Source organism: Macrobrachium nipponense, chromosome 1 (assembly GCF_015104395.2).
Source record: "Macrobrachium nipponense isolate FS-2020 chromosome 1, ASM1510439v2, whole genome shotgun sequence".
NCBI classification, from domain to species: domain Eukaryota; kingdom Metazoa; phylum Arthropoda; class Malacostraca; order Decapoda; family Palaemonidae; genus Macrobrachium; species Macrobrachium nipponense.
In genome coordinates, this window is record NC_087200.1 from 162,830,373 (window position 1) to 162,902,461 (window position 72,089).

The 72,089-nt window shown below is 38.9% G+C and overlaps 3 protein-coding genes across 3 annotated transcripts; 1 reads left to right on the forward strand and 2 right to left on the reverse strand.

Moving 5' to 3' along the window:
- Nucleotides 1-8,816: 8,816 nt before the first annotated feature.
- Nucleotides 8,817-11,748, reverse strand: LOC135219797 (protein sel-1 homolog 2-like). Its single transcript, XM_064256871.1, has one exon. It carries the CDS (start codon nucleotides 11,213-11,215, stop codon nucleotides 9,320-9,322), a length of 1,896 nt encoding a protein of 631 aa, XP_064112941.1. The 5' UTR covers nucleotides 11,216-11,748; the 3' UTR covers nucleotides 8,817-9,319.
- Nucleotides 11,749-31,880: 20,132 nt separating this feature from the next.
- Nucleotides 31,881-38,106, reverse strand: LOC135219798 (uncharacterized). Its single transcript, XM_064256872.1, has 4 exons — nucleotides 37,598-38,106; nucleotides 35,660-35,779; nucleotides 34,244-34,365; nucleotides 31,881-33,437 (listed from the first exon to the last, which is right to left on the reverse strand). Exons 1-4 carry the CDS (start codon nucleotides 37,989-37,991, stop codon nucleotides 32,322-32,324), a joined length of 1,752 nt encoding a protein of 583 aa, XP_064112942.1. The 5' UTR covers nucleotides 37,992-38,106; the 3' UTR covers nucleotides 31,881-32,321.
- Nucleotides 38,107-38,555: 449 nt separating this feature from the next.
- Nucleotides 38,556-57,641, forward strand: LOC135219799 (SERPINE1 mRNA-binding protein 1-like). The gene is made up of 4 exons (XM_064256873.1): nucleotides 38,556-38,912; nucleotides 47,940-48,057; nucleotides 48,178-48,460; nucleotides 56,480-57,641. The coding sequence occupies exons 1-4, from the start codon at nucleotides 38,663-38,665 to the stop codon at nucleotides 57,032-57,034; spliced, it is 1,206 nt and encodes a 401-aa protein (XP_064112943.1). The 5' UTR covers nucleotides 38,556-38,662; the 3' UTR covers nucleotides 57,035-57,641.
- The last annotated feature ends 14,448 nt before the right edge of the window (nucleotides 57,642-72,089 follow it).

The following is a 72,089-nucleotide window of genomic DNA, read 5'->3' on the forward strand; positions in this document are numbered from 1 at the left end:
TGAGCCTCATTGCATTGTTTTGAATGACCTCCAGGGATTCTTTTTAAGCCTCGGTCAGCCTCATCATAGTGGGGGCAGCATAGTCCACCAGTGTTCTGGTGCAGGCTAGGTAGTACTTCCTTTGTATATGTTCATTTGCTCCCTCCTTCAGGGACGACATGTATCTCATGGTGGCCAGTCTTGCATTTGCTTTTTCTCTCAAATACTTGATTTCCTTCTTGAAAGTTAGCTGCTGATCTATGACAACTCCCAAGTACATGTAGCTGTCTACCCATTCTATGGGCTCAGCGCTCAGCTCCTATTGTCAGTGGTTGCAGCGGTCTGTGAGCTTTTATTGTCATGGCCTTTGTTTTATTTATATTTATTTTAAGACCTAGCTCATTTGATTTATTGTTGATGTCATTGAGTGCCCTTTGCATCCTGGGCACCCTGACAGCTCCTCTTGCTACTACACACACATCGTCTGCATAGATAAAGATTTCTACGCCTTCTGGAAGCTGCAGGGAGGCTATGTTCTCCATTAGTATGTTGAATAGAAATGGACTCAGAATTCCTCCTTGAGGGGTGCCCTTTTCCAAGTCGTCGAATGTAGACATCACCCCTTGGAATTTTACTCTGGCCTGCCTTCCCAGTACGTAGTTTTTTGTCCAGGCTAGTAAGTGTCCCTGGACTCCCTTCCTTACTACTGATTGAAGTATTGCTGCTGGACTGGCTAATTCGAAAGCCTTTTCAAAATCTATGAAGACTACTGTAGCCTTCTTCTGATTTATGTAGCTGAGAACGTCTGTTATGCACTCTGTAGTTCCGACTCCTTCCTGATATGCATATAGCTGCTTGTGCAGTGGACCAATCTTGTACTTCATTCTATTTAGTACCATTTTTTCCCCAGTTTTCTCAATGCATGACACCAATGCAATTGGTCTTGGGTTCTCTGGATCTTTAGGTTTGGGGATTGGCTCAAAGAATGCGCAAGAAGCCGTATATATAGGCTCTGGAGCCAATGACAGTTGCCAATTAGCGATATGAGAAGTTTGCAGTTTCGACCACGACAGATTTTGTCTATTAAAACTGGCGTGACAACATCTAGGTTAATGACACATAATAAATTTAAATTAAAACCAACAAATAAGTTTGAAATTAATTTCACATAAAAATATAAAAAATATATATGTATATAATCATAATTGTTCAAATATATTACTTTTTACATATACTTTATATACATAATCAAAATTTTGTTGAGGAGGCCCGCCTCCCACATTAAGACATAACTGCTCTATAGGTATTACACACACACACACACACACACACACACACACACACACACACATATATATATATATTATATATATATTATATATATATATATATATATATGTAAATATATATATATGTGTGTGTGCGCGTGCGTGCGTGGTGTGTGTGTATACATGTATAAATATACTCTTACTGTACACATTGCAATAATTGTTGAGTCAACTCTCATTCAAAATTCTTGGTGTTGGACGGCTTTGGTAAACTTTCATTGTAATCCCTGAAGTTTAATTACTCTGGATGACTGATATTCTCAGTCCTCGGTGCTAAGTTGCTTTGGTTGATTCTCAGTTTGAAGCCTCGGTGTTGGGTTGCCTTCATGGACTCTCACTGCCCCAACTCTTAAATATAAGTTCTATACTGGACTACTTTGTTTAACTCTTTCTTAAGTCTTCTGTATTAAGGCCCGAACTCCGCCCCCGCCCCCCAAATTTCTGGAAGTCCATATTTTCTGTGACTATTCTTTTCACTGAACTGTACTTACAAAGTAATAAATAATCATTTTTTTTGTTAAGTCAAAGTATATAACATAGCTACAAATAAAGTAATATGCATGTTATCGTTAACATAATAAATGAATCAATCAATAAAACTGAAGAAATATTCTTGAATTTCAGTGCAAACTTTCAACATTATAAGTAAAATTCTGATAACCAAAATCAGTACTTTGAATAACATCTAGTCAGGTAGAAGGGCATAGACCGCATACCCAATTTTTCTTCTTGATATATATAACTAAAATAACATTTTCAAGTATTTAATCTTGTATATACCTATATATGCAATGACATTTATAGAAGAAAAAGTCCAGTTTTTGGAAAAACGAGCCCCCATAAAAAAAAAAAAAAAAAACTAGGTACGGGCCTGGTGTTACCGTGTTAATCATTAGTGCTATTTTGATTTGGTTGTCCTTCATTCTTAATATTACTTAATCCTCGGTTTTGAGTGTCTGCAGTTATTCTTGTGAACAGGTGCCTGTGAGGCTTATTTGTATTCAGCCCCGACAGAGCATGTTGTTTAATTTTGTTTGCCATCGTTTCAAAGATACGTTTTCTCTGGAAGTTACGTTTTCTAATTGTAGCCATTTTCGTTCTCCTTTTAAAAACAAAATCCCCAAGTTTACCTTAGGACATTTATCGATAACATTATCAGCAGCAGTTGTTATCTTATCCCAATGAAATTATGAAATAAATTTAATGTAACGGGCTTTATAATAATTTCATTAACACAATATAAAGGCTAATATGATTTATAACTTCGTGGAATGTTATAAAATTGAGCTAAACACAAATGTTGGCTGCTAAACCGCAAGAACAATTTCCATTCGAACAATCATAAGATACAAAAAATGAAAAAAAAAGTCTGTTCTCATGAAACTATCTGGCCACAACGTTTAAGTAATTGTAGGGGAGATTCTGAACAGTTTTTATCAAAATGTTACGGCAAGATTACGTGTTGGAGTCCCGTTTTGATAATGCTAATGCAAGACATGGAATTCCACTGTTACTCTCACGACTGTGTCAGCACTTTGCTCTTTTATTGATTGGCTCGGGTTATAGTTATTCAAAATGTCGTCAAATGCCGCCGTCTCCGTTGAAGCATCGTCGTGCAGATGCAGATTCGATTTTATTCGAAAAAAAATTTGGAAATGTCAGTTGGCATTCGTAATGATGCTGAACAGTGGCCGATCAGGTGGGGAGCGCTTTTTGTGAAAGTAAGAGGCGGTGGGCACCCATGGCAATAAGCTAGTCCTAGGGGGTCTGGGGTGAGCGGTATCTCCCCCAGCGAGTTCGCTTTATAATCTTTCACAAGCATTTACGGGGAAGTTTTTGTACTTTTACGTTAAATAATATTATGACAAACCTGTAACCAATTGCAGATCTCTACTGATTTATTGAAATTGGGATATACAATACGTTCCAGTTTCAATAGTTAGAGAATAGGTATTGATTAAAACTGAAATATAGAACATTCATACCATTCTTTACCAATATGTTAAATTATCGGCCCTGCTTGCATTAGTTGCATACTAGTAGTTAAGCAAATAAAGTAAAGTATATAATTTACCGGTAAAGTGAAAAGAAAAGTACATATTTAATATTTACATGTTTCATAAACGGTAAACTGGTTAAAGCATTTTTCATGCTGACATACTATAGGCGTTTGCATAGTAACAGTAAAGTTAAATAACAAATTCAGTTTTTATTTTCCCCTCTAAAGCAAGCTTATCAATCACACCCTCTGCATTTATCTCAATAACTCTATTGCACATGGATAATAGCTAACTGTTGCAACTTTAGAATTTTGTTTCATTACTTTCCACACCGCTCGTCTTTCTTTCTCGTATTGTTTCATCGTTTATTTATATATATATTTTTTTTTATTACACGATTTCTGAAATCTGTTCTTTATACATTGCTACGACAGCAACAAGAACCACAACAACAACTACTACTACTACTATTTCTACTGCTAATATTATTATAATTATAAGTTTTTATTTTTGTTGACATTGATGTTTGATAATAATCCACCCTCAGGGACGCCATTCATAGCTGAAGGGCGTGGAGTCGTGGACAGCCATAGCCTCCTCTAAATCCGCCACTGATGCTGAAATGACGTGGTATCTCACTAATAAACTACACCAACACTGTTTAAAGGCTGTTGTTTTTATTTTCAAATTAAAGACTAGCATTCGAACTTTCGGTCACACGGTATGAGAAGGTCTCGCGTGGGGCCCGGGCAAAGTTTACGTTGACCACTATAATAGGGGATGATGCTCAGCTGAGCCGAGCCGCCGAGCCCTTGGTTGAGCACGATGCTCTCTCAGCCTCTCTCATGCTGTTGTTCGGCTCAGGCTTAGGCTCCGTAAGGTCTTTTGATTTTATTTCGTGCGTGCTGTTACGAATTTATATCTTACTTTTGTTGGTATCGTTATTAAGGATGCTTTATTCATCTAATTTAGAACAAGAAAAAGCTATAAATAAGGATTATTACTACTCTAATTGATGCGTTGATCAAACCGAACATCTATTTTGTAATATCCTACGATCTTGATCTTCATGATCATTATGAGAATAGATTCGGAAAAACTGACGTGCGTGAGAATTGATAAAAACACGTGCATGCCCTAGAGTTGTATTCGGAAATGCACTATACCTATAGCTAAATCTGTGGCTATACCTTTCATAACACGCCGCCCCAAAATGCCGAATGCCATGCGGTCGCAAGGAGAACCGCCGCTAATTTAAAGAAACCGCCTTGGATAGCCAAGTGTTTAATCACAATCAATTGTTGATATACAGGGTATTAACGGTCCTTTTCATATTCCATTATCCATTTTGAAGAGCTACCTAGGAAAAAGATGAAAATAATACAAACTGGGTCTGGGCATAATTTATTTGGCTCGTATGTTGGTTGCCTCGAGTTCGTCCTGCCAGAGCGACCACGTGTTTGACAAGAGAAAAAGAAGAAAAGAAAAAAAAAAGAAATTAGCCGCGCAGTAACACTACCTCCTCCCGTTAGGAGCAGAGTAAAATATTTTTCGCGGCGCCAGATGTTGATATTCTTTATATTTTTTTTCTGTTTAGTAGTGCCTGGTTCCCAAGGGAATTTTACGTGATATTAAACCTCGTGTAGTACACCCAAATACCGAGTTCATTTTACACTGAATCTAATATAATATATATATATATATATATATATATATATATATATATATATATATATATTTAATTGGCGGGGGTTTGAGGGGAGGGATTATTTGTCAGTCACATGTCTATCGGTCTTAACCCAGACCATGGTTCGAACTTCGAACATTGGCCCATTCAAGGTATAGTGAACTCAAGGCCTTGAGTGAACTGGGCACTAAATGATATTCACGTCTGAATATTTGTGAATATAAAAATGCAATTCACACATGTACCTATTAGTAAAAAAGATATATATATATATATATATATATATATATAGAGAGAGAGAGAGAGAGAGAGAGAGAGAGAGAAGAGAGAGAATATATATATATATATATATATATATATATATATATATATATATAGAGAGAGAGAGAGAGAGAGAGAGAGAGAGAGAGAGAGAGAGAATTTACTTGTCAAACTTCCCTATTTCTTCACACTTATTTATACGTATGTCAACGTAAAGCCTAGAATCTGAAATTAAATTAAGTGAAAAAAACTCCGACATTCAGTTGACTTCCTTGTTATGGGTAAGATGTTCACTTTGTCGTTGACCGTGATACTGTAACGCCAGTTACATCAAGTCATTCAGCATTCCACAGCAAAAGGTTAGCGTTTGTTATTCGACCGTCAAGTTTCCTTGTCTTTTGCATAGGATAAAATGATGGAAAAAAAAAAAAAAAACTGAAATATAAAAGAGCTTCTCAATGATACAAAAGGACACTTCTTATAAATTCCAAATTTCTCGGCCATGCATCAATTTAAGAATAGCAATCAAATGTATAGATGAGATGGCTACTATAGCTCTTCCCATGGCCTGTCTCACCCGGACTTCTTGGAGCATCAGCTGTTTACGGCAGCGCCGTTGTTGTTGTTAACGAGTGGTCAGAGGAGATGGCGTCCGATTAGCAAAAGCCGAGCTGAGGCAAACCAGGACCCAGAGGCAAACAACAAAAACACTTAGCGAACCCGGTGCATTACATTTGCGCGCATTTCTCCTATAACTCTAGGTATATATACCTTGCTATAACTGAGCTCTAAAACCATTACTATTGCGCGCAGGCATTTTTTCAGGGTATTCCAGTAATCTCGTGGTGTCAAACCCATTCCGAAGAGAACGTTATTTTTTTTTTCTCTCTCTCTCCACCGATTATAGTTGTACAGCTATTCTCGGTTCTTAGCCTGTACAGTGCCATGAAATTTCCGATGCTTTAAGAATTCTGTTGATGCTGTAAGTGTATCCATCGTGAATCAAGGATTTCTTTTCTTTCTCGGTTTCAGATAGTGTGAATTCCATGCTGTTTGATTTCATACTTAAAGAGAGAGCGACTGAAATAAAGTAGCTTACTTCAAGTGAATGCATCTTGTAAGCTGTGAACTGTCATAGTGTTCGAAAGTGTTCGTTATCTTATCATAACCATCTGCAGTAGGGCAGTTTGACAAGAAAGGACTGAAAGAAAAAGGGGGAAAAAAACGAGGTGCGTAACTGTAACAAATTTCAGCGCTCAATCCTAACACTTCTTAAAACCCTAAATGCTCGCAAATATAATACGCCCGCGAACCCGACCCAAGAGAACACTTGTAGATATGCTTCTAAATAATAGGTTACATGTTCCCAATTTCACTTCAAAATTACATTTATAACCTCTCTGTTTTACATACGAAAGTAAAATCTACCATCCACGGCACTAGGAAAATGCCCCGTGTAGACCTTACAAACTCCAGCGTTTCCGTTTGCTTGCTTTTCACAAGCGGGTGTTCAGAATGTTCCGACCCTATTAGACAATGATGTGTGAGCCTTTTCCATACGTTGTTAAATCATGCACCATTTTACGGCAGCTGAACAATATGTATGTGCTCATTTCTAGACTTCGCGAGTTTGTTTCTAGATTTTTTTTCTTTTATCCTTCTCGGTATGCAATACAAATGAGTTGCCCGAAGAGTCTCTGTGGGAAGGAACTCCACATCTTTCGCTTGAATTTTCTGAATTATCAATATGAATTGGAAAAGGTAATGAATTCAATTTGCGTTCATAAACTGTGTTATTCCAATGCTAAAGAAGCCTTTAAAACAATCCAATTAACCTGGAGTTCATTTCTGATTCTATAATTTTCATCTCTACTCTGACCTTGACGGCCAGAAGCATTCATGATACCCAAACACTTTGTGGAGGACACCATAATGTACTGACGTAACTAATCCCTCTCTCATTCAAGTTCGTCTAGAAGTTTAGTGCAAGCCCTGATCAGAGCTGGAACACCTGTCAGCATGAAAGGCAATAAAGGGAACAAATGGAACAAAATCATTGTGCATTGGCATTTGATTACACATATAAACACGCACACATGTGCATATATATACGTATACATATGTATATACTATATGTATCATATTGATATATATATTTTATGTAATGTATATCCTACATGCTTGGACATGGTTGTAGGAGTTATAAAATGCAAGTAGATGCAAGAATATTTTGCTTCTAAGCGAGTCGACAAAAAATTGGAAACTTAACCATCCTAATTCATAAGGCATTTGAGCATATGACAGAGGATAATAAGACTAACCTCTTGAGATTAAAAAATATATAGAGATATATTTGCTATGTAACACAACTTAGCTATACATTTATACAGTTTGTTCTCGAATTATTAGACTAGTTACAGTAACGCCTGATGTGTGATAAGCAGGTTGTGACTAAATATTTTTAATGGTAATGTGTGGCAACCTCAAACATTATTACAACACAGCATTCGCTTAAAGCACCAATGTGACCTTCTGATAACATCTCTGAACAAAAACAGAGAGAGATTAAAACAATAATTACCTGTTCATTTGGAAATAAACACTCAATATTATATCGAACTTTCTCTACTTATTACCTTTCTTATCAGTTATTTGTAACATGCACCAGGAGCGTCACTGTGAAAATTAAATGCATGATGGTGTCATTGAAGCAGCACATTTGTAGCAGTGACGGATCTAGAAATCTTTCATTGGGAGGTGGGGCACTTAATTAGACTACACGTACGGTACATATACATCAATATTTATATTTGTTTATGCAACATATATACACAGTAGTAGTTGTTGAAATAATCATTAACTAAGCAAATTTTTGCAACTAATAATGATTTATTTAAAAAAAACAATGTTCTAGTATTCTTATTGTAGAAGGGGGAGGCCACTGTTATTTAAATAAGTAAAATACTAACAAAACAGGGAACGCTTTTCACCCCTTCTCAGTGGAGAGAATTTCGATATTAAGAGCAATCCCATTTTAAAAGTAGAAGTAGGCGGGATACAATTGTTTTCACAAGAGTAACACCTCACACATTATGTTAACCGTCACTTTACTCCCGGAGGAGTTGATGAATTACCAACCATACTCTTGACGAAACCGATTACATTTAAAGGGAATGACTCAGTGACTCACAGCCTTTCGTAACAGACCAGTGTATGAGCTGCTTTACAAAACATTTTTCTCCCGATACAAAAGTCTGAAAAACTTAATTTCCCAGGTTTCCTAAAAAAAATCATTAATGAAAATAAATGCTCTTGATTTGCTGAATACCTTAGACCACAAAAATATGTCGTAGATGCTGTTTATCTTCCTTTACGGTGAGAGTATACTATTTTTTCTTGAAACATCAAGAAACTTAATATAATTAACGAAATTATATATACACATCCGTATGCACACATATTCACATAAGTTCATATATATATTTTATTATATATATATATCTATATATATATAATATATGATATATATAGATATATAATATATAATATATATATTATAATTATAAGTAAAGATATTACAAGCATTGTGTATTCATGTTTCGGAAGAGGATTTATTTTATATAATTATTGAGTGGTGCAATTTTCTCATAATATGCCGAAGAACATACAAAGCGTCACTGATAAATGAACCAATGCTTTTCACCTTGAGTTAAAGTGTGCATACGTATGCAAAAAATTTTCACACTAGGCAAAGGAAGACTCCTACCTCATCTACATGAAAATGATGTTACGAATTCAGTAAAACCTGGATTCCATAACTTGAAATAACTATGGGGAAAACTAATTCCACAAATATTTTCCTAGCAGCCATCATAGAACAAAATGTTACTGAATAACCTAACTTTACAGCAGTTTAAATTTGTTATGAGGTACCCCTTGGATGAGCGCGCTCACAGATGAGGATGCGAACAAGTAACAATGCATTGTAATTATTGGTTTACACATATACATTATTATTCATTATACCCATCTGTGTTTTTCTTTGTTTTTACATTTTTATGTGCTTACCGTCTAACACGATATTTTACCATAACCGTTATAAAAACACTCAGACCAATCATGATGGATATGTCCCACGGGGGTACAAAAGTATAAAGATATTGACCAGGGTGTTGCAAGAGAGGATGGAAATATAAGTTTGTGTTAAAGAACCTGCTGAGGGCTATGAGAACTTCCATTCTGTACAGAGCAAGGGTCACTGGCACAAGAGCCTCCGAATGGGCATCCAGGATCACTTCGTACAGTTCCCTGGCTTTTTCTAAGTTCTGCGCGGTGCCTTCCCCCCACTCGACAGCCTGAGCTGCACTAAACATGCCATGTGCATTACCAAGTTGAGCTGCACTGCTGTAGTGCTCCGCGGCTGCTGTCAAGTTCTTTGAAACACCATCACCGTAGTAGAAGAGGTCACCTAAACGTAGATACCCTAAAGCAATTCCTGCATCAGCAGCTCTCTTCCAGATTTTCACAATCTCGTTGGTAGCTGCCTCATCGTCATCATAGAGGGTGCTGCGTTCACTGTCCAGGATTCTGCCTGCATTGATGTGTGCAGCATTGTATCCGAGGTCAGAGAGTAGTAGATATTTCATCAATGCTGATGAAGTATGTCCTTGTGTGTAATCATCAAAAGCTAAGTGATGAAGGTTCCGCCATTTGCCAGATAAAGCTACCAGCCGGTAGAGAGGCAATGTATCTTCACAGAGTTTGTTTATTAAGGCCGAAGTCCCATCTGGTGTAACAGTTGTGAGCGCAGCAACTTGTAGCTTCTTGTTGTAGCTTTCAGCCACCTTGAATGCAGATGGGACATGACCAAAAGCAGCTGCAACTTCCCAAAGATGTACGGCATCAATAGGATTTCCTGGACCCTCAGGAGTGTTGTAAAGCTTCCCAAGTAAATAGAAAGCTTCTACACTTCCAATCTTCACACCTTCTTCCAGATGAAACTTGGCTTTTCTGAGATTCCTTGGAACATCTTGGAACCCTTCAAGGTACAACAGACCCAAATAAGTGTGTGCTGTCACGTCTCCCTGTGCAAGGGCCTCTTGGAGAAGTTCAAGAGTATCATTTTTATCAGGTTGAAGAGATTTGTGTAGATGCACTGCAGCTAACATTACTTTGGCAGAGGTGCTGTTTGCTTCAACAGCTTGTCTCAGATAAAGAACAGCAAGCTCAGGGTCATATTTTAGGCCGGGAATTGGGGTAACAAGAACAATGGCTGCTCTAAGAGCTGCATCTACATCTCCATTTTGAGCTAAATATTCCATAAACTGCAACTCATCCAGGGTAGGTAGCTGGTTTATTAGAGACATAGTGTCATCTTCTGGCCACACATACCGAACAGGAATATTTGCTCTCACTTCCTCACTAGTTGAAGGAACAACGCTAACTGCAGCTTTACGTAAGTACTGTAGTGCTGCTTCACAATCTCCTTTATTGATGTAATGTCTTGCTACAATAATCTGAGCCAAAGGATCTTTATTGATGGCTGCCACTAAGTAATGAGATAAGGCTTGGGTCCTTCTTTCTTCGTCCGTTAATTCTTTTCCTGTTAAATTGTGAGATAATAATAGGCCTTGTGTTGTATGGGCACGTGCACCTCCTGAATCCAAAAGGGCGAGTGAGGATTTTGCTGCCCATTCAATGTCTTGAGTAAGCCCAATACCCAAGAGACGAGCTAAGGTTAGGTCACTTTCTGCATCTGTGTTCCCTTGACTAGCTGCCTGCTGCAGAATTTCAACACCCTTCGTTGACTCACCAGGTAAGAAAAGCCCATCTCTAGTCTCATCTTGCTGTTGGTGCCACTCAGACACATCGCCACAACTTACAGTCACTATGCAGACAAATGCAATTGTAAAAAACTTCCAGGCCATCAACCTGGGTGACAATATCGATTTGCAACACATGGTTACAGGTACCGTTGCGTTCTTCAAAATAATCACAAACCATAAGTTTCAAGCGAATATCTAAGTGGAATAAATTGATCAAATTTCTCCAGGTATTATCAAACACTTCTTTAGATAAATCCTCTTCGGTTTAGTGATTCACTACACTTCTTAATTCTTAGGCTTCGCTGTCAAGACTGGCTTCCGTAGCAGAGATTCGATCGCTAAAAGGCCCGAAGGCTACGTGTCTCTAAGATAAGGGACTCACAAGTTATGACGCAACGCATCTCTGTGAGGCAGTGAGATTTCTCAAGTCTGACGTGTCCTAAGCGACGGAATAGAAAACGTATGCGCTCGGGTGGGGGACTCGAGCCTCCCTTCAGGCTTCAGCGTCTGGGATTTGGTGCGCAGGGGCGGGGGGTTGAGACGGTCACGGTACTACCTTCGTCTTGCCGTTGAAAATGCAAACGTTTTCGTTTGCCACTCCCCACCAGGTTTGTTTGGTACACGTAAATATTGAGTAGGGGCTCGTTCCGTATGAGAGTGGAAACGAACGTAGTACGTTGCTGCTTATCCAGTCGTTTCTTCGTGATAAACTAAGAGAACCGAACCGGTACCATGGAGATCAGAGATCCCGATAAACTTTCCTCCGATGAAAGGTCACGATACAAAAATATCTACCCGCCATTGTATTATTCAAAACAAGACTGGCTTCTCTGTAATTCCTCCCTTTTGAATATAAAAATAGTTATAACTTGTGCGCGAAGGTTTCAGGGTTATTGCAATCAGATTCAAATAGAAATTTCTTAGAACTGCGGTTTGGTGATTAGATAAGATTTAATTGAACTGGAATTTGAGACCGTGTGACTTGATTTGCTGATGTGTATCGGACAGTTCTAATCAATAGTTTATAGGTCATGAATAATTTCAGAAGTGACAGGAGACTGAAAACCGCCCATAACTCATACATACCAATATACATAATACAGTATTGAGCCATATTGTTCACCTATTCTCTCTTCGCAATTCCTCTCTTCAAAGGAGAATTGATTGCATTCCACATTTTTCAAAAGTCCCGCGACAAATACCTAGTAGAGTAACGTAGCAGACTCACTTATCATTGATTGTGGGATCCTCTCTTCTATTCCAATGGCAGCACTTTATTTGAAGCTACAGCAGTGCTTTCCCGAAGTGTAGATCGGGAATCCCCCTTTTCCTTGCATCCACCAATCCACATATGAATTTCTCTCCACATTGGCCTTTGGCACTACCTGGGGAAATGTGGGAAGTATACTAAGATAATGATAAAAAAATAGTCTCATCTTATTCGCTTGATGTTCGGAATTCCACGATAAATATGTCAAGAGAAACGGTTACCAGAAACCTGATGATGTTGAATATGAAACAGGGGCCATCTGTATGATCCTCTGGTGTTATGGATCGACCTATATATACTCCGGACTGGAATGTCATCAATTGTTATTGATTTTATTTTATTTTTTTTACAGAGCGAATTTAGTTGTGTGTGCGCGCGCAATGAGAGAGAGAGAGATATATATACAGAGAGAGAGAGAAGTTCTTTTTTTTTTAATTTTTCTTGCTCTCCCTCTATGGAGGTTCCTGCCCATTTTTCTATCTTTATTATTAATTATTAGAATTATTATTATTATTATTATTATTATTATTATTATTATTATTATTATTATTTGCTCTCCCTTATGGCTAAATGACGGTCTGTTTGATCCCATTTTGATATAATTCGAACTGTGTCTCTTCCCATGTAAGATACTCTCTCTCTCTCTCTCTCTCTCTCTCTCTCTCTCTCTCTCTCTCTCTCTCTCTCTCTCCCAGGTCAGGCAACGCCTTCCTTGAAAGAATTGAATAATTCAGCCCAACCAGATTTCAGTAGCAAAATCGATGTCCCACAGGAATGTTTTCATAGAATATTCATAAAGCCAAGTTGGCCAACTGAAGCTTTTTTATCTTGGACGGAATTGGCTGATCGGTCTGTACCGAAGGAATTCTTCTAGATGTCATGGGTGATATGGAAAGTTATGTGTGTTGATATCGAGATTTTCTTTTTTTTTATGTCCGACATGTGTATTATTAGCATGCGCACATTTAGGTGTTGGAATTATACATAACCTCTTAAGTAATAGGGTCAAACATGATAACCCATTAAACAGTTACATCCTGGTAACATACGCTTGCATTTAACTAACAAACACGCTCACCCAAGTAAACAAAAAAAAGTACACTTACATTTAAGTGAGATACACTTTCCTTACAATGAAATAACATAGACTTGCGCCTGGGCAACTTGATTGCGCGCCTATCCAAGTAGCCTACGATATACTAGCACAAATCAACATGATTGCACAGACATTCAAGCAGCATTCATTCAGGTGTCATGCATGGACATACAAGTGAAATGCACTCAGTTCCAATGAGTTTTCGCACGGGAATGCAAATTGAAAGTCCGTGAGTCCAGTCGGACGCAAATTCCCGAGATGTATAGTACTACCATTGCACCAGTCCCTAGGTTAGTCTAGAAGAGACTTTCAATCGGTAATTTGTGTGTGGGAGACAATATGTAATGAGATTATTTTCAAGAAAATTCTATGGTTAGTTTGTAAGATATAGCGTCCCGTTTTTATTTTTTATTTTTTTTTTCGGGAAGGTTACGGTACTCTGTTTCAATTCGGGGTTGTCCAAACCGGCACTTGGAACGTCGTCACTGTGGCAAGTGTCTGTTGCATCATTATTGCTGCCTGTCGGTTACCCGGGAACATATCTCTACCCATTTCAAGAACACCTATTTATTTATTTAGTTAAATTGCGGCCGAAGTGGCCAGTACTGACTAATAATTTAATTTTATTAATATTTTAAATTGCCTTACGAGACGATACACTGATTAGTTATTTATTGATCTGTTCACTTATTTGTTATGCATAGATTAATATTGTACAAGAAGCGATGATAAACAAGGAAATAATATCAATTGTTGCCGTGAACAGCTTTTAGATTTTATGAATAAGCAGATGAAAGACGAAGGAACCAATTTCATATAAAAAAATAAAAATAATGTTTCGTTTATTGCTTGAAAACGACACCGATTCGTGTTTATCAGTCTTAATAAACACATTCGGGTTATTTGTAATTTTTTTAAATAAAAAACTGAGAATACTTTTGCGTTTGGTTTAAAAAAAGTGACAATTTTTATTTGTATAGCTGAAAGCGTAACACTGTTACTTGAACTGTATAAAAAAAAACATTAATGGATATACTGAAAACAAGTTGCCGTCGGTACTTGAAAACAATGATTGCCTGTAAAAAATGATTGCCTGTAGCTACTATATGAAACCGAACCCTGTTTCAGTTATTAAATTTAGAATGACAAATTTTCTTTTGAAATTGAGTCATGTATTCGTTTTGACATGTTCTTTTGTTGCAGGAGAAAGCGTTTAACTAAAGCGAAAGATTTCATGATCTCCGATCGATAGCATTTCAGATAATCATCACGTAATGACGTGTGTGTGTGTGTGTATTTGGATATACTACATATATGCGTGAGTGTGTGTGTGTGTGTGGATATAGTACTAGTAATATAAGTCTTGCATGAATGTAGAAATTTGCGCCCACCATACTCTGAATACTATACATAATTCACGCACATTCAACAGTTTGACTTACTTGTTTTTGCTTACCTTCGAATAACGACCCATACGTACCTATGATGAACCAAACGTGTCAAATGGATATCATGTGAAACTGCAGGGTAGGCCTCGCTGCAGTTACGAACACCGAGCCAAGGGCCAAAGCATGTCATGATCACGGTCTAGGACCTAGACTGTTCATATTGTTACTCAGAGGGAACGATAACCAGAAACATTCTTACATCATCACTGTAACACTGTAAGGCCATAACTACTCCATGTAATTGTTATCTTCATGATACCGACTCGCTCTCGCTCTTCTTTTCACTCTATTTCTTTCGTTTCTGTGTATAGGTATTCTGCGCTAGATGAGGTTGATATGTAAGAAAATTGCCTTTTGGGACTGTTCCATTTTATGTGACTGCGCGCGAGTTTTCATCAAAGGCAGGAAGAAAAGAATAATCATGCGTAGGAGATAAGTCATCCATTTACTTGTCTATTCGCTGATGAAAAGATGGCGCTACTGCCTACTGCTCAGTCAGACTTCCATCATCAAAAGCTGAGTACGTCAGTTCCAAGCCAAAATCACTGTTTCGCCCTAATGGTGAGTTCATTAATGTCATGTCAGCACGAAAATCTGTCTGGCAATCAATGTCGACTTCCTTATTTTCACGTCGACTAAGTTATTTTCTTGCGAATCTTTGCGCCTTTTCCCTGAGGGTTAGATGGAAAATGTTTCAGCGAATGCTGAACTCATCAAAGTTTCTGTGTGACATTATTATTATTATGGAAGCATCTAACTACGTTAGATGCTTCCATTTGACAATTGGGATCGTAAATACTATAGTGTGTGTGGAAGTCGCCGAAGGCTTGGCGCAAAAAGAAAAGAAAGAATAATCATATTAAACAGACCTCGATCATCATTTCATAAAATTTAATAAAGCAAAATCTTCAACAGCTGAGTTTATAAAAAGTTTATCGTTCTTAAAACTTTATCAGTTTTTGTTTTGGTGATCTCAGCACCGGGACGTTTTGTTTGTTACCTGGTGTAAAGTGATAATCTGTCTTGAAGGCCTATCGCATCCACGTGATATGTGTAACCAACTGATAGCATAGAACTTTAAAAATGGGAGCGTGTTGGTTCCCATTTAGGCAGTATCCCACGACTTGGATTGTAACTGATGAAGGGAACAAACCTTTTCCAGATTTTTCATTAGTCATTTATAGGGATTTACTAAGCAAGTTAATTTTTATATATGGGTTTCAAATTTTCGCTGGTTCATCCATACTTCATTCAATATCACTCTAGTTATGATTTCATGTCGTGATTAAGAGTGGGTGACGTCAGGGGAAACAGACACGACCGCATTGAGTGACATAAGAAATCGCCCTACTCGATTGCTGAGTTTCATGAAATTTGTTAATTGAACGCAAGGGATATGACAAATGTGTACCGTTTTCTATTTCTCACTAAGCAGTACTTTTCCATTTTCTGTCATAATTCAGATTTCAGTATTTTTTTTCCTGAAATTCTTAGACTTTGAATACAACACTGATTCTATTGTCATACACATAGAAGAAGCACAGTTATATGTCTGAACATTGTTTACGATAAACTCACGCGAGGTGAGGTCACACAAAAATCTTGTGCTATATTTTCTCATCATTTTGCATCTACAAAGTTTTGAGTCCGATTCGTTTGAAACTCACTTGCTTCCTTTCAGCCCTCTGGTTAAATCTAGTTGTTACAATGGGCCTTCTTTGGACTTCTCCAGCAGTCATTCTTTTGATGTGTATTTATTAACTTGCTATATTTCTAGCTCTATGACGCTCTGTAAGTAAGTAAGTAAGTAAGTAATAATAATAATAATAATAATAATAATAATAATAATAATAATAATAATAATAGAGACCATTCAGGTCTCTGTGGTGAAATTTAAAAAGATATTTTCTTCATGTCATAGGGACACTTACAGATAAACAACAATTACAAAGTACTACTCAACCGTGCATGTGATGTCTAGGTCAGTCCCTTACGACACTCCTGATTGGCTGTTGATAAGCCAATACAGGGCTGGAAACTCAGTCTCTCTCGAGAGCCACATAGGCAGGATGTATGTTCCACCTCTACTGAGGGATACGTCTATGTATCCCCCAGGAGAGGTGGAACATACATCCTGCCTAAGTGAACTCTCTCGAGAGACTGAGAGATTCCAACCCTGTGAGTGGCTTATCAGTAGCCAATCAGGAGCGTCATAAGGGACTGTCCTAGACATCAGATGCACGGTTGATGTGAATCTACCGTAGCGCATGGGCTCTAATAAGAAAAGAGGAAGTAAAGCTTGAGAGAACAGAGATGAGAATGCTGATGTGGATTATGGGAATATCACTGCCTGGGAGATTGGAAATGACGAAGTAAGAAGAAGAGCAGGCATAGCAATAGTAAAGATACAAAGGTCATAAAAGAGTCACGATTGAGGTGGTATGGGCATCTGCTGAGGATGGATGACGAGGAGGGAGTGAAGAGGGCTTGAGAAGAATCTGTTAAAGGAAGATTGCGAGGGAAAGAGAATTAGATGGCGAGATGAAGTGAAGGAAGATATGGAGAGAAGAGGTTTGGTGGAGGATGATGCCTTTGATAGAAGGCAGTGGAGAAGGCGCATCATGGCAACCGACCCCTTCATGTAGAGATAACGGTGGGAAAGAAAAAGACTCATAGCTAGTTTATGGTAGTTCCTACAGTCATCTTCTGTCTGTCCTTGTGATATGATTCTCAGTCGTTGTTTTGATATATGAGGCCTGATAATGTGATGTTACAATGTACTCACACAGTGACAGCTCAGTGTCAAATTCGGTCTCTCGTTGTTTCTAAACTGGCAGCGGTCCGGATTGCTGTTGGTGACGAAGCCTACCGATTATAATTCTATTTGGTGTAAGTTATTTCCGAGATATAGCGCACTGTATCAAATGATATTTGTGGCTTAGTACTTGTGTGGTAAAAAAAAAAAAAGTCATGCGGGTAAAAATAACCCTATAGTATATATATATATATATATATATATATATATCTATATATATATATATATTTATATATATATATATATATGTATGTATGTATAATATAATGTAATTGAATTACGGTAATTAGACTTGAGCAAAGACACCCGTGCCTGTTGACCTAAAAAAAACATGCATATATACTTTAATTCAAAATCTTGCTTCAACACCCAATGACTGTTCGTACTTTTCATCGCCTTAAAATAACTTGTCATCTTGGGAGAGGAGCCAAGATAGCTCTGGTTTCCATATTTGAATATAATAGTTTTTGACAGTTCGCCGAGTATGACAACTTGCAGTCGGACAAGTTCATTCACCAGCAAATACTACTGAGCTCGTTTGAAATGGTAAATAACGAAGCCAGGATTTCTTATTTCTGTGGAAAAATAATCTCCTTTCGGTTCAACGCTACTTCGTTATTTATGATTTTATATCTATAATGTACATCTTAGACCTACATTATTCATTTGGCACTGTGGTTATTTCTCCATTACTTCAGTTATATCAACCAGCACAAGGAAGTAGAGGAGACCACGGTCTAGGCGTATACACCTAGACCGTGGAAGAGACAGCTCTGGCTCACCTCATTATGAATCTTCCCGTATCAAGCTATAAACGGGACGTCATGTACTGACGGCTTCGCTTGCCAAAAGTGCACTCTTGGCATCAATATTGTGTAGTATTGGTGGGATGCTGTGGCGTACCCTAGATAGGGCAGGCAATTCAGCTCCAAATTCAGACAAATACACGGAAGTGTGCGCGTGCATGGGCTCCAAGGGGACTCCACTCTGCGTGTGTCACACTTCCACCTACACCAAACTCGGGGTCTCTATCGGGTTTTATCTTACATTTTGCCGCCAGTAAATCAGTTTTAACCCTGGACATATGGCCTCTTTTTACAAAAATACGTGTGTGTTTTTGTACAAATACGCGTAGTTATTTATTGCTGGATGCATCATTTATATATATATATATATATATATATATATATATATATATATATATATATATATATATATAATAAAAGGAGCCCATAAAACACCAAAATAGAGAAAAAAGTACTATATTTCAGAGGACTGCTGGTATCCCTCTTCAGGTAGATGAATGAGAAAAGTTCACAGAAAAGGTGCAGGTATTTATACCAAGAGGTCCATCCACAAACAAGCCATTTTAAGTCACCCCCGCTGATAATCTTCCTCTAATCTTCTTAAGGGTTGGTTGAATGAAGACGTTGTCGATCGTGTCCGAAATCCATCCTCCTTTTGAGATGTTCATTACCTGCCTCTCTTTTATTAAGGCCGATTCCATCATTTGACTCTTGTACCGTGGGCAGGTTGCTGCTATAAATTACACGTGACAAATTCCAGTTTATTCTATGGTTATGTTTCATTTATATGGTTGAAAATAGCCGAGTTGTGTTGTCCATACCTAACTGACCGTTTGTGTTGTATTAATCTCTGGGGAAGGGATTTACCTGTAAATCCGATGTAAGATTGGTCACAGTCCTGGCATGGATTTCGTATACCCCAGAGTCCTTTGGAGATGTCTTTTGTTGGACGTTAATCAGGGATTTGGCTAAGGTGTTTGGGTAAGTAAATACAAAAGGGTTCGATTTTCCGAGGGGGTTGGTTATTCTCTTAATCGTGTCCAGGTGGGAATTATTATTTTATTGTTGGGTGTATCTCGGTCTTGTCTTTAGGGGGTCGGTAGAAAATTACGTTAGCTTTGTGATTGCTTTCTCAATTATATGGTCAGGATATTTTAAAGACGAAAGTTGCTTGCGAATTAGTTCAAATTCTTTTCCAGGAATTCTGGGGAACAAATTCGTAAGGCTCTTAAGAACAAGTTACTAGCTACACCTATTTTGATAGAAATGTCATGATAGCTAAAGTAGTGAATGTATGAAAGTGAGAACGTTGGTTTTCTGTATATGGTAAATTTGTATTCTGTCGTATCTCTGATTATTAAAACATCAAGAAAAGGAATTTTGTTGTCTGTTTCCCATTCAACTTTAAATTTGATGCTGGGCACTAATGTGTTTAATTTCGAGAGGAATTCATTGAAATTGCCCCACCTATCCCATCCCAAAAATGTTAGGATATCATCCACGTATCTCATCCACAGCATGTTTTTGGGTTTTATTGCATTTATTACTGTAGTTTCAAAGTATTCCATGTACAGATTGGCTATAGAACAGGACTTAAAGGACTACCCATACTACACCCTAATTTTTGCTTGTAGAATGATTCCCCGAATGAAAAATACGTTATTAGATGCACATAATTCAACTAGCTTTATTTTTTATTTTGTCAAGCGCCAATGGGAAATGATCTGAATAGGGGGATAATTTTACCCTTAAAAACTGAAGAACGTCCTGTACTGGTACTTTAGTGAACAAGAATCTACATCAAGGCTTAAAAGTTTTATGTTGTGAAGTGGTATATGTGCTTCTCTGAATTTGTGACAAAAATCTTCCGAATGTTTAATGTGACTGGGAGAAAAAGTGCCTAAAAAAGGGAAGGAGGCCAGCTAACCATTTAGAAATTTTGTAATTGAAAGCACCGGCACATGAAACGATGGGTCTGAATGGAAGATTGTCTTTGTGAGTTTTGGGAAGGCCATAAAATAGGGTAATTTAGGATTAATTACTTTAAATTTCTCTAATAGTTCAATACTCTTTTTGTCTTTGCCAATTAATCTTACTTTCCGAAAAAATTCTGTGGGAACGTTTTGGAGGGGATTTTTCGTCAGTTTTTCGTATTGTGTTTGTGTCGCCTAAGGAGCTGGTTGATTTTGTCAAGGTAGAAGTCTTTGTCCATTATTACGATTTTGCCGTCTTTGTCGGATCTACTTATTATAACATCTAACTTTTTTAGCGAGTGGATGGCTATCATGAATCTGCGGGGAACAGGATATTTCTTATGTAAGTCAGTTAAAGCATTTAGTAACACTCCTTTTAAACATATCTCTTCACGGTTGTAGTTTTTGTCAGATATGAATTTATCAAAAGCCACTATGAAGTCTAGGTTGTTTTTGCGGTCTGGCATAAGGGCAAAGGATAAGCCTAAATTTAACAAAAACTAAATGTTGATTTACAGTAAGGGGGGTGTTGGATAAGTTTTAAAACTTTGTCTTGTTGCTCAAGATTATTCCATGCACTATTATCTATTAGGTTATTTAACTTGCGTAGAAGTCTGTTGGAATTGAGTCACGCTATTATAGGCAGCAATGTCGGAACAGAATGAAATCAGATACCTGTATATGTGGTCCGTAGTGAGGAGGCGAAGATTAGACTGGGTTCCATATATCACTCTGCGTAGTACGAAGATGTCGTTTTTCGTATCGGTGATTCTTTCCTCCAGGAAAATCTTGTGTGAGAGAGGGAAGGGTCCGATTGCAGAGTCCATCTCCCGAATCCGTACATGTACGGATTCGGGAGATGGACTCTGCAATCGGACCCCTTCCCTCTCTCACACAAGATTTTCCTGGAGGAAAGAATCACCGATACGAAAAACGACATCTTCGTACTACGCAGAGTGATATATGGAACCCAGTCTAATCTTCGCCTCCTCACTACGGACCACATATACAGGTATCTGATTTCATTCTGTTCCGACATTGCTGCCTATAATAGCGTGACTCATTCCAACAGACTTCTACGCAAGTTAAATAACCTAATAGATAATAGTGCATGGAATAATCTTGAGCAACAAGACAAAGTTTTAAACTTATCCAAACCAACACCCCCCTTACTGTAAATCAACATTTAGTTTTTAAATTTAGGCTTATCCTTTGCCCTTATGCCAGACCGCAAAAACAACCTAGACTTCATAGTGGCTTTTGATAAATTCATATCTGACAAAAACTACAACCGTGAAGAGATATGTTTAAAAGGAGTGTTACTAAATGCTTTAACTGACTTACATAAGAAATATCCTGTTCCCCGCAGATTCATGATAGCCATCCACTCGCTAAAAAAGTTAGATGTTATAATAAGTAGATCCGACAAAGACGGCAAAATCGTAATAATGGACAAAGACTTCTACCTTGACAAAATCAACCAGCTCCTTAGCGACACAAACACATACGAAAAACTGACGAAAAATCCCCTCCAAAACGTTCCCACAGAATTTTTTCGGAAAGTAAGATTAATTGGCAAAGACAAAAAGAGTATTGAACTATTAGAGAAATTTAAAGTAATTAATCCTAAATTACCCTACTTTTATGGCCTTCCCAAACTCACAAAGACAATCTTCCATTCAGACCCATCGTTTCATGTGCCGGTGCTTTCAATTACAAAATTTCTAAATGGTTAGCTGGCCTCCTTTCCCCTTTTTTAGGCACTTTTTCTCCCAGTCACATTAAACATTCGGAAGATTTTTGTCACAAATTCAGAGAAGCACATATACCACTTCACAACATAAAACTTTTAAGCCTTGATGTAGATTCCTTGTTCACTAAAGTACCAGTACAGGACGTTCTTCAGTTTTTTAAGGGTAAAATTATCCCCCTATTCAGATCATTTCCCATTGGCGCTTGACAAAATAATAAAGCTAGTTGAATTATGTGCATCTAATAACGTATTTTCATTCGGGGAATCATTCTACAAGCAAAAATTCGGGTGTAGTATGGGTAGTCCTTTAAGTCCTGTTCTAGCCAATGTACATGGAATACTTTGAAACTACAGTAATAAATGCAATAAAACCCAAAACATGCTGTGGATGAGATACGTGGATGATATCCTAACATTTTGGGATAATAGGTGGGGCAATTTCAATGAATTCCTCTCGAAATTAAACACATTAGTGCCCAGCATCAAATTTAAAGTTGAATGGGAAACAGACAACAAAATTCCTTTTCTTGATGTTTTAATAATCAGAGATACGACAGAATACAAATTTACCATATACAGAAAACCAACGTTCTCACTTTCATACATTCACTACTTTAGCTATCATGACATTTCTATCAAAATAGGTGTAGCTAGTAACTTGTTCTAAGAGCCTTACGAATTTGTTCCCCAGAATTCCTGGAAAAAGAATTTGAACTAATTCGCAAGCAACTTTCGTCTTTAAAATATCCTGACCATATAATTGAGAAAGCAATTCACAAGCTAACGTAATTTTCTACCGACCCCCTAAAGACAAGACCAGAGATACACCCAACAATAAAATAATAATTCCCCACCTGGACACGATTAAGAGAATAACCAACCCCCTCGGAAATCGAACCCTTTTGTATTTACTTACCCAAACACCTTAGCCAAATCCCTGATTAACGTCCAACAAAAGACATCTCCAAAGGACTCTGGGGTATACGAAAATCCCATGCCAGGACTGTGACCAATCTTACATCGGATTTACAGGTAAATCCACCTTCCCCAGAGATTAATACAACACAAACGGTCAGTTAGGTATGAACAACAGAACTCGGCTATTTTCAACCATATAAATGAACATAACCATAGAATAAACTGGAATTTGTCACGTGTAATTATAGCAGCAACTGCCGGTACAAGAGTCAAATGATGGAATCGGCCTTAATAAAAGAGAGGCAGGTAATGAACATCTCAAAAGGAGGATGGATTTCGACACGATCGACAACGTCTTCATTCAACCAACCCTTAAGAAGATTAGAGGAAGATTATCAGCGGGGGTGACTTAAAATGGCTTGTTTGTGGATGGACCTCTTGGTATAAATACCACCTTTTCTGTGAACTTTTCTCATTCATCTACCTGAAGAGGGAGACAGCAGTCTCTGAAATATAGTACTTTTTCTCTATTTTGGTGTTTTTATGGGCTCCTTTTATTAGATGGAACTCTGTTGTTACAGAACATTTATACCAGTCATTATATATATAATATATATATATATATATATATATATATATATATATCTATATATATATATATATATATATAGTATATATATATATATATATATATATGTGTGTGTGTATATATATATATATATATATATATATATATATATATATATATATATATATATATATATACATACTATATTATATCTGTTTGTTTACTGAATTAGTGCTTGTATCATACTAATCTTTCTTATTACACTATTGCTGTTTATTCCCCTCTCCGTTTTTCCAGTGTTTGGCAGTAACCACCAATCAGCTTTTTTTTTTTTTTTTTTTTTTTAAGAGCAATTCAGTGCATTTCCCATTTCATCTTGCACGCCGACGTGGGCGGCTGCTGTTTCGATCAACGTCAGCATAACCTGGTTCGGTTTAAATGGCTGAAATGATTCCAGATTTTAGAGGACAAATTGATCACAAGGAAGGCGATGGGAAAATGCATGTAGTATAAACAATGGACGAGCTGGTACTACAGGAAGATGTCATTAACGTATAACTTCAAATCCGATCACTACCTGGCTAAAATCACGACGTTCACTGCCTTAGTTGTTATAAGTACCTTTGGGAGAAGAAAATCGTGGACACTTCAGTCTTGTCTTGCATTAACCTATTTTCCGCCAAGATGAAAATGCATTATTTTTTTCTACTGTACCGCAGGGAATATGAATTTACTAATGAAGACTAAATAACAAATTTAGTTGATATTGTAATAGTTACTGTAGGTTTTACTTTAGACAATTCATCGAAACATGCATGCGGTATGAATACAAGAGGCCAAATTTGATTTTGTTTTAATGTGTGGCTTAAACTTTAGCGTTGGCAATAAAAATTGACAACAGAGAGAGAGAGAGAGAGAGAGAGAGAGAGAGAGAGAGAGAGAACACAATAAATGACCTACCAAGTCAGTATAATCCAAATAACATTTAATGAGACATAGCATAACCAGGAGGTCGCAGGAGGATGACATTTATGAGATTTCATTTGTTCATATCCTTTGATTTCTAATTTCCAAGTGCTGTCTGTTTTATTTTAGCAGATACAAATACCTGTAATATAAATGCATGGAGAGTATAGAGTTTAGGCCAAAGGCCAAGCGCTGGGACCCTTTAAGAGGTCATTCAGCGCTGAAACGGAAGTTGACAGTAAAAAGGCTTGAAAGGTGTAAGAGTAGGAAAACCTCGCGAACTAACTGTTAGGAGAGGATGGAAGTAAGGTAGAATAAAGAGAATATGAACGGAGGTATACTGTAAAAGGACTGAAAGAGGTTGCAGTTAGCTAGGGGCAGAAGGGACCTTATATATATATATATATATATAATATATATATATATATATATATATATATATATATATATATATATATATATACATATATATATATATCTATATATATATATAATATACATATACATATATAATAGAGGATATAATACATATATACTATATATATATATATATATATTATGTAAAGGATACAGGTCAAATATTGTAAGAATCCTCCAAGATGTGATACAAACATGCAATTTGGCACACTTTTAGTAGAAAACATGCTCTTTAAGATAGGAATGATTGCCACGTGAAAATCGAAAATGGCGCCATCGCAACCTCATCAACGGCCACATACACATTCGTCTGCCACACCGAACTACACCTGACTTAACATAACGAGGCATAACTGCGTTCGAACACAAAAGCACACATACTCAACATTCACATAAAAACTTTAATGTGAATTAAGTTATTTCATAAATTTTTATGAATTTACAATAAAAAATACTTAACATAAATAAATGTATTGAGTTTTTGTTCAAGCATGCCGTGGACAAAGTTAAAGACGTCATACATCATTTAAATCCAAGTCATAGTCCAGTTCTGGCTGTAGATCAGCCACTGTTTTCACTGGCCAAGTAGATTCAATTGAAGTGGCCGCAAACGTAAGGCAGTTTTATCATACTGCTCGGCTCATTGCACATTGAGATGGGTGCTTCAAGTGTAGCTGGTAGTTTGCTCAAAGGCAGTGGGTGGACAACAGCAATTGAAGAAGTTGGCATTGCAACCTCTGGCACAGCTTAGTCTTTCTTGTCTGCTCCCAATGTAAAGAAAACAAGAGGAGTTCGTCAGGTAACAGCCTGCAGCTTGTTCAGGTAATGAAAAGGACATATGAAGCAAGTGATGAGTCTAAGAGTTTCGATGGTTGGTGTGCTGAACGAGAAGCTCAGGAATACCGGTTCTTGTACTGGAACATGGTGCTCAGACTGGAGGTAATCATCATTGGGTTTATCAGGTCCATCAGGGTGGAAGATTTCACTGAATGCCTTGATACCGTACTTCTTTGCGAATGACAGCACCCTTTATGTAAGATGGCAGTCTGTGCACATTAATGATATGCCGAAACTGTCTGAGGCCAATCCATCTGTCAGTGAAGAGTTTGCTGCAGAAAGGTTTGTGATCCACAAGATGGAAAGACCGTTCTCTACCATCAGAGTGGATCAACCCCATGAGCAAAATAATGCTCTAATCAAAGGAGATGGAGGAGCTCGCTAAGATGGATGATGTAAGGGCCAGAGATATGTCACCTTGTTGGGGAATGTGATGAGTTATCAAAATGCAGACAGCGTAGCAATACATCACGCCACGAACACACACCTTCTGTCCAAAAGGCATTCCTGGAAGATGTGCAGTCTTTGTAAAACAGTGGAAGAGTTCAGAATTCCATTCTTGGTCGAAACATCCTCTGAGCTGCTGACACTGGATTGCAAAGATGTAATGGACAGTGATGCGGTTGATGCTTTGAAGAACTACATTGAAGGAACAAAGCAGTTTGGGTGGTTTATATCTAATCTAGAAAACCGTATGCCACACTTTGAAGAAGAATAACTTCAAAATATTCGACAGGCCCAGAACAAAGACCGCAAAGAAGCTGGGGAATGCTATATTTTTCCATGTAGGGATTGGCTGTGACACTGTGAGTGCCTTTAAAGGGCCCCCATACACTGAACACCCGTTGCTGAATAACCACTGGTTCCATGCAACGTAAAAACACCATACAAACAAACATACACTGAACGATTGTATGAGTGATTGTCTGAACGATTGCCGTTATCGACAAACACACACACTATTCAGACAGTGAATGATCTCTGCACCGATTGCAGTCTGAACAAAGATTTTATCTCTGGAAGACATGGCATCATCTCAGAAGAGACGTGCGCGCGCGATAGCCTTATATCGGCAGACAAACGCATCATTGAACGACCGGTGTATGACAGACATAAGTCGCAAACCAGCAACCTGGTCGTGACAGATTTCCGCTGAGATCGTTCAGACCACCAAACACTGCCCACTTTTGCATTCAGACAAGCCCATACACAATGTATTTGTGAACGATACAGTCAATCGTTCAGTGTATATGGCCCTTAAAAGAAGAGGCAAAAAAATCCTGCTTTCAAACCTGGAAAATTTTTCCTCAAGCCAATAACACATTTCGCTAGCTGTCTGCACCATGTGCGGACATCACAGAAGAGCAGATGCAAGTAACAGAATGATTCGTTGTTCTACAGTGTATGATCGATCCAGTTTGGAGATGTCTGTAAATAAAACCCAGAAAATCATGTTTGCAGAAGAGAACAGACACTATGATGCAATCCCACCCACGCAAGGAGCTCTTATCTTGCGCGTCGAACGAGCTACATATCAGGCGGGGCACATATGGGGCCAGGCTCTCCAGACGAAGCCAGCCAGCACTGCCATCACCTATCACCTGGGGGTTGCAAAAATACCGACTATGGCACATTTGCAATTCGCTGGACTGAACTAAGAGCCATAGCAGAACAATGATAAGCACTTAAAAAGGGCCGTGCAAATCAGTGCGCAGCAAGAAGTCAGCCCTTCCTTGTACTTCCCTTTGTGCCTATCTATGCATTCGATTGATGATGAAACCTGTATAACCTGAATTTGAGGCTACTTGTGTAAAATATTCCATAATAAATAACGCTTTATATAATAAACATTATTTCTTGTTCATCGCAATCACTAATTTTCAGTGCTGGATGTCATCTTGGATTTTGGCCGCCATTTTCAATTTTCATGTTGGCGATCATGCCTATCTTAAAGAGCATCCTTCAAAATATAGGTGTACCAGACTGCATATTTATATCACCTTTTGAAGGATTTTTCTACTATCTTCTTCGCTATTAAGTAATGCCGACAGTGCACCGCATTTTGACTACAGGTGAAGCTACCACTACAACTTCAATTTCCTTTGCCAGCGCCCTGCTTTCTCAAACTATCTCCATGAACTGCTTTTAAAACTTCTCATTGAAGTTGAGAGAAAGTCTCGATGTATCAATGAAAAATTCTTTACAACATAGTCCTAATGCCTGGAACTCTAAACTCTATAATGGCCTTTTTTTAATTTCACTATTTTAGCCATCTTATCACTTTTTTGAACATTATAATCCGTGTCAATAGCGATTCAGGCTCCGGGTAATTATAAAACTTACAGTATGGGATTCTTTCATTAGAGTACTATATAATTCCCTTCTCAATTTCAGTTTTGCTATATTTTTTACTGTTCCTGATCAGTAAATGTACTTGGATTTCCTCAAACTTTGTGCGTGACAGTGAATCATTTGCAAAATAACAACTACCCGTTTGTCTGTCTATATGCCAATTGGCATATTCATTTCGTATCACTGCTGCAAAACGGGTTTGATTAACAAAGCAGATTTACAATTTACTCACTTTCCTGATGCTCACATAATTTCAACTTCATGGAAATGGCACCAACTCCCAGAAAGGTACATAAAAATACATTCAGTGCATCTTAACCTACCTGTTAGATGCACTTCGTGGAAGTACAGAATATGTTAAAAATCCATCTTTAATGTCCTTCAGTTTAGAAGGTTCTCGTCAATTTAATCTTGAATTACTGTTCCAAAACTCCACAAAAAGTTATCAACGTTGTTGTAAGTTCCATTGTACCCATTAGGCCGGTCAATTCAGGCTTAAAAAGGGGCCAACCCGAAAATAAATACTATAAAGCTGGAAATGGTTTTCAAGTATTCTTTAATACTTATATTTTATCAGAAAAAAAACCCACCAGCTAAGTCCTTGAGCATTTTTCACAATGTGCTCCTAAAGTCACTCCCCATTAAGCTGAATTCATATGAGATAGTGTGAATGAAACCTGTTAAAATCCTCATTATAAAGGATAATGGAATTCATTAATAGGTGGGTATGCCTTTGTTACACCAACAAAACTATGGAGAAGCATTACATAAAATTATTGTCAATAGTTTTCCATCTCAGGGTTAATAAACGGGAGATATATCTTTTAGTACTTCATTACTAGAGAACACTTATTTTGCAGCACAGTTTCAATGCCAGAGCTATCCATCGAGGAGCCAATGCTGCCAACAAAAGACATCAATGTGTGGAAACCTCCAAAATGTATCGCAATATTCAAGGACTTCTCTATTGCAATTTCAGTTGCCTTAAGCCACAATGGCTGATCAAATGTTATAGATGGTGTTGTAACATTGAGTGTTTTACACTTATCAATCACAAAAAGCAGAGTAGAGTAGATGCATGTGTAGTTTGTCGGATTCAAGTTAATAGTGGGCAGCCATGTTATTGTTGCTTTTTCTTCCCTTCTTGAATCAGGTTTTGCATATAACTAGACCAGTTAGGTCTATGGTTATCTTTTGTTGAATTTAAACTTGCAGCATGCCACAAAATTTCTGCATTCAGTGTTTCAGGTAAAACATATGGGTATAAAAGTTCTATCGAAGGTTTGAATAAAATGCTGTCAAATTTTCTGCTCTGTGGGAATATGGCAATATGGACATCTGTTGCCTTGAGTATTAATTCCTTTACCCTCGGTAACTTATAAAGCCTTTTAATTCGTATCTCCTTGGTTACACTCTGACTACTCCCGACTGTTGAAGAAATGATGCCCACGTCATGAAAGCTTCCTCGGCCATCTAAAGTAGCAATATTGTGGTCAACGTTGTCTGCGATGAATTGTGTGAAGCTTTTTTCTGTTGATGTTTACTTGATGATATCATTCAACGATTGTGAGGTAAGAGAAGCTTGCTTGAAACGAGTGACTTCACAATAGGAAACAGAAAATCCTACCTTGAACAATTCATCATTGAGCCACTTTCATCCATAAATGTGATCTACCTCAACACCCAGGGCAAATAAGATAGGTGGTATCATAGAAGCTAACTTGACAATACATTGTCCTATACATTCTTGCTTAAGTGTGAACTTGGTAAAGCTAGCCATGAAAATTCTAAGGCTATCAGGAATCCATGGACTATTTATTTCTTCTGTAGTTGGATATGACGATAAGTCATACTGTTTTTCCCGAATTTCTGCTCTGATTAAGTTTGCAGCAGCTTCAATGATCCTTCTACTTTCCTCTTGTATGTCATCTTCTCTCTCTCGGAATTTCTTATTCATAATGAAGCTGGCCATATCAAAGAAATATATTAGTGTTTCTCTTCCAGGTTGTTCAGAAAAGGATGTGGCCTCCATAATGGTCTTTTTAGATACCTAGAATCATATGCTTCATCATTATCTGAAAATTCTATAACCTTTTCTCTGAACACTGGTATTGAGTGGATGGAAGTTTCAGCTTCTAACCATTCACAAGATTTGTTAAAACTGTTCTTCATTCCTTCATTACTTCGCCGACCTCTTAAACATTTTTGCTTATCAGGGAAGAGATTTTGAATCGTTTCAAATAGAAGCCGACAATTTCTATGATATCGAGCTTCTGCAGTAATAAAATCAATGCAATCAAGTGCTCTGGCATGCACTTCTAAAGCCCATTCATCATGCTCGTCAGTTTCAAGTCTAAATTTGTAAGCTTCCAAGATTTTCTCGCGAAGTTGAATTGTCGAAACAAGATGCCAATCCCGTCTCGATGGATTCTTTTTATCTATCTTGAAGGTTGAATTACATAAAAAAACATTTAATTTTCCAGTCAAACAAACTTGTTGACCTTGTCTTTCTTCTTTGAGCCTTTTCTGATTCTGTTGAAATTCTGCGTTTATTGTTGAACCATTTCCTACAGTGATCGTGAACCAAAACATCAAGCCCTTCATTTTTACTGGTGAGCAGTTGCTGGTAGATTGTCTCTTCATTTCTCTGTTGGTTATATTCATTAAGACTAAGTAGTCCTTTTTCTTTTACTTGAACAATAGGAACAAATGACTTCTTACAAATTATGCACATCATACCTGGAAAAAAAGGTATCTATAACATTTGTATGGAAAATGTCGAAAAATAAATCTGTATGATGCTCTAAACAAAAGTTGGTTTACTGAATTTATATTGGTCAGTCATATTTTAGGCAAACAACTCCATCTCGCAATTCTGGGAAATATATATATATATATATGTGTGTGCTGAATAGCACCCAAAGCTTCAAGATGGAAATTGCTATCCTCTTAAGAAACATTTCAAAATTCGACATTGTCATTCCCTGGTATAATATATGATTACCCAAGGCCTTTGCAGTTTCAATATAATTATATAGGGGTAATATAAGATTAACTCTATACTATCAAGTAACGCAAAGAGACCATCTAATCCTTAAAAAAAATAAGATATTTGTTATATTATACTTTTTGGGCCCCGTACAAGAAAAAGACCCATAAATTGCAAAATCTAATGGAATTTTTAATCTATTGGTCTAAAAAGTCCTTTACTTGAAAATAAACTGTTATATCTAAAAAATAAACAATGCTGAAGTTACCATTCAATCAAAATCTTTGCATTTCGAGCAGCTTTTTAAGTATAAAGACGTTAACTTCAGGATCAAATTTTGTAAAACGTTCAAGGAGTTGGCCGGTGGGTTTTTTTTTCTGGAAATATGTACATATGAAAGAACACTTTAAAATTGATTCCAGCTTTATAGTAATTCGTTTCGGGTTCGACCCTCTATTGACGAGCCTACATGTAGTATCACTACTGACTACACTGCATGTGATTTATCAGTGAAAATAAAAATGAAATACTATACCATGACCTGTGCGGTTGGGAATGTTAATAAGACAAAACTTTAGTACAGTAATAGATTTATTATCAATGTACATAGCATGACTGGGTATTAATAATCTATGATTCAGTATAAAGCTAAGATACATACTCCAATCTATGTACACAATATATAAATTTAGTAATAACTAAATGGCCTTTACCCAGAAAATCAAATAAAATATAAGCAAGCTAAAGTCTGAATAAAGGCCAAGCCAGGTACAATGTTAATATATATATAATCTTGTAATATCATAACCAGACTGGTTATGAGTCACTTTATTTACAAAAGGGAAATAAAAATTTATTTCTATAAACCACAAAATATATAACAATTTTAATTTGTAATAAAGCATCAAAGCATTCTCAGTTTACTGCAAACAGCAGACGACTAGCAAGTAGAAACAGCAAATACAACCCAAGAGTTGAAAAGCTCACAAAATATGCCATTTTCCTTTAAAAAGATCCACCCAAAGCAGACATTTTACAAAGATGTGTACCGTGAATTGGAAAGGTTGAGTGGCTGGGCACCATCTTCTGTTACCTCTGCTAGCTGAATCAAAGCCATTGCACCCATCCATTTTTCTTTAGTGTCTCCCACTTGCACTTGTACAGCTGAAGGGTTAGCAGGTACTGTGGATGAAGCTTTAACGACAACAGATGGTCTTGCTTGAGGTTCAAATTCATTACTAGATTTGGTATTCTCCAATTCACCTTGCTCCAGACGAGCTTCACGCAACCATCTCTTCTTTGGCTGACGCATTCGCCAGGTTTCTTCAGATTGGACAGAATTCTCGGGTGGCCTGGGAGAAGTCTCGTCTGACGAGGGATGGTCATAGCTTTCGTGGGGGTACTCGGATGACACCGGAAGTGAAAGGACAACTGGTGACAGCTTATCTTGATGATAACAGTCAGAATTAGATTTCTCATCAACGTACTCCTGAGGAATGTACTCTGTGCGGACAGAAGGACCTCTTGGTGAATTCCAGGCATTTGCTACTGAAACATGGTCACCTTCTAAAAGCTGATCTGGAGGAATCTCACTGTAAGTTATTTGCATATCTCTTGGGATTCCTAAGCCTAGGACAACTTCTGGTTCAACCGGCGAGAGAGGTGGAGGACGTGTAGCTACCATGCTACTAGCCTGGGAATACAAGGCTTCTTCTGTTTCTGCCAATGGCTTTATGCCTTCCATGTCGAAACCACGATAGTTTATGGACTTCAAAGGTGACTGAATATTCTCAGTGTTCCTCAGCACGCGGTTATGAAGAGGGGAAACGGGTATTTGACGAACGGGACGCTGGTATTCGCTATACTTGTTCTCATTTCCAACGTAACTGTTGTTGTTGTTAGGCATGTATGCATTTTCATCATGATTTCCAGGCCCAACCACCTGATGCATTATAGAGTTCTCCATTAATGGGCCAAGTCCACGCCGAGACTTTGTACGTTTTATGGGTGGAGGAGACATAATGTCTGAATCAGAAGAGGGTGTACGTGGAGTCTCAGGAGTGCCATCTAATTCTCTTTTGGTGCTTCTAACTTTGGCTGGAGTACGTTCCATTCGTTCATTACGGTACTTCTCCAGCCAACGCATCACCTGTTAAGAAAAAATTCACTATAAGTTTTACAGATCATATGAGACAAAACTTCATCAAAACCTGCTCATCTTTAAAGTCATACAACATCCCTAGCTGTTTTTGCTAATATTTAGATATATTCACAGGTGTTTACGTCATAGCAACTTGACTGCAATGAAGTTTCACCTTTTTAAAGGAAATCCTTCAAGTAATCCCATTAAATGTGGGTCTCAACAACTACTTTAAATTGCCCTCACACAAACTCTAAAATGAAGGACCTCGAAGCATTCAAAGGCCGAATCATAAACTTTCCTAATTTTCAACAAATTTTTCCATCACATGCTGGAGGCAAATTTTTCAGTCATACATAATAAAAACAACAACAACAGCTGCAGCAGCAAATCAAACTGATATAACAAACAAGGAATTCAACTGAAGTATTCACATAAAATAATTCTACTGCGGCAAAACCAATATCATTTGCAGCTTGCAGTCACACAAAATGAATGAAATAGCAAGAAAGGCTTTGGCAGGAAAATTCAAGGGGAACCAGAATTTACCACATGGACTGAGCTCCATTCTGCAGGCTTTAAAATCTCATACGGCTCAAACATTTTTTTACCTTTATCAAAAAAATGTAATCGTGCAGTCATTATCCTATATCTCAATATCCTGGCTGTGACCGGGATATTAAGATATCTAACAGAATTCTCAGATCATGGTAAAAAGTTGGGTGGTTACCATACAACCCGATGGATTTTACTGCAAATGCAAGCGTAACATAAACTAACATTCGTCCATTTCAGCATAGTGCATGCATAATTACCTCTTCGGTGCATTCTGCTGGCGACAACTGCGGATTGATGTTTGGGTCCGCCGTTCGTTGCAACGTTGCAAAGGGGTGCTCGGCACAGTGACGATTTGCATGGGTGAAACGCGAAGTACAACCTGATGGAATAAAATGGGCGTTCGTAACTGTTTTCGCAATCTGTAATACTATACAGTTCTTAATAGTAAAAAAAAAAAAAAAAAAAAAAAAAAAAAAAAAAAAAAAAAAAAAAAAAAAAACAAAGCACAATTGAAAATTTATGTAATTCGAAATATATGATGGTGAGAGCTGAATAAATAATGGGCAAATGCTGAATACAGAAGACAAAGTAACACAACGGGCCTATTGTAAGACCAACATTGAGTGGCAAGACGGAGATAAAGTAGATTAATCCAGTACTGTCAAGGGTACAAAAATCATGATATATAAATTATATTAAATTAGGATTTGGAAACAACTGTTATACAGATTTGTCCAAGTCGTCGCCATTTTTCAACCAACAAGTCCCTCAATTAATTATTATTACCAAATTAGAAAATAGCTCACATTCGTCGTAAAGGTGGCATGGATTTTGAACGGCTTTGCCATTTAAATGTACTGTATGGGCAATGACCTTGACCTAACCGTACAAGGAAGAGTCTATTTAAACTACGTTTAAACGCCCAGGCAAGGGAAATCAATCGTCTACCATGTCTTTCAACATTTACAGTTCAGTGTTGAGGGATCGTGTGACTATTGCAGCAGAGGTAAATATAATAATATAATATTTGCCTTACACATGAAGTCTGAAATTCTTATTGTATAGCTGTAAACATTACAGCCACTATTTTATATATATACACATACAAGTGTATGTATATACACTTGTATGTGTATATATATAAAATAATGAACAGGCAGACGAATGAAATGAATAAGTCCCGGCCGTTATATTATCTGACTCAAATGGCCAAGCATCTAAAACTGAATGTCGTATACCAAGGGCATGGATTAATAAGATTAACTCGTCCAGCACGGCTAAGCTGGCATGAAAAAATCTCCTTATACAGCAGAATTAAATAATATATATATATACATACATACACACACACACACACCACGGCCGGGATTGGTCTAATCATTTACTGTTGGATGTACTGGACAGAGGGATCGCCTAAGATAAACAAATAGTCTCCGACAGTGTATTAATCAGTTTTAGTTCCGCCCTGCCACCCGATTTTGGTTCTACAGTAACTGATTAAGCATACTTAACATGTGCACAAAATGAATTTGACCGTAGCAGAACAAATTATGGAACTCTTGATTTTAAAATATAAGTAAATAAATAGGCCAAAATGTATATGTAGCTATAAGCAACACAAACAGTTTGGGTTCGAGCATACATCTAAAAACAGCATTAACAATAAATTTTACCTGTAGCAGAACAAATAAAAGGTTTCTCCCCAGTATGAAGACGCTGGTGGGTCTTCAACTGACCACTCTGTGTAAAGGCTTTGGTGCATCCTGGATAATCACATTGGTATGGACGTTCACCTGAAATATAAGCGTTATCTATTAATCGACGTAACACTTGGGCAACAAATGCCTTGATTAAACTCAAACGAACAAAAATTTTACTCCAAAACTTAACACGAACACACTCGAGTGTACACACACACACATATACATACATACATACACACACACACAAACGCTTGTGAATTACTTCAAATATGCCAAAAATTTCTTTTAAAATCCAATTCATTATGCCTATGGAAAAACGTAAACCCAAGTGGTGGCTTAATTAATTATATATACACACACACATTATATATATATATGTGTGTGTATATGTAGGCTATATATATGAACCTACAACGCAGTCCACTATGCGTACATTTTGTTCGACAGAGAGCGCATGGGACCACATGGCATGAACGCGACGTATGAAGCGACAAGAAAACTACACCCTTCCTCCCAACCCATGACTGAACAAAGGTACCCCCGTACCCACAACAACAGACCGGTGGTGAGTCATGGCCCCGGGGAGACCAAACACAAGACTGTTTTTCTCGCGCGCATTCCTGGGCCCTTTTAATTTACGACACGCAAATGTTTTCAGTTAAAATTGCACTAAAAACAAAAGTAGATTATGGAACAAATGCTGCAATGCTGTTGAATTATTCATATCATATAATGTCAAACAGTTTATTCCGTAAAGAATGAGAAGAAACGGGGCGCTATTGATGTTTTGGCGCGCATCCCGTGACCCTTTACGCGCCAACTTCCATTTAACAGTTTACGGAATGAGTGGACATTTAAATGATTTAAAGTGATGCTGCCTGGCGGCAAGAGTAAACAATTTTAAAAGGATGTTAATTTAAATTAAAATCTTGGGATAATACTTGAAATAAATGGGCATCTGTTCATCTTAACGGGGCCGGAAGGCAAATCAAACCGACAGTTGAAAGATGCATTTGAAATCCACTTGTGCGACAAAGGGCATAACCCCACTACGCATTTTTCGAAGCCCCACCCATTCACAGATGGTTCAAATAAAATCCTATTTCAGCAACTACTTGATTCAAGCGTATAAACACGACTAACACCTCATTATTTACCTACGTTCGTTACGAAAACCTAGCCTACTTCTACGAATACAGAAATAGTAGTATAGTACACTACACGGTCTGATCTACGGCCTTCGAATCTCCTACAAGAGACCATGATGCTCAACACTACCTACATTGACAGTTTCATATAACTACCTGAAAGGTTAAATTACGAAGTAACACGTTCAAGGATTAAGCTCGTGGCCTTGACAATCCGAAGAGAAGTGGATATGATGCACGACCTGTCTTAATTACCGCCATGCTTCATTGAAACAAACAAACTATAAAACAAATTGGGCCTATTATTAGATATTTTGCGTTGATAGCTCCCGCCATGTGGAAACGCAACACCACACACAGTGGGGTAGTATTGTTAGGTAGTGATAGATTACTATTGCGCAACCAACGGCGGTAACAGCCTTGCACCTTAACATCTACAATAACGATAACAAAAGCCAGCCTAGAGGATGAACCAACTCACTAGGTTGAGAAAATGCCATAATACATAAACTCGGGTTACTTAAAATACGTTAAGATCGTTGGGCTAACTCCCGGACTTTCACGTAACGACTCCCGCCAAAACTTATCTCTCTTTATAATGACCTACTTAGGAAAAAATCATTAAACTTTATCTTTCTTCGCAAGTTTCTATCATTCACTTTCATGTTAATATCAAAATTGGCCAAACTTGCTTTGAATAAGACGTAAGTGCAGGTGTAGCGTTTAAAAATGGCGATTTAAATGTCCCAGTGTTCCCTACCTGTGTGCGTCCTGAGATGAGCTTGCAGGGACTTTTCTCGAGGAAACACTCTGTTGCATATTGGACACTTGATGCTGCTGGGTGACTGCGCTCCTTCGATGATCAACGTATTAATAGAATCAGCTCGAGGACGACCTCTTCTCGTCTCACAATTACGAGGGTCGGGGCTTTCATCACTGGGGTTACTCCCACTGCTGCCACAGGACGGGCTATTTAACTCCACTTTACACGCATTTTCACCCCAATTCCAAGGGTACAAAGAATTATCCTTCACAGGAGGACTTCCTGGAAATGACATCTTCGTCACAGAATCTTTTGGTTCCCTTTTGGGCGTCAAAAATTGCGAATTTTCACGACACTTCTCCGCCATGTCTTCACACACGCAATCCTCCATAATCAACTCTCATAGGCGCGCCATTGGCACATCCTTTTGCCGCCAAAATAAATCCAAAATTTCGCGGTAAAGCTTCGCGCCATTTTCTTCGTATTCTTATTGGTCGGTGTCTCGTACCCAAAACAAATCGAAAACTTGGCGCCCTCTATCTGGGAAGCTGATTGGTTAAACCATTCGCAATAGATGCGCGATAAATATTACATTTATCTGGCTGCCAGGATGTATCTAAAATAGAAATAGCAATGAAAAATAATTATTAATAAACTTTTTTATTCAAACCATAACATATAAGCAATGTCGCTCCTTTGCAAGGTAATTAGAAAATAATAAGTAATAGGGAAGTGGTTCCCGCCATGTAGATCCTGACGGGCTGTAGCTTCTTAACTTTTCAAATGTATTTATTTTGTTTTGTGGATAATATTAGTAAAATTTTTTATTTTATTTAAATTCAATAATAAATATTACATGTATTTAAGGGAGAATTTTACTTTAAAATATATAAATTATCAAAAATTAGAATTTCCTTCACAAGGGCTGAGACGCCCACAGTACTTGTAAACAAAACGGAGAGTCAGTCGTCTTACGCCATTTTGGATGATCGGAAGAAGCGAAGGCTGAAAAGCAGCCAGTACATCTTATAATATCCTCACCATCCGAGGATTTTGTTGAACATGGAGAACTCTTACGGGATAGGGGTTCGTAACCGTTACGAACTCTTTTACGACGAAGACATCGACCCTCTGGATTTGATAAAACAGACTGTTAAGACGAAGGAAACTAAATCTTCGTCGGAAAAGGAAAACAAGACCAAGGGACCCAATGCGAAAACTAAGACCGCGCCTGCCCCCAACAACAAGAAAGGTGAAAAACCCGTAAAGACTGACAATGCCGGCAAGATTACTGACAAAACAACCCAACCAGGTTAGTGTGATATTATATCAAAGTGTTTTTAGATTGAATTTCACGTGTATTTTCTAGTCATGGAGGGCGACGATGAAGGAGGACGGCTCGTACAGTCGGGAGGCGGCAGGCAGGCACGTGCGCAGCGTAGTCCTTGCCTTTGTTGTTTGCATTCCTTCTTGGCGCGCTGTGTAACACGCAATAGAATGTTTTACACGAAATATGTCTCCTCTGTTAATTCACAAGCTGACTGTTGCTTTGGGGATTTTCATCTTGGGAACTTAACGAATTGTAGGATTGCTCTATTTTTAGCGCAGTCACGCTGTTAGACAGTCGTCTGCTATGTCCGCCTCCCACCATCCCTCCCTAATACAACATGAAGTAGAAATAACCTCGTGATCCTGTCAGTGCGACCAGTAATTTGTTATAAACTCGCAGATTCCCATTTTGCGTTTTAGGTCAAATCTTGAAGTTTGGTATTGTTGGGCACGTGGTTCATGGTGCACGTGCGGGAATCCCGGTAAATTTTCTTTACCTTAGGCCACTGCGTATGGCATCACCTAGGCATAACGGCTTTTGTAGAATAGTTGACACTGCCCCTGTTCAACCCACCGTTATGCCTTGGTTCATTTCCGTAACGATACTTGAGAAACCCCTATCCCGGTTACCACATGCTGAGTCCTAGGCAATTCGGTAACTCGCGGGAATGTATGTAAGAGAGACTTTTCCTTGACTGCTCTCACTCTTGACATAGGTAGTATCACAGCTTTTATGACTGGTATAATTAGGCGTATCCATTAGGTACTAGATGCTTGTTTAAGGCAGGTATTTTTGGGTGAAAAGTTAAATGTAAGCATTAAGAGATGGGCTGCTGTATACGGAGGTGGTTAATGTATTCAAGGTTAAGTTTTTTTTTTTTTTTCTGAACTGATTGCCAGTGTTTTTAGTTATTTTGTACTAAATAGCAATTGGCAATCAAGCTCGTTTTTTACTTACTTTTTTGTTCGGACACGAACAGTGTCTTTGGTTCATACATCTAGCTCATAAGTCTATTTTTGGTTATATAGTAATCTTTTGTAAAATACCATGTTGCATATGTGATAGGGTCTTTTGCTGTTCTTGGGTTTAGTCCTATTTAAGTTGAACAGGAAAGGTAGGTCATACTCCAGATTAGTTCCGCACGGACTTCAAGAAATGTAACCACGGATACGACCTCCACTAGGGATTGGGGTGTCCAATGTAGGGTAAAAAACCGCATGGTACAGGGGTGGACCATGTACGATCAATGTGTACAACCCCCTAAAAAGTACATTATAACGCGTCCTGACATTGGAGATGGGCATCAGACGGGACTTCTTGTTGGTGAGAAACGGAGCTAAAGACCTCTACTCCGGTGTCAGGACGCGTTATAATGTACTTTTTTGGGGGTTTTACACATTGATCGTACATGGTCCACCCCTGTACCATGCGGTTTTTTACCCTACATTGGACACCCCAATCCCTAGTGGAGGTTGTATCCGCGGTTACATTTCTTGAAGTCCGTGCGGAACTAATCTGGAGAATGACCTACCTTTCCTGTTCAACTTGAATAGGACTGAACCCAAGAACAGCAAAAGACCATATCACATATGCAGCATGGTATATTACCCTATTTTGCTGTGTTAAGTACTGGCCCCTGGTGGTTAATTACAGTTGTCCGAATAAATGACTTAAAATTCTTGTTCAGGAGGTAAAACTGCATTAAAAAAAAAACCAACTGTCGTAGTCCAGGTTGCCCGGAATAATACCCTTGATCTTCTGAAAGGTGTCCTATTTAGTCCTATCCATTCAAGTTAGACAGGAAAGAAGTCCTATTCATGAATGTTGAAATGTGAGGCTTAAATTGTGTTCTGGTCCTTTGCATGTTAGTGGTTTATCATTGGCATTTTGAATATCAAATACTCTGCTGTTCTCAGTTGTACCATGTAGGCCTACCTGTGGACCACAAAAGTGATTTGTTTTAGCTTGGTGGCAAGCTTTGCCATTTACAGATAAGACTGCAATGCCAGTTTCTCTTTTTCTCAGGTATCAGTCAGTATTTCTCATCAGATGATAGTGCACATATATTTTTTACTATGAAATTTTCATAAGTTGCAAAGACTACATGGTGCGCAACTACCACCTGTTGCTGAACAGAAATTATTACCTGTAGTTGAATTATATAAAAAATATAAAGATCTTTACACAATGAATGTATTTAAACTTTTTGTAGTTGGGCTTTTAAATATCTGTACACAATGTTTTAGCAAACCTTGTGTTTTTGGGTTTCCCCCAATAAGTGTGTATGTGCATGAAACAGCATTGCCAAATGTATGGAAATGCCTGTGTAGACTGATGAACAGGTGTGGTTATGAGAAGGAAATGGAACAAAATTGCATTATTTTATCAAAGTGGGCAATGTCACCGCGCGGTGAAAATAATTTCAACACTTATTCTCACTGCTGGCTGAGTGAGACGGTGGAGAGGGGAGGGAGGAATATCCCCTACCAGGACTGACTGTCCAGCTGCACCAAAGGTATGGTAGACCGTGGCTGCACTACTTTCTTTCACTTAACTCGTTTTGGCCAAATCACTAATTTTTGTTATGGTAAAAAACTGCCCCCTCTCCACCTCTGCTTTTTTTTTCTTGATCATCTTTATCATATAGTAGTTAGACGTGATGGTGGCATATTATGATGTATAAGAATTGCATATGTAATAAAATGCTTTGGACCTAAAGCTCAGTCATTATGAATGGAGTAGATACTACAAGTTTTATTTAAAAAAAAAATTAGAATGACCATTTACTACCACAGATGCCTTGACCATCCATGGTTTTGTTCTTTCCCATGATGCATCTGGAGCCCATTGACGGAAAGGTGGTACCAGACATGGGCACCGCACAGACAGGCCAAAAAGGGCCACTTGGCCACCTGAAATCCTGAAAAAGATTATATTTATATAATTATATTACGAACTGGATGTTGGTACAGCAGCCGTAACCCGATCGAGGTAGATATTGGTACGGCAATGAATTGCGCATGTGCGAACCCTTGTTTACCGCCTCAGGCATATCGGTGACAGCAAGAAAAATTGTGACGGAGCAGCAAGAACTGCAGAATAATACATTAGTTTTCGCTGAAAAACGGATGTTTTCAAGCTGTTACTAGCTGAAAAAGGCCATAGTCGTCTATGAAGACTCAAACTTTCAAAAATTTATTTATACGTAGGTCACGAACGATCGAATCGGTCCTGAAAAGAACTCCTAAGAGGAGATTCAAAGAGGATTATATATAAACACACACACTACCATTGTACTTTTGGTGACTCTCGGACCTTTATTCTGCCAGACATCGGCAGTTGCAAAGGGCTGTCTTTTTTTTACACTACAATATTCTTTTAATTCACTTCATTGGGTATTGCAGCTGTCGGAGAAGACGATGGAATTTACCAGCTAGTGAAATGGCAGGATTAAACAAAATTTCAGCACAATTCCAGTAAAATTGGGATAGTTTTGTTTTTGTAGCACAAAAAAACAGGACAAAATTTACAAAAGCAAGACATGAAGGGAGGGGGACATTTTGCTTAATATAAAGAGGGGGGGGGGGGGGGGGGGGCAGATGTTCCAAGAGTGGGACTGTCCCGCCTAAAAGCAGAGCTCTGGTCACATACACAGTATGATTAGCAAACTGGTTAACGGATACAGCTAATTGCCGTACCTACAGCAAGTCGAGCGCAAGATGGCACTACTGACAGAATCTGCCATATCCCCACCACACTGTTATTTGTACGGCAGGAAGTCTGAAATTGATGCATGCAGTGAATGCGCAATTCACTGCCGTAAAAAATGTGTATAACTGAATCACAAAAGTTTGAAACTTGATAAATTCGTAAATAGTTATAAGACACGAAGGTTTATACCTTTATATATATGTGTCACTGTTTTCCTTCCATTTTACTATGTATTTGTTCAATTTAGGTAAATTAAAGGTAGCATTATGTATTACATAATATTCATATACAGTAACTAAATAACTGCTTTGTTCTCTCCAGAAGTATTTGAATTCAGCTGAACAGTGTATGGAACTATTGGAAAAAAGTCTGTAACTTTCTGTATTTTTATTTTATCTCTTCTTGCTTCACTTAAATTATTGGCATTGCAGTTCCACTGCACATTACACTTGCCTCTCTTGGAACACATGTTGGGAGCGCCCATAACAACAAGGTACATCAACGCAATGTCCTCAGTCTCGAAAGTGCAATACTACTGATCTGTTCTACAGGCACAAAACCTTCAAGATCCCCAAGAAGAATAAACATTTGCTTTGGAAGGTTCTGAACTCAAACAAAGAAGGAATAAAGCAAGCAAGGGGTCCGTTTCAAAGGCAAACTTCTCCCACTCGCATGGTGTATTGTTTTTGTTTTATAAAGTGGATAAAAAAAAATTAATGGCCGTGAGAATTGACTTTTTTGCTTTTTTTTCATATATAAATTCAAGAAACTTTAAGGAGGTGAACATATTTTGAATTTTTCACCGCGCAAATGGCAACACCTGTAGGCCGAAAGTCAAAAAAAGTATGCTGTGAGAATAAGCGCTGAAATTATTTTTACCGCATGGTGACAGTATCCACTTCGTTTTATTATTCTGCCCAGACAAACTTGGTGACTTAGGCAAGGTAGGTCATCCACAGTACACCTCCAGTTCGTTTTCTTATTCTGCCCAGACAAACTTGGTGACTTAGGCAAGGTAGGTCATCCACAGTACACCTCATGAATTGAAACCACACACACACACACTGACAAGTTGTAACTTATTTCAGACATTTCAAGCACGTGCGCTGTCCTTGTCTTCCATCCCAGTCCATAACACAATTTCAACACACTCCTAAGCTAACCTTAACCTAGGCGCTGTTCTCAGACCCGGTTTGGGCTAGGGCCAAAGCTTAGTATGCAAAACTTATTTGGAATGACTAGACTGCTTTATGATTTGTTGGAATGATACCACGCTTGATTTAGATTGTGAAACTGACCCTTTCCTTGCCCAGATTATCTTCCTGCATCATAAATTAAGCTTTGCCAAAAATGCTTCGGGTTGATGTGCCTTGAATCCATTTATACTGGTAACATGCTATAGTCAAACTCTGCCTTTGTGGATCCATTTATACTGGTAACATGCTATAGTCAAACTCTGCCTTTGTGGCCACTAATGCATTGGCCTTGTTTATGCTGGATTTTCCACACCATTGCCACTTCTCCCAAGGTAGGTACTTTGCCTGTACTTTTGCTTACCTTTGCGGCTTTGGCTGTGTCTGCCATTGGTCTTTTCATCTAAAAACTACCGATTAACAAATTATTTTCCTGGTCTGACTATGCTGGAGGTGGGGCAGCGAGAAACGGTGACACGGAATGACCTTGTCGGGCTGAGGTGGCAACAGAGCACACTAACCCAGCACAGAGGTGATGTCAAACCTCAGGAAATTTTTTTTAGAAAAATTCATTTTCTTAACAAAAAATTGGTCAATCTTAAACATGAAGTTTTGTTATAAAACAGTAATTGCCGTGTATTTAGTTGGTATAAAAAAAGGCCGAGTTTGACTATACGTACCTTTGTGTTGCTTGTGCCACTGTCATTGCCCTGGGAGGCTGCGTTAAAAGAAAAAATTAAATTCACAATCAGGTTAGGAGAAGAGTAACATGCCTTACAACCAGGGGTTTGTGGATGTTGCCAAATTATTAGAAATAATTGAGGTTTATTCTTTGCAGCAATACTCATTGTTGAAGCCAAATTAAAATTAGATGACAGGCCCACGGGCCATCGCTAAATAATTCCTTGGATTCAATGCTTGGCTTAAAGCCTAAATCTCATTCCATTCCCTTCCATTCCACAGGGCCCATTGACTTGAAACACAAGCTTTCATAAATATGTTGCACTTTGGGAAGAAGGAAGACAAAAAATGTAATGTATTGCAACCTACAGTTTAACTTCTGAAGTTCCAATTGCATGACTTTCCTCTGGGAGGCAGTTTCACAGTCAGACGTTGTGACGATTAAAGGATGTCTGGAATGAAGTTCAGCAGCGAGTCACATGTACTGCATACTGGTGCTGCTGTCCAGCAAATCTGGTTGCTCTTAACAGATAAAGGGGATCAGGAATCGATTGAGAATCAGGGATGTGTTGTTGTAATGCAACTTACGAAAAAGTGACTATCATCCAAGGCATAACTATTGCTATAAGGAAACAAACCACCACCAACTTCTAGTAATAGGGAGTTTGAATGATTTGGAACAGGTTGCAAATATGTAAGGCCTTACGAACGAGGGAAATTTTATTTTGGTTAAATGTTGTTGGGACATAATCCTGATTGACTGTAACATACAATTTAGAGAACCTGTGTTGCACCATTGCCGAAAGACAACTACTGTGCATAAAAACTAACAAACTAGTCCTTGGCTGCTGTCACATAATGAAAATTTCCTAAGATACTGGTCATGTTCAAATTTTGAAATTTATGAACGAGTAATTGACCAGTTAAGATTGTGCTAAGAAACATTTTTGTCAGATGCAAGACCTCATTGAAATTCAATTTTTATGCTGTACCTTGCAAGACCTCATTGAAATGCAATTTTTATACACCTTTCATTTTCAAATAATTGGTACCCTAGTGCTTTAGCTGCTTTTTTGATGAAAGTACCACTTTTTCTTTGTATCAGGAAGCTTTTGTTGACCATATACTACACGAGAAATGTTACATAAGCTTGGCACTTAGTGATGTGCTGAAAATAGTGTGTGATAGCAGCTTTTGGTCAGTCATGCTCATACTCAAGGATCTATATAGTACAGGTAATACTCATTTAATGACTTAACTACTTGTTTTACGACAACTGGAGTATAAAGACTACATGGAGAGAGAAAGAACCATAAAATGAAAATAAAAACATTGCCAATGGTGGCCAAGAGAAAGGCTATTCAGTGCCAGTAATCTAGCCTAGCATAGGTTTTGAAAACCTTGAAATTATGGCTAAAACAATGAATAAGGCTTTAATATACTTTGTAAAGAAAAGCTATACTACAGTTGAACCTCGTGAAGTAGACATTCTTTGGTCTGGGAACCCCTGGTTGGCTTGAGTCAGCCGCCATTAGTTTGTTGCGCGGTCGAAGCTGTATCGTCATGTTTGTTTACAACTTCAAGACAGCTAAAATTATGCCATATTTCCTTGTAGTGAGAATAAGTCTTTGTATTAAAAAGAAAATGTGTGAAGTCAAACGTATTTTATATTAACTTGAAAATTATTTTTTTAAATATTCCACTTGAGAAGTCTACCAAGTCAATCTAAACAATGAGACATTTGGCATGCATGAATTCCTTACTCTTAGTACACTTGAAAGACTCAAAACATGTAATACAGTTTGATAATTTTTTTTATACTGTGTAATTACATACATATTCAATTTGACCCATGAGATCAGATGATACTAGAGGTAACAAGTGCAAGCGTAAATCCTTATCAATGCTAGAAAATGCCTATTACCGAATAGTTTAGTGTTCACTTTCCTCAGTCAATAGATGGCGATGTACATAAATAAATTAGAATATGAAAGTCACTGCTAAATAAAGTGCAGATTCTAAGAATTTGGCATTGTACGTATTGACTTATTAGTAGGCCAACTCAGGAGTGGAGGCTAAATGTGATAAAGTACACTTATTTTAAAGGAAATCATACATTATGAAGTATAAAATTACAAAATTAATGTTGTTAGTCTTGAATAAAGAGAATAATGCTGTTAACGAAGAATTCATTCAATAACATTGTCGCTGGAATAAAACCCAGTCATTAAATGAGTATATACCTGTACATATGTGTAACAACATAATTAGGCATAAGTCTGAAGACTTCTAAATATATTCATTGATCATCTGATATTGGTGAAAGTTAACTCTCGTTATATGATCACTTCTAATCTTACACTTTACAGTTAAAACTTAACATTTAAAAAGTTTGGTGTTGGCATATTGTGTATTTCGTCTAGTCGTATTCATTGGTTTGAGAAGGTAGGAGTATATAATATTTGAATAGTCATTTAAGGTATGCACATTGAAAGCTTGCTAGAATGTGAAGTTGTGCATGAAGGTTGTCTTTAAAATTTGGTTGATGGTTACTATGCAAAACCAGAATCAATGCCTGCTAAGTAGCCTTGAAGTTCAATGTTTGATTGTTCACTAAGTGCTGAAGGTTTATCATGACTGATAGAATATGTAATTTGGGTAATGGGAAAGGCCCAGAAAAATTTTGATAGTTTTGACAGCCACCACTGGTGTAATGGAGGCAAACTGGTGAAATATAGGTGAATGCCCATGTTTATCCCTTGCTCTGTTGGCTTACAGCTTCTTTGCTCATTGTATAATTACAGTTAATACTTGATGAGTAGGTCATTGTCCAGAGTCTGAATGCAGGACAATACATACTCTAGTTACACATTGATTTTCCATGGTCATGTGAAGGGCCTCTGGGTTGTATGTGGCCATGCACAACCTATAACGGTGTTTCACAGTGCTCATGACCAGCACTGCTTGTGGGTACCAATTCTTGAGTTTTTTCCTGACAGAGTAAAGAGCATGCTGCTCATTTTGTTCTGGACCTTTGAATGGCTGTTTTGTAGTCGACAGGCAGTAAGTCCTATAGAGAGAGCTGTCTCGACTAGTTTTTTTTCTTGAGTGACTTAGTTTTTTTCTTCTTGAATTTTTACATACTAAAGTGAGTTTTGGGACTAAGGTGTTTCATCAATGACAAGTATCTATCCACTATTCACTGTAACTCTAGGTAACTACTTTTTTATGAGCCCATGTGCCCCTGTCCTATAGAATTACCTGAGGTTCTACTAGGGTACTGCACTGCCACTTTACCGCATTGGCAAAGTCTTAACCAGAGGAACTGGAACCATTGTTTTTATATAATAGTTGTGTAATTGGGCCCCTGTTTGGGTTAACCCCAACTGTAGTGAGTCTTAGCTAATTTTTTAATTAATTCCAGTTGCTCCGACAAAGGGACCCCGCACTAATGAAGGTCGTGTCAAGTTTTCTGACCGGGAAGAGCGCAACAACAGACGGAATCGTACTGAGGGAGAATTTAGGGATGCCCCACCCCCCAGGTAAATCCTAAAACCTTAGATAATTTTCATGTAGTTTTGTCTAATCTGTATGCGTAATTTTGCTAAATTAGGTGGTCTTAATGATTTCGTAAATTTTAATTGGAAATTGGAATTTTGCAGGTTTGAAGGCGAAGGTCGAGGAGCTTTGACACGTGGCCGAGGGCGTGGCATGGGTCGTGGTCGTGGTAGAGGTCGTGGAGGAATTGGAGGACCTGATGGCCGAGGAAAGCGAGAGTATGACAGGCAAAGTGGAATGGCAACTACTGGTGTTAAATCTGTTGACAAACGTGAAGGCTCTGGCTCATTTAATTGGGGGTCGGACAAAGACCAAATTGATGAGCAGCTGAATGCAGCCCCTGTGACTAATTCAGACCATGACACATCTGCTGAAAATGTGGAAAAGGTAAGATTGTTTACTTAATATATAGTACCAAATTTAGAATTTATATAATTGATCATTGGTGGATATTTCTGCTATGGAAGATGATTTCAATATGGGTGATGGTTGTGTATAGGGCCAAACAAACTTGGTAGAGTTGTTTCTGAATGGAAATAGAAACCGTGGACAGTAACAGAAATCATGGGAAATGTGACCAACAAAGTAGTATTCGTAACTTTAGCATATTGTTTAGATGTGCTCGTTGAGTCTGGCAAAGCTCTTGTACAGCCAGGTTGGTTACCTTCCACAGTATATCAAACCTTGTCAAGCGTTGATTACTTTGGACCCATGCTCATGTGAGCTTGACCCTTTTACTGTGCAGCAGATCTGTCATCAAAAGGTCTCCTCCATAATGTGGGACTGATCTCGGTCATACTTAGGGTCTAGTTAGGCAGCTTGTAACAAATGGTACATTTCTTTTGTCATTTTAAGCAAGTTTTGTCCATGTTCTTGGGAACCGCTGGCAAATTTTTATTTCCAACATAGAGTATATCTGAATATCTCGGGACAATGGCTAAACCTTGAGTAACATTTTAAATGCTACAGAGGGAGGTTCAATGATGTAGTAAGTAGTACAAAGGCTTTTTGGAAATGTGATAGTAGTAGATATTCCTACAGAATGCCATTCAGAATGCCAATCTTCTGATATTTTTCAGAGGTTTTCAAGATGAAGCAAGCAATCGAAGTTTGTAGTAAAGATTTTCATGTTGATTAGCAAATATTCTGTTAATTTACTCCATGTTTTGAGAGGTACTGCCACCAAAATTAATCACCAATAAAACTTACATAATTCAGTAATTATAGTGGTACCTCTGTTCACAAACTTAGTCGTTCAAGGACGCTGTTCGAAACATGAAAAATTCGTAACCCAAATCAACTGTAACCATTTAAAATTTAAAAAATAATTTGTTCAAACCTCAGAATTAATTTATTTTATATTTCACTGCATCCAGTAATGTTGTGCTTTCATATCACTATTGTATTATAAAATACAAACGGCAATCAGTGGTTTGGTTTAGAAATCAGCTGAGGTCAATTATGTATTTTGCTGTATAAACTGAAATCAGAGCGATTTTCTTGCTTCTAGTTAGTGTAAATGAATCTCTAGATACTCTTATCGCTATGGAACAAGGTTATTTTACTTACACGAAGTGTTAAAAGTCGAAATATCACTTGAGTATATTTCGTCGTCAACTAAAGTTAGTTTATTTTTTTTTCGTCAGTAGATGGTGCTGAGGGCATGAGTTTTTTTTTTTTTCTCCAGTTAGTAGATGGTGCTAAGGGCATGGTTATTCCATAAAAAAAGTAGACAGATTGCGTTTGATATTTTCACTTGATTACATCAGAATACTACGAGCTTTACATATCCTTTATCGGGTGAAAACAGTGAAATGTTTTCTTTCATGCCAAATAGTTTAGATTAAAACAGGTTTCTCAAATTTTACGGTAATTCTTCAGAAGCAAGCTGCATCATTATTTTCTAAAAAAAAAAAATAATAATAATAATAATTTTTTGGTGCATTATCACTGAATCTCATCTCTTATTTTTTTGAGGAAATGTTATTTTAAGCCCCTTTTCCACCCAACAAGCTTGAGGCCTCCCCCCCAGTTGGGAATCAGGAGTTTTAGGTGGGGAAATAACCAGAAAGGAAGGGGACACCCCCCCCCCCCCACTTCGCCACTATATTAAGTTAGGATGAACGGTGGACGAAAAAATTGACAAAAGCCTACTTACCAGAATATTATGTTGGAGGATATAATAATGCGGCTTCCAATAGCAAATATTGCAGACGTCTTTTGTAGTCATTGTAGAACAGCTTAAAATACGTTGCACAGATACCTTACCCAGTTGTGTTTCTGTCGTCCATACTTTGGGACCAAGTTCTTCACATCCCTCCACCTTTTTTCTAAGGTATTTGTGGGACAAGGGTCACAGGATCCACAAAATTTAGGGAGTGCTGGTACCCTAACTCCAGTAAGCAATTATAAGCCTTCCAGCAGTTGCTCACTTGTTGAACCTGGCTCAGTAAATTTGTGTAATGGGCAGCAATATTTCTGCTGACCTAACCTTCACTGGCACTAAAAAATATTGCATTGTTTCACGACATATACCACCAAACACCCACTGCCCATCAATAACCCTACCAACATTATGTTCTCTTCCCAAATTTTAGATTCGTCAATATCAACACTTAGACCGACACCACCAATCTTACCACTATTTCTGAAAACCCAACTTATTGCCACCTCAGCAAAATGAAGCCCAATCACATGTTGCTTGGGAAAGCTGCAATTCTCCTACAGCCAAGTTATAAGAAAAGTTAGGACTACACCATAACCTAAACTTCAAATCAACTTGAAAACGGAGATTGGATTTTTCAAACCACGTTCCTTTAGACAGGGAAACGCTAAAATTACATCGCTTATCCCGACGTCCTTTCGTCACTACAGAGCGATCAAATCTAAAGGCGTTCCTGTTGGAGTCGATCCGACAAATAACTCCTCAACACTCAGTGTTTTTGCTTTAGAATTAAACAATCTGTAAGAAATTGATGGTCTGTCAATATTAATGCCTCTGCCATAGCTACAGTAAGACAAAATGCCGGTTTTTCCTCCACTGTTCGAAGTATTCAGTCAAACAAGGATACCAATGGACACTGGACAGGTAACTTTATTACTCTGCTGAAATCCTAGCGAAACCTACTTTTCGACTGAAGTCGTTCATAATTGGTTATAAAACCCATGACATAACGATGTCACACCTCAGCCATTAATGAGTAACTGGAACTGCTTTTGTTTGCGTAAGAAAGTGAGTCAAAGGTCTTATTAAAAGTAAACATTAACGTAGAGTAGTTAAAGGGCTCATTAAAAGTAAACGTTACCGTAGGGGAAACATCTCTCCCGACTTAGGAAAAATAGAGGTAAAAACTTATCAAGCTCATTTAATTCCACCTCGTTCAATCTCATATAAGACTACTTTTTATAAAGTTTTATGACTATACTTTCAGGGTATGTTTATAATACCATTGCCACCAGTATGAGATTAGAATGTGGTATCTGTATAGATTAGAATGTGATATGTATGATGTCACAAATTTCTTAGGTCTTATGATTTACCTTAAACTCCCCTGATTTTGTATCAGATACTCAAATTCATACAAACTTGTAATTTCATTTTTCCTAAAATCTCAAATATAGATATGTATATACAAGTCTTAAAATGTATGTCGCACATGACTTCATGAGAATAGCATTATTCTTGCAGCAGTTTCAAGAAGCCTAGTATTTTTAGAATTCAGCAAATTTTTGAATCCAAAAAAAAGTAGTTTTTCAGTTGTTGCCTTGTAAGTTTGCAGTACTATGTTGGAACAAGGCTTGAAATTTCAGTTACAACATACAGGCAGTCCCTGGCTTATGAAGGGGTTCCGGTTTTGAAACGCTTTAAAAGCTGAAAATTGTTGTAAGTTGGAAAACCATAAAAAATCATAAGGAAACCTTACTTTTAATGTTTTGGGTGTATTAAAAACTATAAACTGCATTTATATAGCTTATTTCAAAAACTATAAACTGCATTTATATAGCTTATTTCATAAAAAAAACTTCCAAATATTGATTATTTTGCAGTTTTGGAGTCAATTTCTTCCAACAGATCTGTGTCGTAAGCGTCGATAGATTTCTGCTGCCAACTCGTCTTGACAATTTTTTTTGTAATTATGGAAATATAATAGTATTTTTCACTCATTTGTTTTTCAGTGCAATGTGAGTGCATATAAAATAGTATAGTATGTCACTTTTTGTGTTAGTGTGTAGGCCTATTACTCGTTATACTGTGTCTCACTAATACTCCACTGTAGGCTATGTGGCACCTCAAAACATTGGCAAAAAGTTTTGTCCTCTATTAGTATGTTATTTAAACTTATAAAACTGTATTTGGATATGGAACAGTGCCCCTACTAGTAGCAGCTTGCTGCCTAGGCTTTTTTGGCATTGAATATAGGCCTATTGCTAATCATTCATTAAATTTTAAAAAACAGTAGGAAATGAGATTAATATAAAAAGGCCTATAGGCCTAATGAAAATCTTACTATAATAAGCATTACATCTGTCAGTCTGTCATTCAATTATGGCCCAACAGCTGGTCCGATGGGCATGAAACTTGGCAGGGTTATAGCGGGGATCCCCAAGATGGTTTATAATGGGGTTTCATCCTACCTCCCCCCCCTCCAAGTGGGTGGGGATGAGTAGGGATTCCCTGAAACAGAGCTGGTTATGCCCGTAGACTTGGATACTTAATTTTCCATACATAATTTCTGTATACATATGACTTATCATTTGGGAAAGAATAACATAGGGTAAACATCAATGACATCAGAGGATGGAGTTTGAGAAGGGGGTGAGAGAAAGAGTGAGTGGGTTGATATTAGCGAGAAGAAAGAGGGAGAGAGGAAGAGGAGTAGAGCGGGTGTTAGGTAGGAGATAGATGAAAAAAGTGAAGAGTGAGTTGGTATTAGTGAGGAGAAAGAGGGAAAGAGACAGATGGTTGGAGAGTGTAGTGTGGGTGTTAGGTAGGAGATAGATGAAAAAATTTATAGAGCATATGCAAGTTTACCAGTTGTCATTCAGTTATCCCAAGCAGCAGGGTTGGTCAGCTAGTAATCATTTAAAAAAAAAAAAAATTGGTAGACTAATTAAATCAAAACTAGAAAACATGAAAACTAAGTGTAATTTAAACAAAGTAAAGAAAATATTCCAAATGATAGTCTCAATGCTGATCGAGAGCAGAGCACCTGCTCAGTTATGCCCAGTTATAGTTATGGTACATTCAAAGTGCTTTCCCACGACAGATATTGATAAATGATGTAAATGTATATTTCTTACATATATCGGTATGGTCTTGACCTGCCACCTTGGTGGGTGCAAGTTTGATTCTCAGGCATTCCATTGAGATGTTGGAGATGTGTATTTCTAGCGATAGAAGTTCACTCTTGACGTGGTTTGGAAGTCGGGTAAAGCCGTTGGTCATGTTGCTGAATAACCACCGGTTCCATGCAACGTAAAAATGCCATGCAAACAAACTTACAGATAATGATAAATGATGTAAATATATACGTTTGTCCCACAAATACCCACAAATTTGACATTAATGGCTCGCCCAGAGAACTTGCCTACCTGAATGGTTGTGGATAAGAACCCACAAAGTTGCAATTCTTGTGCACTGCTGTCATTGCCAAAGACTTGGTGTTGGTGAATGCTAGAGTAGAGAAAGATGCCAGGAAACATGGAAATGCACAAAATATCGAGAAAAAGGTGAAAAAAAAAAGTGTTGCTACGCGAGGAAGGCATGTACTTGCATGCGCCCCATTAAATGGGTTATGTATATTGTCATTCTAAACCATATGGCCAGGGTTATGGGCTGCGTACAGTTCAAATATATATGCCAGGCTAAAGTTAGAGGGTTAAAAAGTGTTAATTGGCTAAATTAGTTACATCCAGGTTGGACAAAAATAAAAATGTACTAGTCATATTTAACTAGTGTAAAACTTTTATATCTTCTGATAATATTCTCTCTCTCTCTCTCTCTCTCTCTCTCTCTCTACTGCTCTCTCTATCTCTCTCTCTCACTCTCTCTCTCTCTCTCTCTCTCTCTCTCTCTCTCTCTCAGATGCACATAAATTAATTTTTCAAAGTTAATCGCATTTTTGAAGTCTTGTCAGACTTGATACAATTTACATGAAATTAAATTTTACGGAAACTTGGTCAAGGTTTAGTGTTACTTGAAATTTAAAGACTACTGTATTGACCTTGTTAGACTATTAAGCTGTGTAATAAGTGAAATAAGGCATAATTTCAGACAGTCATGGCTATTGTGGTTGAAGGGAGATGGTTAATCTGTCTTTTGCCAGCTTGACACACTTATTGCATTATTTACAGTTCTTGAGTTTATGGAGAATGGAGACTTAAATTCTTAATTGATATTTCCAGAACTAACAGGGTTGTCATCAACTGGAGATAGTGTGTGTAGTGTGCATGTACAAAAGTGAATTGCTCATGTGGGATTTATATCAAATCTCCTTTGGGTTGAATTAGAATTCTGAGAGTGAAAATTACCTTTATCTCGTTCCATTGTATATGGTGGATGCCATATTCAACATCAGGCTTACTCTCTTGTTATACTAAGGTTCACACTCATTCCTGGCCATTGAGTTTTGGATTTTAGTAATGGGAATAGAACTTTCTCATGTCTTACTAGAAAGTTATTGTAGTTGTTTACCGTTTTGAGAACTAATAGTATCTTCGCATTTCACAAGGTTGAATCCTCAGCTAAGGTCAGTAGGAAGTTGATGAATTTATTAAATAATGCTCACAATATTTGCTTAAAAATAGTTGTCAACCACCTCTCCTCTAACCCATTCCCAAATTCAGCTTCACAATCGAATCCAATGTTTAACTACCATTGTTCTGTACTAATGTTGTTAATACTCCATTTATTTGGTATTTTAGTAATGTAAGAATCTTGGTCTTGTAGCATAATGAGATTGGTAGATTAAAAATCTGTAAATTTCAATTCTTAAAAAAAAAAAAAGTATCACAATTAGTACAAGAGAAAATTGCAGTGTTGGAGTACATTTTTAACTTTGCTCAAGCACTGCCAAAATGCCTCTATGACTAGCATTAACTTGGGTAGGGTGGGGACGCCCAAAGTATGACCCTAGGTTGTTGGTAAACGTAAAGGTTAGGATGTGATATGGAGTATTTGGAATACAGAGATGCTGTTCAGATTTGAGTGAAAGTTACTTTAGATAATATTTAAAGGTTTTAGATTCTTAGCAGTACGATATTATAATAGGTTCACATCCGTGCATCTGTTGTCTAGGCATGTCTCTTACGGCGCTCATGACTTGGTGTTGATAAACAAATCACAGGGCAGGAAATGCGGTCTCTCAAGAGAGTTTACCTAGGCAGGGTGTATGTTCTGACATATGAGGGAAGTCTTGCTAAAGTTGTAAATTCATTACACCTCAGTTTTACCTGCAGAAAAGGAGTGTTTCCAAATTTCATCACCAAGCATCTTCAAGTTAATGATTTAAAGATTATAATAAAAATTATGTACTTCAGTCAACTTGGTGCTAAAATAGTGAAACATGAAATTCTTAATGTAAAATATATTCGTTCATTCCTTACATGAGATCGCAGTGCATTCATCACCTAGTGTTCCATACAGCTTCATAGCTTAAATTTCATGGAAGATGATGCTAGCAAAAAAATTATAGGTGCGGCTATCAATATGAAAATAACAACCATAAGATTAATATATTAATTTTGTCTTGGTGTAGTCAGGTGTTGCTCGTGTCGTGACCTCTTGATAGAAGAAATCTTGAGGGGAAAATGAATATTAAGACTTCGTTATTGTCACTATCTTTATCACCATCTCTTTTTCATATCCTGTAGTGGAAATTATACAAAAAGAAATTACTTAAATATTAATACCTATGGAGGAAATTCATTCATCCCATTGATTTTTCTTTTGCTGTAATCAGTCCTCCTATATCCCTGTCATTACTCCTTTTTATTATGTGTGACAATTTTCTTCATAAATCTTGAATCATTGGCTTGTTGATGGTTAGTGATTCAATTGGGAAACTACCTTTCCAGTCCTGTGATTGGCATATCAACAGCCAATCAGCAGTGTTGTACGGGACGGGCCTAGACATCGGATGCACAGTTGATGTGAATCTATTTTAGTAATGGTGATCACCTCAAGGTAATAAAAATTACTTGAATTCAAAGCTTGAAAGGCAAGACTTGAGGTGGGAAATAGCCATTTTTTGAGGTGAATTTCACTTTGCTGCTGTAAAAGTTTGTTGGTGGGGAATCATCCATATGGAATACTTCTATTTATTTATTTTCATTTTTGGAATTAACTAACTCAGGTTGTGGTTTTAAGTTCTGAACGAAGAGTATGAGATTTTGCCCTATTTTCAGCCTCCTGAAGAAACTGGAACTGTTGAAGAGGAGCCTCCCAAGGAAGAGGAAAATGCCAAAGAGATGACCTTAGATGAATGGAAAGCTATGCAAGGAAACCGTAACAAGCCTCGGTTTAACATCCGCCGAGCTGGTGAAGGAGAAAACCAAGCACAATGGAAGAAAACTTACATTCTGAAAAAGAAAGTGGAAGAAGAATCTGATGAGGAGGAGGAGGAGGAAGAGGAAGATGAGGAAGTTCACCATAATCGCAGAAAGGTTATTCTTGACATAGACTTCCAGTTCTCTGATTCGCCTGCTCGTGGACGTGGACGAGGCCGTGGCCGTGGTGGACCAGGTCGTGGACGTGGAATGGATCGTGGAGGAAGAGGTGGCGGTGGTGGTGGTGGAGGAGGTGGAGGAGGAGGAGACCGTGACCGTGACCGTATGGGTGGGGGAAGAGGTGAGAGACGTGGAGGAGGAGGAGGAGGGGCTGGTCCACGTGGTGGACGAGGAGCTAGTCGTCAGGAGGCTCCTAAAATGGATGATGAGCGGGATTTCCCCTCTTTGGGGTAAGACCAAGTGTTGCCTGCTAGTGCTCACTATGAGTAAACCTATTCTAATTAGGTTTGCCCTTGCTAGTTTGGTAGCACTAGAAAATTGGATCCTAAAGACCCGAGTTCGTAAGGTTAGGGATCCCTGTGCGTAAGAGTTCTCCGTTGTTCCATTTCATGCATCATTCTATACAGGCAAATTTTCCCTGTTGCCGGGAAAGTCATAATGACTAGATCTCTTCATGAACTTTTTATTATTATTATATTGACGTTGATACAAGAATTGACTTCGTCAGTTTTTGTCGTGGAAGCTGGTAAAGTTTTCGAATACCTTACTGCTGTTGGAAGTTGTCGTGAGTTTTGTGCTCAAAAGATAATTCCCATGATACAGAATATCTTATAAAATTCTCCAAAAAAGCTTATGTTGTAAATATCGATCAGTTCTGTCACGGTGGTTGACGGGGTAGTGATGGTTCTTAATTATGTACATATGTCAGGCTCGTATTATAATAATGTCTTTGGTTTTTGTGTTGTACTATGGCTGTCACTACCCTGGCGGAGGCTTGCCATGCTTTTTGTACTTGATAACTAATATAAAAAATAGACCAATAAACAACAGAAATTCTCAAGTTTTGTTTAATTAAACTTGAAGTTAATGAAGCACTGACACCTCCAAGAAGAGGTAAAGGATTTGGCTTGTACTAAATTTTAAGTATGAAGTTCCTGATTAAAAGCAAAAATATATCTAGAACAGTGCTGTACTAGGTTGTAATGAGGATTAATATGTACTGCAAGAAGTGCTAATCTTCTCCAATAATTTAATACCATAGTACAAAACTGGAATGTGTGATAGTTTTTATCAGGGTATGGTAAAGTAAACTATATAAGGATTTACGTGTTATACAGTAATCAAGTAAACTACCAATGACATCTGTAAATAATTGGTACTGTTAAAAGATCATTGTCCTTATTGTGAATTGTAAATAAGTTTATCATATAGGATAGCATTGGGTAAGTCACACTTAATATGCACTGTTAACAAAAGTTCTGTAAATATTGAGCGAAATCTTATTTCCGTCCACTGAACACATGTACAGTACTATTGTTTTCTTTTGAAGTAATTGCTCAGTTCTCAGAATTGGTTAATTTGGCTTGTGAAACTTGCATGTTTTGTTGTCTTGTATTTCAGCTACTGAAAACTTACCCCATGCTAGCCATTTTATTTATCCTGTTTTTTTCATACATTGAATTGTAAGCAAAAATCAAATTGCAGTTTTCGTTTAATTGATACTTGGCAACATTGAAATAAATCCATGAAGACAATTTGTGCTTTTAACAGAGTAGACCATAAAAGATTATACTGTGTGCTTTTGAATTCTTTCGAGTTTGAAAAATGCACTAATATCTTTTGAGAAGAGTGAAATGAATGTCAAGTCATTTTAATGCAATGCTGTGAAGGAATGAGTTTTTGCTTGGACTTCAGGGGAATTAGGCAGTGGGTTGTACCATTGGGTGGTTGCAAATAAATATTGGTAATGGAAATGTTAGTGTTGCTTGAGAGGTGAATGCAAGAAATTTCACAAGTGACTAATGAATATGGCAAGAAAATTTAATTAGTCCTTGATACCAAAGCATTCATTGTAAAAAGTGATACACTATATCACTTGAATGCTGCAGCTTCAGCATAATCTTGATAATATAGGTTAAATTATGCTTTTTTCCTTTTAAGGAAGTAAATGTTATACAGTGTGGGGTTGGCACACACTTAGCAAAATTGAACCGAATATTTTAAATATGCATAGGGATGTCGACTAATGTAGTTGTTTAACTGTGAGGTGCATTAGTATGAGTTACATGTACGGTGCAATAGTCACAGGGCGTTTCTGGTATAAGGGCATTTTGACAATGTCTTGACAGTGGATTTAATGAAACTTTTTCCTCCTTTTGAACTTAACAAGGGTTGGATGCTGGAAAGTAATCATTTGCCCACTACCCATGGTGTCAGCACCTCAGTGGTGTGACCACTATGGTCTAAGCTTGCCACCTCGGTGCTGTGAGTTCGATTCTCGGGCATCCCAATGAGGGGTTAGAAATGTGTATTTCTTGTGATAAAAGTTCACTCTGGACGTGGTTCGGAAGTCATGGAAAGCCATTGGTCCCATTGTTAAATAACCACTGGTTCCTTGCAATGTAAAAACGCCATACAAACTACCCATGGTGAGTCAACCTATTTTCTCTTATACATGAAGTGATCTGATTTAAGATTATTGTTCAACATTTTTCTATTATGGGTATCCAGCCATACAGTAATATCTTCCATCAGCTTTCCTGAAAGCAGGTGGGAATTATGGTAACATGCTTAATTGCAGTTATATAAAGCAGCCAAATCTGAATCAGTTACTGCTAAATGAGAGATGCCTTTACAGTTGAGAGTTTATTTAACGTTTAATTAGTGAACAGACAAAAGTACCAAGAATGAAAAGGTCTTTTCCACATTTGATACAAAGAGGATGGAGGGTACGTGGATACAAATGGAGGTCTTGTAAGTACCTTAGAGAATAGTTTATAATTAATCCCTTATAAATGTAGTTACTATGAAATGCCATTTCTGTGGACTGGCTGAAAGTGTATAGATTGGAGTTGATACAGTTAATTTGGAACTGCAGTGGTCCAGTCTTGGTGCATACATTTGTTCAGTATGAGGTTTCAGAGTGGGAGTTGAGTAACGTTCAGGTCATGTTGATATAGTTAGATTGCCATAAATGCAATGCACTATTTGTTAATTTCCGGAAGAGTATCGGCGTGCCATATTACGGAATGAGGCAAAAATTAATTACTATTAGCTGGTGATCAAAATATATCAAATTGTCCGTGAAAAGTCAAGTTATGAAACTTCACTAGAACTTTGTAGCCTAAAGAGGGCTAGGATACAGCATAAATCATGGAAAGTAAGTTCTATGCATTATCAATAGAAATTTTTAAAATATATGAACGGAGGCTGGTACTTATTGCACTGCGGTTACGTATTAATTTTTTATAGAATTTAAGCATTTATTCTGTTACTAGAACACACGATTCTGCGTAACTGGCAAACCAGTTCTTGTTTCCATTTGATTAATGTTCATAGTAGAACCCATGTTGGTGTAACGAGTTAAATGTAGTTCAAGAAGGAATTGGTCAGTGATCTTGATGATACCCAGGTCATAATACCTTGATGAAGACAACCTTTATTAACTTATATTTCATTGTAAGTTGTATTCTTAACTACTAATAGAAGAAAGACCAGAATTTGACATTTAATATTTAATGTCACATACATATGAAAATACAGAATATTGCTCTACAATCTGTGAATAGTGGGTGACCCATGAATAATTTGATATGTTCCCCACACAAATCCGCAAATGGGTGTGTCCCTTTATGAATAACTATAGATTCCACAGAGAAGTCTGTCAATCTCAAAAAAACTAAAAAAAATCCTAGGAGATATTTTTAACAGTTTTTCTAGCTCCATTGATGAAAAGTTTAACTTCACTGACAAGACTGCAGAGTGTCAAGTAGAGTCGAGAACAAAGAAGTTGGCTTGCGAGGAGGCATGCTACTCAAAGAGATGTCTTATTTCTGGTGATAGAAGTTCACTCACGACGTAGTTCAGGATTCACGTTAAGCCGTTGGTCCCGTTGCTGAATAAACACTGGTTCCATGCAACGTAAAAACACCATACAAACAAACATGCAAAGTTAAAACACCATGTAAACAAAAGTAGTTTACCTGGTGACGACAGATCAATAACTTCGAACCAAGTGAGATGGAGGAAAGAAAATTAGCTTTCCCTTGCTCTTTTCTTTTATCAGAAAGCCAGTCTCCCGTGTTGTAGAAAGTTCTAGAGGATTGAAGTAAGAACATTACTCAAGCTAGTCACTCAAAAGGAGCTGCTGCTGATTCATGTTGCTCTAAAGGGAAGGAAAAAAGTGGAGAAACATGTCTGGCAGTGGGCTCTTGGCATGCTGAAAAAGGTGTGCCATGATAGATTTAGCACAATTTCTTACCGAGTTTAGCATCAAAAGGCAAATGATAGAAGTTCACTCTCAATGTGGTTCGGAAGTCACTTAGAGCCGTTGGTCCTGTTTGGTAGATAACCACTGCTCCCATGCAACGTAAAAACACCAACCAAACAAACAAAAAGGCAAAGGAGGTGATAACGCTGTGTTGGGTGCTTGAGTAGTGGAGCGCTCCTCCGTATCCCACATAGCAACAGCAATACGGCAAGAAGGATGCTGGGTGCCAGGTGCTTGGCCATATTGCTACAGCGTAACAACATGAAGGCTGAGTACTATCTGGCCTTCTCATATTGCTTAAATGGAATTGGATCTGAACAGTAATCCACACCATGTGAAGGTTCGCAAGCGGGAGTGTGTGTCCAGGAATGTTTCCTGCGCCTCCTATCCCTGTCAGAATCCTCATAAGTGATGTACTACAGAACTGCTCTGATATGATGTACGATATTTTTTCCAACAATCTTACAGTAATACAATAAATCTGGGATTTGTTTTATTGATTGGAAGCATTTTTGTTAAGATTAGATATATGCTGATGAAAAATCCTCATTATTATATAACCCTATCATATTACTGAGAGCATATGAATGGTGAAAAGTACAATTATTTTCTGCAATTTCAAAATATGTTTATAAAAGTAACTTACCAGGTGATTACTTGGCTGATGATTAGCCTCGTACAACATCCTAAATTTAAAAAATTCTCACACAAGTGACTTGCAATGCGTGGTGACTTCCCACTCGCCACAATGGGAGCTCTTGAGCGTCTAAAGGCCTGTCCACACGATCGGGCCTGATCGGCGGACTTCCCCTCTAACGGGCACACTTGACGGGCAAACAGTCAAATTGCCCGATGGGTCTTGTAGCAAAATCACCATGGTGGTGCCCGATGGCTTGAGCTTCGACCCTGGCAGACGTACGTTAACCATATACATTTCGTGCTACACAATATCTTCTTCTTTGTGGTAGGCACCATGTTTATCGTACCGCACTGAACACACTACTGGCATCGTCGTACACGCCCACCTCTCCATCGCCTCACCCGTGTGGACAACATTCATGGATAAGTCCGCCAGAATTTGCCCGTCAACCCTGGAGCACGCCGATCAGGCCCGGTCGTGTGGACAGGCCATAAGCGACAGAAACCTGCAGTGTCATTCTTATTCCTGCTGTGCAACCGACGACGTCGTTAGTGCTTCCCGAGTTCACGTTTGCCACTTTCTCATTTGCTTGCTGAAGTCGGTGATGTACCCGCTTTAGTTGGTTTTTAGTCTTGCATTGTCTTGGTTTGTTTTACCAACATTAGTTTTTTCTCTTATGTTAGTTCAGAGTATTAGTATGTCTGATTCTAGTGCTAACAGTCTTTGCTATTGTAGCAAAGGCTGCAAGACTAGACTGACCAAGATGTGCTATGATGCACACACAAGGTGCATTAAGTGCACAGGTCAGGTGTGCACGAGAGAGCTTACCTGTGATGAGTGTAAGGAGTGGGATGATAGTAGGTGGAAGTTTATGGAGTCACTTTAATAGGTTGAAAAAGAATGGGATCAGGAAGGCGGCTGCTAGACCCGAAAGTAGGGCGTCTCTGTTTGTAGGGATTCTTCCCCAAGGCCTAAGACAGTCTCTGGTCTGCCTATTCCGTATACTCCTGCTGATAATCTGTCACTTATGCTCAGCCCTCCTTCTCTCCCTCCTCCCACTTCAGTGCTCAGTTCCCATGCTTCCGAACCCAATGCCATTGCCAGTCTAAGAGTCTAGGATTAACACCAATTTGATAATAAGTTTAATCCAGTGTTACGTGCTGTTGCGGGGTTGGACAAGTGGGGAAAGTGAGCTCTCTTAGATGAAGGTCACTGTCCTTCTCCCCTGGATATGACAAAATGCCGCCGGAGAGGCACGTCAGTGGATGTGCGCTGCTTATCATACACTTGGAGTCTGATCCTGGGCGGCGTAGACGCTATGAGAACGCGTCCAGGCTATTGAAAAGGCGCGTGCATGATTCGGCTCCTGAGTCGCTGGTGCCAATCAAGCGACATCAGGACTCTGACGACCTAGCCCTTCCTTCGTTTAGCTACAGGGTTGACCCTTCAGTGTTTACATTGGTACAGTTGCCTTCAGATCCGCAGGACTCAACTGTACTGCCGTCTCCCAAAGACTTCATACAGAAGCTCTGTGCTAGGCACTTGTCACCTGAGTGTTTGTCTAGGCGCTGAGAGCCCAGTCCCAGGAGTACTCCCATCTCCAGTGACTGAGCACCCACCACTGGCTTCTGCACCACAAGCTCTAGCTTCCGTGCTGCCTACTGCTGCTCCCGTGATGACTGCTCTCTCTCTCTCTCTTACAATGTCTGCTTCCGCACCTGGTCAACCTGCACCTACCCCATCCTTGGAGCTGCAACTCACGACCCCTTCTGCTTCAAGACACATATCCCATCGGCAACAGCAGGCCATTGTTGTGGAATCAGATGACCCATCTCTTGCACCACTGAAGAGCCAGCTAGCAGAGATCCTGAGTTACGTCAGGAAAGCTCCTCTGGCAGGAGTTCCCTCTAAGACTGCTGACAATCTTACACTGGTTTCTTTGAAAGACAAGGACTATGAGGGTCAAGACTCGGCTCAGTTCTGCTTACAAGGCCTTACTGCTTTTTCTTTTGGAGAACTTTCCAGGGTTCTTCACTTTTACTCTGGCATCTCCTGCCTCCTTGTTCCTGATGTCGAAGAGTCTGCCTCCTTGTTCCTGATGTCGAAGAGTCGGCGGGAACTCGCTCCTTCCGAAGATGGTTCTTTCCACCTCTTCCAGGAAGGCTCTTTAAGGTGATCAAGGAGTGTCTTCTCAATGAAGAGGTAACAAGGGAAGGCAACATTCGCTCACACTCCCTCTTACCTTATCAAGAGGTATCAGAGGCCTTAGAACACCAGAGAAAGCCTCTCCCTGGGAGTTGCCGCCTCCTCCCAAGGGGACTTCTCGAGTCTCATCAACTCTGTGCCGTGCAGCCTTCGCCTTGGCCAGAGTTTTCTTCTCAGTGGAGCTGGGCCACCTCGTCAAGAGGTGGTTTAAAGTGTTTGAGGTGTTTAGCTTCCTTGACTGGACGGTGAGCACTCACCAAGAAGATCAAGAACGCCACAGAGATGGTTGACTCCTTTTCTACAGACCTTTTGAGTATGCATTTGTGCACGGATAAGGCCGTCCGAGATGGTGCGGTGGAACTCGTGTCGCTCTTTACCTTGACACTGATGAAGAAGAGGGACCTTCAGTGTTCTTTTGCGTCGAAGGGAGTTACGGCCTCGCAGAAGGCGGCTTTGCTTTTCATGTCTCTGAACCCCTCCCATCTCTTCCCGCAGGCCATGGTAGAGCAGATAGCTGCAGACCTGCCTGCAGAACCTGGTATGGGGGTAGGTGCTGTCAGTACACTTCATGCGGTACAATGTAGGCATTACTTGAGGTTCTTTGCAGCATCCCTTCAACCCCCAGATGCAACTGGTTCCATTCCTTTTCCTGTACATCATTTGTATTCTCTTGCTTCCATCTTACTTTCCACCCTCTCCTAACAATTAATTCATAATGCAACTGCGAGGCCTTCCTCCTGCTACACCTTTCAGACTCCGTTTCAGTGCTGAATGGCCTTAGTTGCCTAAAATCTATAAATCAAACAATCAGACCTGCAGAAGAAGTCGACTCAAGACCTCATGACGATCCTGACTCAATCGTCATGTTCCAACCCTTCTTCATCTACGCCCTTTCATCTGATGTTCGTCTCTGCTCCAACAGCATCCCTTTATTACAGAGAGACCCTAGTCTCATTCTAGACCCTGCACTTCCATTCAGAGTCTGTCAAGAAGCACTCCATTGCCAAGTCTCAAAGACGTGAAGAGGAAGTCCTTCGTGCCCCAGTGGGAGCCCAGCTCCTTGAGTTCTGGGAGAAGTGGGCTGCAGAGAAGCAGAGCCGTGGATCATCAGGGTATTAAAGGAGGGCTACTGCATCCTTTTCTCAGAGAACCCTCCTCTAGTCTCCCCGCTCATCACATTGACAGTGTATGCGAAAGAATCGGAAAGAAACTTGGCCATTTTGAAGGAAGTATCATCCCTCCTTCTCAAGAAGGCCATAGAAGAAGTAGTAGAGGTCCATTCCCAGGGATTTTACAGGCGTTTGTTCGTAGTTCCCAAAACATCAGGGGGCTGGAGACTGGTATCGGACGTAAGAGCTCTCAAGCGTTTTGTAGTAAGGACCAAGTTCATGGTGGAAACGAGCCAGTCAGTCATGTCGTCCATTCATCCAGGTGATTGGATGATCATCCTAGACATGCAGGATGTTTATTTGCACATCCAAGTTCACCCAACCTCCAGGAAATACCTAAGGTTCATCTTCCAAGGGAAGGTCTTCCAATTTCGGTCTTTCCATGGCACTTCAAGTATTCTCTTGAGTTTTCTCTCCTCTTGCAAAATTGCTTCACCTGGTAAGGCAGCAATATCAGCCTTTATGTAGACGACGGGCTTCTCCATTCGGCATCGAAGGAATGGTGCACAAGGACCTTCAGACAATGCTTCATCTCTCCCAAGAATTGGGAATCCTGCTAAATCTCCAGAAGTCCCAGTTGGTACCGTCTCAGGAGATTCTTTTAATTTGGGATGATTTTATGCAGTTATACTTTTAATTGTATTTTAATATAAAAAATTATATAATTCTTTTTATTTTATTTATTTATTTTTTTAATGAAATAAGGTTTTAAGTTTCATTCACATCAGATTATCATCACGTTCAATTACATTTCATTAATTATCAGATTATTTATTTCATTCCATTACGGCGCTGAATGACCATTATAGGTCCCAGTGCTTCGGCTTGTCCCTAAATTTCATAATCCATCCATCCATCCATCCAATTTGGGATGACTCTCAGACTTCTCAGGCTTTTCCATTCCCAAAGAGAATCGCGAACTGCACTTTGTCAATCTCCAAGTTCCTCTCTCTCTGACCTCAAATGATGGCTACCAGAAAGAAGGTATTCACAGGGGAGATTCTTCTTTCCCCCAAGCTGACCTGGACTTTTACTCAATGCTTTGGATCTGGGCTGGGGAGCCCTCCCACAGTCTCGGGAGGTCTCTGGGACCTGGTCTCCAGAGGAAACGAAGGTCCTCATCAACGTCAGGGAGTTGAAGGCCATTCACTTGGGCTTACGTCAGTTCTCCTTGTTCGTGTACAACATGACAGTGGTTGTACTTGTAGACAACACCACGTCCCTGTCTTGCATCAGGAAACGGGACACGCACTCCTTTTCTCTCTGTCAGACTGCCCGAGAGCTACATCAGGTAAAGCTTGTCACCTGTTTCATTCGGGGGAAATTAAATGTCCTGGCAGATGAGTTGAGCTGAGAGGCAAGTGCTTCCCACTGAATGGACTCTGGACGACAGAATTTGCCCTGACCTGTGGAGATCTTTACGCATTCCCTCTCTTCAGTCTGGTCAGGGAAGTTCTCAGCAAGTTCATGTCCCACAGCAACCTCTCATGACTCTGGTAGCTCTGGCCCATGAAGGAATGGTTCTCTGACCTTCTACTTTTTCTGGTAGACTTCCTGCGACTGCTTTCCAAAGACCGTGGCTACTCAGACAACTGCACTTCAGAAGGTACCACCAAGGGTTGTCTGCGTTCACGCTGACAGGCTTCAGACTGTCAGGAAACTCGTCAGAGAGTAGAGATTTTCAAGAGTAGATGCTGAAGCTATTGCAAGGTGCAGACATCAGTCTACTAGCAACGTCTACCAGTCAAAGTGGGTAGTTCTCCGTAGATGGGGTTTCAGACATCACATCACATCACATCACGTCTTCTGAGACATCTGTAACCCAGATCACTGATTTTTTCTATTTTAAGAACCTTTAAGAACCTCTCATCCTCTATGATTGAAGGTTACCGAGCCATGCTTTCCTCTGTGTTTAAGCGTCGTAATCTGGATGTTTCTACAAATCAAGATCTTCATGACCTAATGAAATCTTTCGACACTTCCAAGTAGAAGTCAACAATGGTGTCCTGGAACCTGGACGTAGTATTGAAGTGGCTACTGGCCCTCCTTTCAAGCCCCTCAAGTCCCCTTCTCTCAAGCATGTCTTATGTAAAACACTGTTTTTAGTAGCATTAGCTACTGCTTAAACGTGTGAGCGAGCTATACGCGATTGATAGGAAAGTCGGATTCTAGCAAGGTGACGCAGTCTGCTCCTTCACCTTTGGCTTCCTAGCCGAGAGTGAGGATCCTAATAAGCCGTGGCCTTGCTCTTTTCGTATAAGGAACTTAACAGGTATCCTAGGCTTGGATGATGAAGAAAGAGCTCTGTTCAGTCCTGCTGTAGCTCACCATTTAAGCAAGCGACAAACACCAAGCCAGTGTTAGCCATTTCCCTAGTTCAATATAACATTCTTTTAATGCATTGAGTTAGTTCAGTCTATTCATCCCACCCCCTTTGTAATGTGAGATTCAGTTAAGTAATTACTTGTTAAGTTACTTTCATAAAATTGGGAGCTGGCGCCATACATTACATAGGTGGTCTGAGCTGGCGCCGGGCCCAGCTCAGGCACACTAGTAGTTCAGGAGCTGGTGAGCCACTCCTGGCACTCAGAGCATGGTACTTGGCTGTCAAGATTGTCCACTCTTCCTAAAGATTGTATTAGGAAGCAGATTACAAGGAATCCTGTCCCCTCCAGCTAAAGGGATAAGTTGGTTAGAGGTTGGGCACGTGAGACTAGGACCCAAGAGACTTACTTGGTTTTTAAAAGGAACTTGAATATTGATTTTGTAGGTGCCAAACTACTTTTGCATTTTTTGAACTTGAAGAGGCACTACTCATAGGTAGAGACAGTATGCCAAACTGAATTCACCTTTGATCGTTAGTTTGGGTTCTGAGAATTCATCCTGTCTTAATCATTGCACATGGTATCATGCTAGGTATTAGCATTCTGGGGTCACTCACATCTGTGCCTTAAATTGTGGATGAGTGGGCAGACTTCTTCATCATCTGCTAACCATAAAAATATCAATTTTTTCCTTCATCTAATCCTAGTACAATTTTTGACTGTTATATTTTAAGAACTTTGGGGTCTTGATGTTTCTCTTTTACAGGAGCTCCAACCGGCTTCCTCGCATCACTTCTCTGTTATACTTGTGACAACAGTTCAGCTCCCTCCCATAGTTGAAATTAAAGCTGTGTTAAAAGTAATGGCTTTATGATGAAACAAGTTTAATTAGTTTTATTAATATAAACACATTCCTTTTATATTGTTACTTTGGATTTTCCAGTTACCATTACAGAAAAGCTTACTGAAACCACATGAGGTGCATTTCTGAGACTCATAGGCCTTAGTCGAAATATCAGGTGAGAGTTGTGAGAAGGGAGAGTTAGTTGGATTTGCATAGGAAGAAAATTAAAATACAGAGTTGGAAGTATAGTCAAGTGTTCCATACAAGGCAAACTTTAGTAGTAGACAGCTCCTGGTGTTTGATTTCAGTTCTTGTCGCAAGAAAATTGAAGGTAAACTGGCAAATTAATGGAGGGCATGCGTAAGAAGAGCATAAGCTATACATTGTGTTAAATGGCTTTTTCTATGCATTATTGTAAAATACATTTATCAAGGTACTTCTTTGTAACATGAAACCTTTATTCTTAGTCATGGTTAGTGCCATGTACATGCTAACAGTACCTCATGTCCTGTATTTCGTAGTACCCTCTTAAGTTTTTTTTCTTTTTGTCTGCATCATTCCAGTTGGCATTCGAGAAAAAAAAAATTTTTCAATCAGAAGAGCAGACCATGTGAGTCATACTACAAGGAATTTTGTACTTCGGTCTCATCACAAACTACAGTAGTATGTAGTTTAAAGTGACTGCTTTTTTTATGATTAACAACAAAGCAACACATAATAATTTGGGGACAACTTGGGTAAATGAACTGGATTTTAGAAAAAATCAAAGTAATTATGTTTTGTAATTAAATCAAATAGAAGAAAGATTATGAACTGGAATGAACTGATTAAACCTCTGCATACCTGTAAGCATTGACTGTGCAAGCACAATAGATTACTCGTGTCAAGCGTATGCATGTAATAAAGAGAAACTTAGTAAAATTAGCTGCGCACAACTTTGGTCTATAACTTTGTGCATTTGTGTACAGGAGAGTGACCCTATAAGAGGCTTGTTCCTACACCATATATAAACCTTCCATCCTTTACTTGGGATAGATTGCAGCTCAGCTGAAACTACCGGGTAATACATTCTTATATACCGAGGTAGTTAACTACCAGGCCAGTAGTTACCTGCCCGGCGGTGGCGAAGCAACGCCTCCCCACTGGCTCACTGAGTAGTCAGTTTGATTACAGCCGGCAGTGAGGAGAGACATCTCTCTTTCGCTCTCACTGTTTTGTTGGAATTATTTATCACATTCTTTTTCTTTTACTAGGTAAATGCGAGTGTGTCTGATGATGGTTATGCGTTCCTGCCCTAGTGTCCCTGGCCGTAGGTGTGGGGCTTTTATGAGCATGATTGACAGACACACCTCACTCTCTTTGTCCTTCTTGCAGAGGGCATTCCTTTACATCCAATTCCCCTGTGAGGAGTGTTGTACCTGGTCGCCTGCCCAGTGGGTTTAGTAGCACCAGCGGCGAAGTGAGAAGAGGAAGAGGGATTCTTTGCCTTCAAGTTCTTCCTTGAAGACCAAGTGACCCAGAACTGCTTCCTCATTGGGGACTCCCCCTTCGGGACCTTTTGGCATCTCACTCCTCGAGGCGCATAAGAGCAACAATTTAACTCCTGGCCAGCCTTTGAAAGGGCGAGACCTGCCCGTTTCCCCTGGTGAAACGGGAAGGCCTGGCCCTTCTAAGGATGAGCTTTGTTTTTCTGTGCTCGTTGACGACGCCCTTCGTGTTCTGTGGCCTTCGTTGGGACTTCCTGGCCTGCCGTCGAAGGAAGACTTTTGTCGGCACTCTCCTCTGGGGCTGCATCTCCCTCCTTAGTCTCTTCAGAGGAGTCAGCCTCAACCTCCTGTGCTGTCAAGGAAGACGCCCTTCCCTCTGCAGCGCAGCCCCTAGAGCTGTCCCCTACAGAGGCTCTTTTCGATGCTGTCCAGGTCCGTCGTCCTGTCTGCCTGCCTATGCGGATGCAGGCCTTGCAGCTTTGTCTTGTCCCTGGACGATGTCCTTAGACGCCTCTTGTCACACCTTCTTCAAGAACCAGCAGTGACTTTCAGAGAGGTAGTAGAGACTCCTCTCAGAGACACACTGACATGCGTTCTCCTTTGAGACCTGCCAGATCTTCACTTGTAAGCTCCTCGTCTGCACAATGCTACAGCATGCTCAAAGGAGCCTTCATTGGTTATCCACTCTTTATCAGTAAACGATGCTATGGCACACGCACAGGAGGCTTCACTAATTGCACTCTCCCCTGCAGTGCATGTGGTACACACACAGGAGCCTTCGTTGGAGAGAGGTCGCAGAGACACTGTCTCTCCCTTTCGGGGTCAACGCGCGCCCCCTTTCTACAAGTGGCTACACATCTGGAACACCCTACTAATGCACGCCTTGTAGTTCCTTTACAGTGTGCTCCAACAGCACGCGTGGATACACATGCTTCCTCTAGACAGTGCTCATCTGCAATGCGCATTACCCAACGCTCTGCTTCACCTCTGCCTCAGCAACAGCATAAGTGCTCATCGATATGTGCCACTGCACGCGTGTGTCAATGGGTGCAACGCGCGTCGCCAGAGCGTTTATCTAAACACTCCCGCAGGCGCTCTCGGTCTCAGACATCACACCCCAGATGCGCTCCTTCTTCAGAGCGCTCTTCTGTATCTGCTACATACGCTACAAGGCGCGCTTTTTCACTTGAAGAGCATCAATACGTTCTAACGCGCGCTCTTCTAGGCATTCTGTGTGCCAATATGTGCTCCATTTGCCTATAGTACTCGCTTACATGTGTTCAGAACCTGTGTGCGTGCTTGCACCGACTTGTGCTCCTGCTCCTGCAGATACGCATGTGTAAGAGTTACATAATAAAAATATGGAATGTTATTCCATATTTATAAAAAAACTAAAACTAAAGAGGTCAACCAGATTGTTTGCAGGAATGTGATCAGACCAGAGACGATAAAGTATGCTAAAATGACAGATACAATAAAGTAGGCTAAGATGACATGCCGTCACCTGTGGTCCTTCATTTGTTTTGAAAACATTAGTCCAAGCTTCCTGCTTGAGACAACTACCGCGACCATTAATCAAACGGCCTATGTGATTTGTAACTATATCATCTGTGTGTATGTTCGTATGTTCGAGCTACTGTCTGCTTCCTTTATGATTTGTAACCAAGACGGTAGTCAGAATAGAGTTAGCCATCGTCATTAGAAGACCTGTCCATTTCTATCTAAGCTTCATCATGGAGAGTTGAGTTAGCCATCATCATTGGCAGAAGCGATCAAGCCATAGTCATAAGAAGATCTGTACAATCCTATCTGATATTCATCATGTAATCTCAGAAGAATATATGTATTTTTTATACTTCGTATTTTCTACTAGAACCTCACATCAGAAAGAAGATATCATCAGGAGTTGAAACATCTCCGTCGTCCTAAACAGAGAAGATACTGACTTCGCAAGTTATCAGCAAACACCCAAGACACTCCAATGAGTATGGAAGTGCATAACTAACCAACTTAGCGTAAGATTATCGCAAGTCTAACATTACCTCATAGGGCGCCTTATTATACAAGGCAACAGCCCTTTCATTGGTGGCAGAATCCAAGAAGAACTCTTCAACGTCTTCCGAAGAATAACGAATAATGTATCATATCAGAAGTCAACGACGACGAAAGCAAGAGATTCTTCAAGCAACTTAGTATCATCGTTTAGTGAGCGATTTCAGCAGTGCATAACTTCAAGAAACAAACCCGACGTGTCTTCTTCCTACAGCAACGCAAGCTTCGTCTCTCATTAGAATCATTCAAGAAAACATCGTTTATTGAGCGTTTCCGGCACTTCAAGAAACAAACCAAA

What these genes read in the sequence shown, in the direction of transcription:
- LOC135219797 (XM_064256871.1), bottom strand. Translation starts at nt 11,215, where the DNA reads ATGTGTTGCAAATCGATATTGTCACCCAGGTTGATGGCCTGGAAGTTT.
- LOC135219798 (XM_064256872.1), bottom strand. Translation starts at nt 37,991, where the DNA reads ATGGAGGATTGCGTGTGTGAAGACATGGCGGAGAAGTGTCGTGAAAAT. An exon ending in TTTTATTTGTTCTGCTACAG is followed by an intron (nt 34,366 to 35,659) that starts GTAAAATTTATT and finishes TTATTCCATCAG; the next exon opens with GTTGTACTTCGCGTTTCACC. An exon ending in CAGCAGAATGCACCGAAGAG is followed by an intron (nt 33,438 to 34,243) that starts GTAATTATGCAT and finishes TTTTCTTAACAG; the next exon opens with GTGATGCGTTGGCTGGAGAA.
- LOC135219799 (XM_064256873.1), top strand. Translation starts at nt 38,663, where the DNA reads ATGGAGAACTCTTACGGGATAGGGGTTCGTAACCGTTACGAACTCTTT. An exon ending in TGACAAAACAACCCAACCAG is followed by an intron (nt 38,913 to 47,939) that starts GTTAGTGTGATA and finishes AATTAATTCCAG; the next exon opens with TTGCTCCGACAAAGGGACCC. An exon ending in CTGCTGAAAATGTGGAAAAG is followed by an intron (nt 48,461 to 56,479) that starts GTAAGATTGTTT and finishes CCCTATTTTCAG; the next exon opens with CCTCCTGAAGAAACTGGAAC.